Source organism: Mustela putorius, unplaced genomic scaffold (assembly GCF_011764305.1).
Source record: "Mustela putorius furo isolate JIRA1106 unplaced genomic scaffold, ASM1176430v1.1 tig00000487_pilon_pilon_pilon, whole genome shotgun sequence".
In the NCBI taxonomy this organism is placed as follows: domain Eukaryota; kingdom Metazoa; phylum Chordata; class Mammalia; order Carnivora; family Mustelidae; genus Mustela; species Mustela putorius.
In genome coordinates, this window is record NW_025421399.1 from 1892380 (window position 1) to 1961264 (window position 68885).

A 68885-nucleotide genomic window follows, 5' to 3' on the forward strand; every position below is an offset into this window, starting at 1 on the left:
TAAGCTGGGGGGTGGGGGGGCAGGTGCCTCAGAGGCCATCAAGAAACCCGCACACTCCCCTGGCCACCCCATGACCACAGAGGGAGGTAAACCCTACAGTGAAACAGCATGATGTTCAGGAGGTCCTGTTGTCGTCCAGCGCAGGGACATCCCCTCCAAAGCCCAGAAAACTGCTTCCTCTTTATACCGGAGTCTACTGAGAGAAGGAAGCCCAGGGCCCAGCGGGCCTCTTCGCGTTCTGGAAGGGACACATTCCACACACGTAGACACCCCATCTGGGCTCACACACTGGGTGACCCTCAGCTCAGGCTGGCCTGGAGCAGAAGAGGGCTCTCAAGCCCTTCAAGGGGCAGCTCTGCGGTTTGGGCCACGGGTTCTGGCGGACCCCATCGTGCTGATGACGGTGGGCGGGTCCCTGAAGGAAAGACATGTTGCGTGTTGTTGATGGGAGCCCCGGCGGGGAAGGATCACAGCGTGGGCTCTACCTGCGGGTTCTGGAGCAGGCCGCCAGGCCACCGATGCCAGAGACTCTGCCTTCTGAAAAGTGGCTCCTGGCACACTGCTGGGCTTTTGGGGAGATGGCTTTTTCCCCGGGGACCACGGATACTGGGGCAGGGCAGGCTCCCAGCAGCAGCAGGCCATCCTGAGATAAACGTGGGGTATCAGGGTGCAGGAGACACTGGGCAGCCGACAGACCCAATGACCCCACCCGCCTTTGTTGGCTACCCCAGACCCGGCACGGTGGGCATGGGAATGGGGGGCAGCCCACAATGTTGGCCGTGGAGGTCCCATACCGGCCAGCATCCTTCGGGGGCCCTCGGTCCTGAGCTCAGTGGGGGTACTGGGGCCGGGCCATTTCTACCGTGGGGATGTGGGTTGGGGCTCCTCTAGTCGGCCGGCTTTGTTTCCAGAAACCTGTCGTTAAGGGCTCTGCCTTTGTCAGTAGCTATGGGGCTTGAGGCTCTCCCAGCCCACACATGCCTCCTCCCTCCTTCTTTCAAAGCATTAGCCACCCCCGCATCCCTCCCCCGCAAAGAACCTCCTGTGCTCCTCACTCTGTCCAGCAACGTCGTCCCAGAGGACCCAACTGCCACCTAGGACTCACACCCCAGTGGGCAACTTTACCAAACATTGGACTATGTAATGCTCGTGTCTGTCCAATGGAAAGAAGGAAGGAAGAGAAAAGGAGAGAAACAGAAGGAAAGGAAGGGAGGGAGGGAAGAAGGGAGGAAGAAAAGGACGAACAAAACTGGGAACAAATATTTGCCAGCCCACCAGAGGCGGGGTTCATCTCCAAATTACACAGGAGATCCCGGAATGGGATCAGAAAGAAAAAGGAAAGAGGAAAACCGACTGGATAAACATGAGTAAAGGTCATGCAGTTCAGGGGAAGGATCATCAGTGTGGCTTTTCACATACACATACACATGAGCGAAGACAGACAGAGAGAAATGCGTAGGACAACGGTCCCGAGATAGAATTGATCACCTGTGAGTTCGGCAAAAATCCAAGAGTCTGCTGAGCTACGAGGTATGGCAGGCTCCAGAAACAGATGTTGCTGGAGACCACTCAGTCCCCGCCCCAGATCTGTCGCTCTCGCCAGCAAGAACGACACGGAGACACGCGTGGAGGCAAACTTCTTTAATGGCTTCTTTTTATCTTCTTACCCCTCTGGCGCAGCACAGCACGCAGCTCCCGCCACCCCGCTTGGGTGCCGCCGCCGCCTCCAGGGCCGCTCGCCGCCCCTCGGCGCCCGCCGCCACCGCCGCCGCCGCCGCCTAACCGGAACTGCGCCGCCGCCATGGTCCGGGCTGCGGCCCCCTCCGGCCAGCGCAGCTTGGCGCGGCCTGGCTCCCGCAGGCCCGCCCCTCTACAAGTCCATTCAAGCATATATACACCCGCAGCTTAGCCCGCCTAGCCAATCACCGCAGTGCTCATGCACCTCCCGCGTGAGTGGACCTAAATGAACAGCCAATCATATTCAGTCCCTTACAGCTCTTATAGTAGGCCTCCTGTACTGGGACATCTCCCCCTTTTTTATTTATTTATAATGGCTGAGATCGTGCCTGTCTTAGGTTGCCAATCCTCAGCACACATGCTTACCCGTCATCAGGTACTCTCCCTGGTCGAAGAGCCCCTGTCTTAGGTTGCTATGGTGTGGGATCAGTCTTACCCGTCTTTGACTACCGATCTAGCATACTTAGCCATATCTGGGGGGAGGTACCAGCTTCAAGAGCCATCATGGCTTGAACCATGAGGTGTTATTGTCGTTGATTGCGACAGACACAGCCACACACCCAACGTAACATTAGTATGTTAGCTGTGATTAAGAGAACAGCCATGGCACCAAGTCCGGCCCACTGTTTGAGGAACGAAACAGATTGCTGTAACATTTTTTTTCCACTCACTATCAGGTGCAATAGTTACTTTGGTAGAATATATGGATATAATTTGAGCTCGTAATTGCCTAGTTAAATTTTGAAATTGACGGTTCCAGGTACCATTAAGCATTCTTCCCAATTGTCTAGAGAGGTTAGCTGCTAAGGATAAGTTGTTATGAGCTATAGGGGTGATACAGAGTCCAGCCATATTATGTATGCATCCTATTGACACAATTGACTCTAGGATATCAAGTTGTTCCTGTACAAAATCAACCCTTTGGTTCACAATAAGGATCCCAGCATGCAAATGTCTGTTAATTTGTTCTTGCGAAGCCAATGCTTCAGCGACCATTCCTGTGACGTTGTTGAGCGTGGCGGCTGTCTGTACCGAGGTTGTCAACGCTACTGCGGCAGCAGTAGCAGTGGCGGCGGATGCTGCGATAGCTGCAATAATGGCTGCTGTTATTCCAAAGTCTCGTTTATGTCGAAGCAGCACTGACAGGTTGTCGGGGTTCACCTGTACTGGCATCGGGATATACGTCGGTATCTTGGCTATTACTGCCGAGTCTCCCACCGTGGCGTTCCAACATTCTGATAGCAGACAATTCTGGGACTCACAAGAGAGACTAGATGACTTGTTAATAGTAGAAGCATTAAAAACTATGAAGAGAAAGGGAGCTCTAACACAGACGGGCGTTGGTGAGTAACTTATGTGCTTAGCTGAGGTGCAATTGCAAGTAACATTTGTTTCAAATCGAGAGCCTACGTGATAGTTGTAGGTACAGTTACGCCATGTAGACCCATTAATAAAGTGAAGGCTTTCCAAGCCTGTACATGCCTGTGCAGTGTTGCAGAGCAGCCACCTATCTAGAAGGTGAGCTGACGCGCCTTGCACCGGGTCTTGGTAAGTATAATTATAGCCAAAAAAGGTGGAGTTAGAGTAAGTGGGGATTTTAGGACTGAATGAGAATACTGTTCCCACCCAAACTCCTGAGAGGCTACTATGGCAGCCACTCGTGCGGTGCAGCTCGCACAATAGCAGGCCTTGGTGCAGCAAGGTTTATACAGAGGAGGCCCCTCGTAAGGTGGCGCTGTTGGGGCTGGGCGCATGGGCACAGGATCTAAGTTATCTACCACTTCCGTCTCTGTTTGTAACTGCGCCATAGCTCCTTCTTTCACTTTTAATTTCAGCTGCGCCATAACTTTCCCCTGCATCTTGAGCTGTGCCATAGCCTTCTTTAGCTTTTCCTGCTTTTTTGCAAGCTCCTTTTGCATCTTGCTCACCTTTTGGCTTTTGGGCGATTTCCCTCCTCTGCTCCTTTCCAAAAACCAGGGAGCCGTTTGTCCCACTTCTCTCAAAAACAAACAAGCTGTTTTATTTTATTTTTTTTTTTATTTTTTTTTTAAAGATTTTATTTTATTTTATTTTATTTATTTGTCATAGAGAGAGAAGCAAGAGCAAGCACAGGCAGACAGAGTGGCAGGCAGAGGCAGAGGGAGAAGCAGGCTCCCTGCCAAGCAAGGAGCCCGATGTGGGACTCGATCCCAGGACGCTGGGATCATGACCTGAGCCAAAGGCAGCTGCTTAACCAACTGAGCCACCCAGGCGTCCCGCTGTTTTATTTTTTAAAGGAGTACCAATTGCTTTAAGGATATCAGAAAGTGGCCCCAGCATTTTATATGTGGCCATCTCGTTTCCCATACGGGAAAGCTTTACTCTCGTCCTTATCCTAGGAACTTTGCAGCCATCTTGTTTCCCATCCCGGAAAGCTTTCTATGCTCGTCCTCAACTTGAGGAACTTTCCCTGTCACTAGACAGAAATAGGTGCACTCTTTACCTGATCGTTGCCTAACTCCGCGCCTCTCTTCTGCACGAGTTCCCGGGTTTCGGCACCACGTGTCGCTCTCGGCCCGCAAGAACGACACGGAGACACGCGTGGAGGCAAACTTCTTTAATGGCTTCTTTTTATCTTCTTCCCCCTCTAGCGCGGCGCAGCACAGCACGCAGCTCCCGCCGCCCCGCTCGGGTGCCGCCGCCGCCGCCTCCAGGGCCGCTCGCCGCCCCTTGGCGCCCGCGGCCACCGCCGCCGCCGCCGCCGCCTAACCGGAACTGCGCCGCCGCCATGGTCGGGGCTGCGGCCCCCTCGGGCCAGCGCAGCTCAGCGCGGCCTCTCTCCCGCAGGCCCGCCCCTCTACAAGTCCATTCAAGCATATATACACCCGCAGCTTAGCCCGCCTAGCCAATCACCGCAGTGCTCATGCACCTCCCGCGTGAGTGGACCTAAATGAACAGCCAATCATATTCAGTCCCTTACAGCTCTTATAGTAGGCCTCCTGTACTGGCTCCCGACACAGATCTTTGGCTCCAGTGAGGGTAGCAGGGAATACCAGGAGGGTGCGACACCTTGGCGGAGGCACATGGCTCTTGGTGAGGGTGACACCCCATTCTGTGGGTGTGGACCTGTGTGGGCTCTGGAGCACGGCCCAGGGCTCTGGGTTCTCCAGATGCCCTTGAGTCCGTGAACGCGCGAGGCCAACTCGTGCACTAGAAGGCGAAGAAAGCGTCTTTCCCAGGAGAGGCAGTGCAAGCGCCTTCAGGTCAAAATACATGGGAACCCATCCGGTGACTCCTGAAGACCCCGGAACCAAGCAGAGGGGTCTTGTGTGGGTGAGGCGGCAAGAGCCCTCACCAGAAGCCTGCACCAGGGGCTGGGTAAGCGGGGTTGATGGCTGACCTGGTTTGAGCCTCATCCCTTCACTTGTCCCTTCTAGGGATGCTTAGGAGCTGGGCATGGCTCTAGCTCCAGAAAGTCATAAAACGCAGTCCAGGTTGGATTTCCAGGGCCTGGGGGGTGCTGGGGTGGAGGGCCAGGGGCAGGTGTGGGATAGGAGGCCATCCGGGGACCAAGTGCCTGGGGGACCTATCTTCTTCCTGAACAGCCACAGGAGAAAGTTAAAACCAGGGCTGGGGGCCGAGAGGGGCGCCTCTCTGGGGGGGGGCGGGAAAACAGGAGGCACGAAACAGGCCCCACATTAGGTGTTATTAGGACCAGGCATTCAGAGAGGAGATGGGGGTTGGGAAAAGTGACTGGCCCAATTACTGTCTCTCCCGGAGGGTTGGCTACTCCTGCTGGGCATTTCCACAGAGGGCGTCCGAGGCTCACCCGAGCACTTCCTGAGGACGAGTGCAAGAGAGATGGTCCTTTCCGCCAAGGGAGAGGGGGGCAACCCCAGGCCGGGTGAGAGTCACAGAACCCAGAGCTAGGGCCGCGCTGGGCCGTGAGCACAAATATCGCCATCGTGTTACCCGCGTCCCCTCTGCCCACGCAGATGCGTGGGAACCTGCCGCCCTCGTTGCCCTCCCAGGTGCAGGTCGGGTTCTCAGGGTTCCCTCCCACAGACTCCTGCAGCGGGCGGGGCCTGCGCTCCAGACGCGGCCCGTTTCTGGGGACAGGCGGAGGGCAGCGGGTCACCGGACCCGTTTCTTAACCTCTCGGGTCTCGGGGATCCCAGCTGGGAAGTAAGGGTGAGAAGAACTTCAGCTCGCTCCGGGGTACCCAGGGCCCAACGCGGGAGAGCGAAGCCTGCAGGGCAGGTGCGTCCAGCGCGCGCGAGGGCGGTGCCATCAGGGTTCTTTCCCCGCAGGGCCACGGCCCCTGAGGAGTCCATGAGGTTGCGGTGCTGGTCTCACGGTCCTTCCGGCTAAGTGCAGGCTTTGCGGGGCACCCACCGAGCACAAAACCAGACGGCGGCCGGGGAGCGGGTTGGCGGGGTAGGTGTCTCGGTCGCGGAAGGCTGGAGAGGAGGTGCTTAGGGCGGAGTCCGGCTACAGGACACAGGCACCGGCACAGGTTCCCCGCCCTTTCGCTTGGGTCGGGGGGGGGGGGGGCGGGGCGTGCAAACAGCAGGTCATCGTCTAGGGAAGAGGGCGAGGGAGCGGCAGGGGATGTGAAAACTCACCAGGGATGCGGGGGATCACTGCAACCGAAACCGCGTGTGGAGCGTCCCGCCCGGGGAGAGTGAGCCAGGAGTGCCGACAGAGGGTGACTCGGCTCCCGGGGAGTGCAGTACGGATGGCGGCGCGACGGTGGCGGCGAGGACAGGGCGGCCGGCATCACTTCTGGACCTCTTGGCTAAGTGTGGTATCTGTTCTTATCAGTTTATTTTTTTAATTATTATTATTATTATTATTATTTTTTTTTTTTTTTAGTGATAGACAGGGAGCACAAGTAGGCAGAGAGGCAGGCAGAGAGGGGTGGGGGAAGCAGGCTCCGTCCCGGAGCAGAGAGCCCCATGCGGGACTCCATCCCAGGATCCTGGGATCAGGACCTGAGCCGAAGGCAGCGGCTTAACCCACTGAGCCACCCAGGCACCCCTCTTTTTGAGTTTGTTCATCTCAGTGACGTTTCATTTCCCACCTAGGGTCCTGGCACGCGGGTGTTTTCTGTAGCACAGATTTGGGGCAGCGACGTGTAGCTACTGTGGCCCGAGTGTGCAGAGCCTGACCTTCCAGCCCTGTGGTACCGCCCTTGGTTGATCTGTGTGCTGGTGGCCATCAGGATCGGTTTCTCCACGTGTTTGCTGCCTCTTCTCCAAGTGCTTTCCCTGCTTTCTCCTGGTCCCCTTCTGGACTCAGACGCGCTACCGTTGCACCACGAGGTCCTCCTGGGCCCCTTCTGCCCTTGAGGTGGGCTGGGGCCAAGGGTTCGGAGGAGCAGTTTTTTTGGTAGACCTAGGTAACGTCCTTGTACGTGTGACCCGACCTCCAATCTAGAGGACTCCGATCTGGCTCCTTCAGGAAGCTCTCCACTGGCTCTGCGCGCCCCCTTAACCTTCCGGAACAAAGAACAGGCCACTGAGGTTGTGGGTACAAAGGGCTTCCCCGGGAGGGAAGGAAAATTTGTTCTTCCAGATCTGTGGCCGCTGTTTATCCATTCTGGCGGTCCCCCAGAATCTCTGGGGGTTTCTCGTTTCAATCAGACGCATGCCCCAGGACCGCTATAGGGCAATGGAATTCCAGTCTCGGGGGCCGGGGCGGAGGCTGGTGGACCTCCAAGGCCATGGGCTGGAAGCACTCCTGGGAGCATCTCGGAAGATGCCCCTGAGTCAGCTTCTGAACCAGGCATTCCCTGTGACCATGACAGTGTTGGACGGGCTCCAGGCACAGGTCCCTTCCCCACAGTCCCGGGACTGGCTTTGTGTTCGGCACACACTAGGCACTCAGGACAGTGTACCGATGAGGAAATGAGGGATTCCCCGGTCTTGATTCAGGAGACCACCCAGTCCAGTCGAGAGGCCTTTGGACTCATACCCCAGAATCTGTTGAGAGCCCATGAGACGGAGCCACCTTGCCCTGCTTCCTTCCCCAAACTCGTTGTCCAAATTTGTTTTTAGAGGTGCAGACTGAAGCCCCCCCACCAACCACGAGGCTATGAAAAAGATCTATAGCTTACATAATGATGCTTTCCAGGGAGAGCTAGGTGGCTCCTAGGCCAATTCTAAAAGGGCTTGAGGGCAAGGGGAGGAGACTGGGTTGGTGTGTTTAGGGTGGTGAGTGGAGGGCCTGGGGTAAGAGCACCTGACAGATCCCAGGGGACCTTCTGTGATCCTGCCTTCCATTGGATCAGAGTCTGATGTAATAAGGAGGGTTCCAGCCAGACTGCGGTGGGGGTGGGGGCTTCCTGTTGAAAGGTGAACCTGCCGGCCGAGTTGAGGATATGAATGAGTCTGTGAAGGAAGGGACACGGGGGGGGGGGGTGTGAGGGGGCAATTATGGTAGTATTGCCCATCAGAAGCAAGCGTCCCCTGGGACACTCCGAGGCCCAGATCCTAACTTCCAGGTGGCGGGGCAGGTCAGCCGGATCCAACCATCCCCTCCTTCCCTAATTGCCCTCCGCCCCAGCCACTGTTGCCTCAGACTGCAGTGTCCCGCTTGCCCCCTCCTGTCGACGTGCCCTGAAATTGTGTCTTTAAGCCCCCCTGAGGTGTCAGGCAGCCCTTCCTGCTTCAGCTGGCTTTGTGTTCCACCCAGCCTTCTGATTTATTGACTAGATATCATGTGCTCCCGTTAGGGACACTGAGCCCCATGGGAGAGGCCTTGGGCCTCAAGGGGGTCATGGCCAGGTGGGAGCCACAGCTGTGTGTTCACCTCTCACGGTCCCCTGTGCATGGAAACCTGGGGTTCTGGCCATTTGGGCAAATGTCTTATCCGGGTCCTGAGCCAGATGATCCCTGCTTGAGGTCAGGGAGGAGAAAGGAAGGGCATCTGGCTTCTCTCTACTCCCAGGACCAAGCAATGCCCTGGTGGGTGGTGTCCCAAGTGGTAAAGGTCTGTTGGTTGAGCCAGAGCCCGTGGTGATGGCAGGAGGCCTAGAGTCCCATGCACTGGGACCCGGACCCCAGCTCAGTGGCTGGCAGTTTATGTCCTGCTGGGCAGACCTGTTTCCCCAGGTGAGAAAAGACAAGAGGTTTATCCCCAGGAGCCCTGCTCTGTCCGAGGGTCCGTCCACACTATAGTGCCTGCCGCTCCACGAAGGGGCATCCATTCCCTTGAGAAGGAGTCTCCATATGAGTGACCCGGCAGCCCCCCAACCCCCCCACCATGAATGCCTAGAGGGCAGGAATGAGATCACAGTCACTTCTCAGTGCTGGGCTCCCTGATAGGTGCCCAACCATCATCTGCATGGATGACATGGGTCAATCCCATGGACTCAGAGAATTGAAGGTGGTCAGGTCCATGTGCTGCTGCTGTTGTTGTTGTTTTTCTTCTTTTTTTAATTAAGCTCTTGGCCCAATGTAGGGCTTGAACTCATGACCCTGAGCTCAAGAGTCGCCTGCTCTACTGATGGCCAGCCAAGAACCTCTGCTCTGGTTTGTTTTTTTAGATTTTGTTTTTTAAGAGAGAGGGAGCCCATATGCACACGTGAGTAAGGAGAGAGGCAGAGGGAGAGGATCTCAAGCAGACCCACGCTGGTCCTCTCCATCTCAGGACCCTGAGATCAAGGCCTGAGTCAAAATCAAGAGTCCCACACTGAACCGACTGAGCCACCCAGGTGCTCCCTGCACTTTTTTTTTTTTTTTTTTTGCTCTGCACTTTTTAAAGAAAAATCCAAGGGGTGGTGGTGGTGGCTGGCTGGCTTGGTCGGTAGAGCACCTGAGAGATTATTTGAACTGGGTTCGTGATCCCAGGGTCCAGGGAAGGAGCCCCGCATCGGTCTCTCTGCTCAGCGGAGACCCTGCTTCTCCCCCTCCCTCTGCTCTGCCTGCAGCTACCCCTGCTTGTGCTTGCTCGCTCTGTGTGTGAAATAAATGAATAAAATTTTTAAAAAATTTTTCCAAAAAATGGGGCGCCTGGGTGGCTCAGTGTGTTAATGCCTCTCTCTGTGCCTGCCTCTCGGCCTACTTGTGATCTCTCTGTAAAATAAATAAATAAATAAATATCTTTTAAAAATATTTTTATAAAAAAAAGATATTAAGGGGGCGCCTGGGTGGCCCAGTGGGTTAAGCCGCTGCCTTCGGCTCAGGTCATGATCTCAGGGTCCTGGGATCGAGTCCCGCATCGGGCTCCTTTCTCTCTCTCTCTCTGCCTGCCTCTCTGCCTACTTGTAATCTCTGTCTGTCAAATAAAATAAATAAAATCTTAAAAAAAAAAAAGATATTAAGAAGGAAAGAAAGAAAAGAAAAAGAAAGAAAAAACGGAGCACCTGGGTGGCTCAGTGGGTGGAGCCTGTGCCTTTGGCTCCGGTCATGATCTCGGGGTCCTGGAATCAAGCCCCACGTTGGGCTCTCCGCTCTGTGGGGGGCCTGCTTCCCCCTTTCCCCTGCCTGCCTCTAAGTCTGCCTCTCTGCCTACTTGTGATCTCTCTGTCAAATAAATAAATAAAATTTGAAAAAAAAAAAAAAAAAGGAAAGAGAGGAAAAAACCAGGAATGTTACAAAAATATACGCGTGGTGCCGGTTTAGGATCCAAGGGGTCATCTCAAATTGTGAAGGAAAAATTCACTGGATTACACTGTTCTGCAGAGCAGACACCAAAGGGCTAAAGATTTGGCTGTTGAGAAAGAAGAAGAAAAAGACCTGAGGGAGGATTGAGGAAATCATTTTTAAGGTCATGGTGAAGTCCTTTCTAACTTCCACTCAACATCCAAAAACTTAAAAAAACAAACAAACAAAAAACGGATGAGGGGGCGCCTGGGTGGCTCAGTGGGTTAAAGCCTCTGCCTTCGGCTCAGGTCATGAACCCAGGGTTCTCGGATGGAGCCCAGCATCAGGCTCTCTGTTTGTCAAGGAGGCTGCTGCCTCCTCTCTCTGCCTGCCTCTCTGCCTACTTGTGATCTCTGTGTCAAATAAATAAATTCTTTAAAATTAAAAAATTAAGGAACGGATGAAGAACATGAACTAAAAAACGACTTTCTGTAAGCGTATTTATTTAGCAATCTCTACTCACAACGTGGGGCTCAAATCCAGGACCTGGAGATCAAAGCCGCCCCCCCTCCCGCCCACCCCATAACTTTCTGTGGCACCTTAAGCACCTTAACCATCAGCGAGGCCCAAAGACCGCTCTCGCACAGAAGGAAATATCCAAGGCTTAGAGGACAGACGGACGGCCCGCCCTGTTAAGATGTAAATGACAAGATCCAAGCGCCACCAGTTCACCTAGTCAGAAAGGGGCCAAAGTGCCTGAACAGAGCGTTCCGAGAGCACAGCAACGTGGGGCTCACAGGCAGAAGACACTCGGCCCGACTGGAGAGGCGCACATCCAAACGGCGCCGAGGTACCCTTTTCACCACCCACAAGGAAAGGTCGTCCCCTCGCGCCCCCCGCCCCCGCCCGCCATCCGAACTCCGTGGCCACGCGGAGTTGCTGGCGAGCCTGGGGAGGGAGGTGGCGCCCGAGAAGGTCCGCCGGAATTCTAGGCACTCTGGCGGCGAGAGTGGCGGGGATCACGACGCCGCCGCCGCACGCACGCTGAGGGCACCGGGGCACGGGGTCGGCCTCCGCAGAGCGCAGTTGGCAGGTACTGGGGTCCGTGCGTGTCGCTCCGAGCAAAGTCGCCGCGCCGCAGTGACGCCGAGGCAGCGGGAATTGTTCCGTTCCACGGGTGTCATCCGGGACATCCCGTTGTGGGGTCGCAACCGGCCGGGCCCTGGCCGGAGGACACGGACGCGAGCGGAGCCGTGGCGAGCGGGGAGGGCGTGGGGGTGCGGGCTGAAGAGCCGTCGCCGTCGCGACGCGCCGAGCAGCGGCTGAGCGTGCGGGAGGCAAGACCTCAGGCACCGAAGCGCGGGTGGAGTGCGCGGTCCGTGCTGGGGGCGGGGCGGCGAAAAGGGACCCAAAGTAAGATCTGGCCTTCACGGGCTCCCGGGAGCCCCCAGAGAGCGGCGGCCGCGTCAGCCGTCCCTCCGCGGCCGCCGCCCCTCGCCCCGCGTCTCGGTGCGGGACGCGCGCTCGGCGGGTTGCGGCTCGGGGCTGGAGGCTCGCGGCGGCGGACGGGAGGGCGGAGCCGGGCCGCGGCGGCCGCGCCTCCTCGGGCCGCTGAAGGCGGGCCATGCAGATTCGGAGAGGCTGCTGGGCGAGGGAGAGTCGCGGCCGCCAGGGATACGGGATTTCTGGTTGGGAGGGAGGAGAAGGAAGCCTCTGCCCAAAAGCGTCTGGGGAGGTGGGTGGGACCGTGTACGGCGCAGAGGCAGTCGGGCGAGGAATGAGGGTCTGGGCTGTCACCGTGAGTTGAATATGGCAGATGGGAGGACGGTGGCGGGGCGCGGGCGGTGCCGAGGTATCGCTTCTCGGCCTTTTGGCTAAGATCAAGTGTAGTATCTGTTCTTATCAGTTTAATATCTGATACGTCCTCTATCCGAGGACAATATATTAAATGGATTTTTGGAGCAGGGAGTTGGAATAGGAGCTTGCTCCGTCCACTCCACGCATCGGCCTGGTATTGCAGTACTTCCAGGAACGGTGCACTTTCCCCACGAAGTTGGTTGAAAAAAAAGAGGTGTTTAGTGTGGTAGGTTTTTTGTATCTCACTTGTCTGCTTTTTTTCTTGGTGCTTGTGTGGTTTTGTTTCTTGCTCTTTTTGTTTACTTCTTTTCCTAAAGCTACAGTACTGTAAAAGTGCCTTTTTTCCCTCCTTTACTTGTTCTGGTTTTGTTTTTGTGCCTTTTTTCCCTCCTTTACTTGTTCTGGTTTTGTTTTTGTAACTTTCGTCCTGTTCTGGTTTTCTCCAACCTCATTTTAGGTTTTTTATTGCTTCTGTCTTTTATGCAGGGCGCTTTTTTTTTTTCTTTTATTTTTGCTTTCTTTGGAAGATATATCTTCCTACTCTCTCTCTCTCTCTCTCTCTCTCTTGGTCGCAGTTCTTTTTCTCCGCCTCTTAGACCCTTGGCTTTGGGGTTTCCACATTATTGTCCCTTATAGCCCGCTGCCTTTTCTTGCTCCTGTCATCTGCCTGAGACACTCGTGTCCTTCCCGGTGATTTCAACAGCCACAGTGTCGTTTGCCTGGCTACCTGGCCTCTGTCAGAGTTCTCCGACTCTTGACCTGGTCAATGACCAATGAATGGCTACAGCCCTGTCCACATCCCCTATCACGCTGGCCCATCACCTTCTTCCCTGCCCCGACCTTCCTCAGCCCGTCGGTACCACCTTTCCGTGTCCTTTCACCCCCACCCCACCCCCAATTCCCCAATGTCCTCCCATCCCTCCTGACGGAGAGTAAATTCCCTGCAGGTACCCTCTGTCCCCTTGCCACATCCTTGGGGCCACCTGTGCCTCCGAACGTAGCTGGCCGAAAGCGTACCCACCGGGCTCATGTGGCTCGCCCCAGCTCTCCGTAGGCCAGGGAAAACTAGGCACCGTCAACGTTCGCTACCGGCCATCAAGATGCCCTTAAAGGAAAGGTAAGAATAAAGCATCGTGGGTAATGGTCGGAATGGTAACGTAGCACCCCTACATGTTCCGTTGTTCCGTCCTTTCCAGGTTCTCCACGTCTAAATACCTGCATCCTGGGACACGTTCCAAGTGACCTGCCAGGGTGACTGCTCATCGGCTGTCCCAACCGGCCGGCCTGTGGGATACTGCGTCCGGACCTCCGACCCATCCCGAGCAGGTCTGGCTCACCACCACTCCTTCCGGTTCTCCTTGCGCTTGCCTTGTCAAAATGTTAACAGTCGAAGACATATTTTGGTGACCCTTGCTGAACTGCAGATTCGGGAGTCAGAGAACATTCATCGGGGATAGCGTCATTTGCAGACCTGCGGTGGGAGCTGTCCCTCCGCCAATGGGTCCCACCGACACGGGTTCCTCTGGCCGTGTTCTCCACTGCATTCCACAAAGGCAACGTGGAGCCCGCGGGGATGGGGTCTCCCATGCTGGGGGGTCTGCCTTCAGGAAGGAGGTCTGGGTACTTCTTTGTTACGGCAAAGAGAAAACGGGAGGACGGTGGGTGCCGCGGCACGACCTGTTCCGAGACCGCGGCGTCCCTCTCCCCTCTGGGAGATTGCTTCCTTCCTCCATTTGCAGGTCCTTGTAGACGTTTTGGTCGTAGCCGCCGCGGAGGGAGGAATAAGGGCAGGCAGGCAGGCAGAAATAACGCCTGGGCTGACGACCCAGCAGACGGTGTCCAGACGCACGGAAAGTAAGGTCGCTGAGACCCCGCGGCGTGTCTCCGGTTTTGAGAGAAGGAGAAGCGGCCGCGGAAGCCGGCCCCGCCGCTCACAGCTAGGCCGGGGTGGTCTCCGGTGGGCCGTGGACAGTTTCCCGCGAGGGCGGCCGCCTTAGAAAGAGAACAGCCAGTGATTTTACTGGCCAGATGAGTCTGTTCGGGGATGGCGGAGGCCTCGCAGTCAGGGACGTGCAAGCTAGGGGGAGCCACCAGCAAGTATGAAGAGGCCAAGGGGAGGTCACGTTTTTTGGTTTGTTTGGTTTTTGTACTTCCTTCCTTCCTTCCTTCCTTCCTGCCGTCGTCACTGGAAAGTCAGCTTCGATTTCGATTCACGGAGGATATTGGGGAGGCTTGCTTTGAACACAAGTTCCCGGGAGAAGAGCAAGACTTTGAGGTTGTGGCAGTTTCCCATTCAAAGGCGGGCGGTGGTTAGTGCTTGCTGCTGGGGCAAGAGGGGCTCTAGCCTCCTTTTCCTTACGGGCAAGCGATGACCTCCCTGCTCCAGAAGGTTCTCCCTTGTCAGAATAATGTTTATCTTCCTTCCTGCTGGTCAGGCAGGAGTGCTGTGGGCTTGAGAGCTCCCCTTCCCCAGGCCTTCCCGAGTCCAGCCTCAGCGAGATGTCCTTCCTTTGCGACATCAGCGTGGGGCCGGGCCGCTCTGGGACCGTGGGGAGTCGAGCCGGGAGCGAGGCCCACCCGGTGGTGGGTCACGTGGGAACGGAGACAACAAAGAAGAACGTTGTCCGAACAACAGAATGGACCAAACACGTCCCCTACCCTGTCTAACGGGAGTAACTGCTGCGGGACCGACGGGCAGCTTTGGCTTGGCTCTGGTTTTCCTTTCTCCTGGGTAAGATTCATTCAGGTTCCCAATCACTGAATTCCCCTGACTGCCCGAAAGCATCTGTGGGGCAGCGGGAGATCTTTTCCCTTCTCCCCTTCGAGGTTCTTGGGGTGGGGGTGGGGTGGCTGGGGCTTTGTGACCAAAGACAGATTCACCAGGGAAGAGCAAACAGACGTGGATTTGTGTGTATATCTCACATACACACGGGAGAAGCGGAGGGCTGAAGAACGCTGTGGGGTGGCTAGAACTTGGCCTTATATAGCCCCGTAACCCAAAACGAACAGAAAAAGAAAAAAGAAACAATAAATTTTCAGAGAAGTGACAAGACAGAGTAGAAGGAAGGGCTTAGAGTGTCTAGGGGGGCGCCCGGGCGCACTCTGACACCAGGGACCTAGGATCTATCCTGCGTGGGACGACGGTGCCCGGCAGTCGGGTTGGGTGGGGGTGCGGATCGTCTCGGTGATGGACCTTCTCGTGTCTTCGGTTCCCAAGGACTCTCCCTTGGGGTGCCTTTCAACCCACCGAAAACCATTGGGATTGCAAAACTTCGGGAAGGACTGAGCCCTTGTAACATGCACGAGTTCAGTGGGATCCATCGGTTCGATGTCCTCTGCGGGAAATGGGGCAGATGGACCTAGGGGGACCTTCACGGTTCTACACCAGGATCCCCGACCTAAGGGCCTTTTGGGGAACGTGTTTGCCTGAAGGGGTCGGCTGGCAAAACTCCCCTCCTGCCCTACTGGATGATAATTATCTAGCCAGGCCTCCTCCGGATAAAGCCAGCCGGCTGGAGGAAACATAGCGGGCCCCCCCGCCCCCCGCCAAGGGGACTCCTGTCTCCCACTGTTCATCCTCCTGGTAGATGTAGGGACTAGATTTCTCCCTTGCTCATTTCCCGGGTTAACTGCTGTAACCGGAGCCAACGGCAGTTTGTCTCCCTCGGGACGGGGCCGGAAGGAATGTTCCGGAGCAGCGGCCGAAACTTGCTTCGGGGAGACTCCCCGTCTTCGCTGTCCTGGCGGGGACTGCCTAGTCGCCCTCGTTGGTGGGAGAACACAGCATCTGCTCCTCTGTTGGGGCCCATGAGCTCTGGAACCGGGAACCTTTTCTTCTGCCCTCTGGCGGCCCTCTGCCTCTCCTGTCTCCTCGCTCCTGCTGGAGACTCCTGCTGGAGACTCCTTGGGTGCGGCGGGCCTGACTGGCTTCTGCATCGCCCTCATCCTTGGCGCCTCAGGAACCAGGGCAGGCTCCTTCTCCCCTCGCTGTCAGGGAGCAAAGGAGTGCGCCCACCCCCCACCTCCACCCCGACCCCCGACCCCGCCTGCTCCAGATGCTCCTGATCTCCCCTCCAGCCCGCCAGCCGGCCAGACAGCTGGCCAGCGTCTGGGGTAGAAGCTGCCTCTGGGGAGCTTCCTTCAGGATCCTTCCTGATGGAATCATGACCTGAGCTGAAGGCAGAGGCTTTAACCCACCGAGCCACCCAGGAGCCCCTGAAATTCAACACAGTTGAATTCTAACTAAATTCTAACACAAACTCAGCACCGTTGAGTTTGTGGGTTCCATGAAGATCTATGGGTCTTTTAAGTGACCAGCAGGAAACGTGAAACTCTTACTGTTTCGAGGTCCGCTGAAGGTCAGACCAGCTCCTGTGGTCTCCGTTGCAGTTTGTGAGCAAAGAGATGACGTGACGTGATGGTCCATCTCACGTCCGTCCGTCCCCGGGCGTTCGCAGGCGGCTGTTGAGAGAGCTTTTTCCTCGGTCTTTGGGAACTCGAGACCTGGAAGTTCTGCTTGGACGATGACTGGGAATAAATTCACCGGACACCTAGGTCTCTTCCGAGTAGGACAGCGGGCGAAGTCGTCGACCACTGGATGGAGGCATGTGCAAAAGGATGCTTGTAGTTCTGTGGTTCTTGTTTGAAACATGGCTGGTTTTCTCATGAGGACTCTTCCAGGTTAAGGAAACTGTCTCTCAAGAGGTCTGTTGCTGCTGCCCCTCAGACCAATTTGTTACTTAAACTGTAACCCCTGGAGGATTTTACTAGTCGCCAAGCACATTTAGATATGGCCTTAAGAAAAACGTATACTGGCAACGGGTCTTTGGGGAGAAGGACGATATACGACCGAGAAGCTGGGCAGCTGGGGATGCCCGGCTCGCTCAGGGCAGAATGCCGCCCCTTCACCGAAGCCGGGCAGTCGGGATCGCCTGGCCCGCCCAGGGCGGAGCGCCGCCTGCTTCAGGGAAGCGGAGCACCCGGGAACGCCCCGGTCAGCGCAGGGTGGAACGAAAACCGCCTGCTTCCCTTTTCCCGGATATCGCTCCTTTCCCTTCCCAGAAGTGCTCGTTGTTAGTTAGATGAGTCCTTTGAATGGGCTTGTTTAACTGAAAACTCGATCTCCTCCTTGCTTACCTGCAAGACGAGACTAGAGACTACCGTTTGACCTTCATCGGTCCTTCTGTTGGCTGTTGTTTCTATCTAATAAAAGTGAGACTGCGGAGTTGCTCGCGGCAGCAGGCCTTTTCGACTGTTGTCCCCTGCTCCCAATCTCTGGCAGCTGACTTGGTTGTGCCTAATTCTACTCCCGTCGCCGACTGGAAGCGGCAGTCTGGACTTACGGAGACGCGATAAAGGACTCGCCTGTGAACCGACGGAAGCGGTTCCCTTTTCTCTCCATCTGTGCCCTCTAAGTTTCAAAAGGCCTCAGTAAGTGTTCTTTCTTCGGTGGCAATCGTAGCCATTCGCGTGAGTTCGAGGGGACCTGGTCTCCTTGTAACAGGAGACCATAGGAGACATTGGTAGTTTCACCAAGGCTTTGACTGGGAGGTCATATCTGAGAAACCTGTACAGCCTCAGCTAGGGGCAGACGGCTCTACGGGACTAAGGCTGCCTTTACGGAGCCCAGAGCCGTAGAACCCCTCGGAAACCTTGGCCAAGTACCTCGCTTACGGAGTTCCCAGCTGCCTCGCGTGGTGAGGGAAGAACGTCACGTCCCGGCAGGTGCGGGAACCTCGGGATGCCCCGGGGACCCCGTGAAGAGGAATCTGGCCAAATCGACAGGCAGGACAGGCACGTCGGAGGGCAAGTCCTCGGCCTGGCTCCTGGCCTGGAGTGCCTACTAAAAGTTCAACCTAGGGACTCCTCATCAACGTTTCAGCCAAGCCGATTCGAAGAGATCTGGATGATCGATCGTTATTCTTGCTGAGCGTATGTGAACGATTAGGCCAAGTTTGTTTAAAACCGGACTTGTTTTCAAGTGCTTGAGATACGTCCAGTGGCCCTCCCTGATGAAAAGGGCGGGCTGTTTCAGAGAGAGAAAAATTACGTTTCAGGAGCACACCTTTGTGGATGGTAAATTCTCGATCCGATTGTGTTTGAATGTTTGTTGTTCCCCTAAGCCAGACCCCTTGAGGAGAACGTCGGAGAAAGTCCGGCGATAGCTCGTGGGGTCGGACGGAAAGCTCGTGCTTTCTGTGCTGTCGGGGATAGTCATGGGATCCCGTGGGCCCGTGATGACGTAACCAGCTGGAGAATGAGATCGAGTCCCCGACAACGGCATAACTCAGCGAGCAGCTCGACCCCATTCTATGTGGCTGGGATGACAGAATCGTTCCCTAAAAGCCGGAGCGTACCCGACTCTGTAGGGGTGACGGTGGGCTTGTGGAGATAATGGCTGGGTTGGATGGTGCCCTTGGGGATACCCTCGTCCCTTGGCAAGTCTTCTCCCGCCTTCCAGTGATTCCTTATAATTAGGGCACCGTTAGGGCCGGACCTCAGACATAAAGGGCTCCTCGACGGTTTCACCCCTCCTAGTCCTGTTGTTCCTAGAAGCCCCGCCTGCCGAGGTCCAGTTGCTCGGAAGCCAAGGCGTCAGCCAAGCGCACAACAGCCCTCCCGGTAGAACGGAGCCTCGAAGCTCCCCACGGGACAGTCCCTGACTGTGAGGACTTCACACCAGGTCCCGAGTGTCTCAGAGACCAAAGGCCACCAGTGGACGCTGGGAGGCAGACTTACGACGTACCGGCTTACGCGTATAGATGTGCCTGAGCTGATTCTTGAAGCCCGTCAGACTTTCGGCCCAGCTTCCCTTAGGCCCGGACCCGATCACCGTGCTTCTAGAGAGCGCAGCTGTTCCGAGGTCTCCGGCCGGCCGGGTTTAAAAGATGCCCCTGTCGAAGGCAGCGATGACGGTTGGTTTACCGATGGCAACCGTTTCCTGTCTACACGGGAAGCAGTTCCATGAGAAGCTGGGTGCGTGTGCCACAGTGCTCACTGGTGCCTGGCAATTGCCCAGCCTTGCAAGTTCGTACGTACACGGACTCCGAATATGCTTCCCTGGTCCTACGTGCCCTGGGAGCAATTTGGAAGAAAAGGGGATTGTTATCAAGCCCTAAGTCCCCAATCAAAAAGCCCCGGCCCGAGATGATCAAGCTCCTTGACCGACTGGGCCGCCCAGGTGCCTCCTTGAAATTATTACTCTTCTCAAGGCTGTACACCTGCCCAAGGAAGGAGCTGAAATTCGCCCCAAAGGGCTTCAAGGGATAGGACCTTAGAATCTGAGGGAAAACAGCCCACGGGACCGTGGGGGCGAAGCGGGCAGCACAGAACAGACAGAGGCAGAGTCTTTTGTCCATCTTCACTCCAGCGGAGTCCCTGCATGCAGCCCGTTCAGACCGAGGAATGCGCAGGCCTGGCTTGTTAATAATGAAGGAAGACGCCTTTCTTCCCCAGAATAACCCATGGGAGGTAATACAGGATTCACACCAGGCTACTGATTTGGGTAGAAGAGGCCACGGAGGTGACCAAATCTCTAAGAAAAACTGTCCGTAGATCTGGACTCCCTCGGTGTCTACAGAGGGACCACGGACTTCCTTTTAGGACGCCGATTCAAAAGTTGGTCCTCCGAAATGGAGCAGGCCTTGATACTTTGGCTGCCGTTTAAAGGAGCCCGGCATCAGACGACTGTCTCCTCACAGGACCCGATGGCTAGACTAGAGTCTAGCTCGTGTCCAAGGCTTCCCCCAGGCTGGACAGGCCACGGTGCCATGGGTTTTGGCCAGCATGCAAACCACCATCATCCCAGGCAACCTTCCCAACTAGAAACAGTGCTGGACACGGTCTGCGTCTCATCGGTATGACCGCCGAACACCCGTTCTCGTTCCCTCTTTGGCACCGGACGATGTCGTTTGGCACACGGAAGCTCTTAAGAAGTACACGGTGAAGGCCCTAAATGATTACCCCACCCGGCATTTCTCTGTTAAAAAACTAACGCAGCACAAATGCTTTAAAAACAGGTTTACAAGCTTTGCGCAGTGGCAGTATCGTAGCCAATGAGGTTTGTCCGAGGCGCGAGTATTGCTAATTGAAAACAGGTGTACAAAGTAGCATGCCAGTTAGGTGTTTGAACTAACGTGTGCTGAGCAGAACGACAAAACGCCGTGTGGACGTTCCGGGTTATCGCAGGATGTGTGTGGGTGCCTGACGTGAGTACTGCCATTGGCGCTTTCAACAATCCCTCTCTCTCCTCTAGTGATTGGTTAAATTCCTGGACTGGCAAAGGATTTTTGTCAGCTACGAGAGGACTCTTGTTCGAGCTGCTTTTTCTTTCGGTTACACTAATCTCGTTTGGCTGTTTTCTCCCCTCTCTCTCCAGCTGGCGACGAGGCCCCTTCACTGCGGGAACTTCAAGCCGGCGGAGGAGCCTTCCCACTTCGGGAGATCTCCACACGCAGTCTCCCTTGGATTCAGCTGCCTCTGCCTTTTGTAACTCCCGTTCCCTGTGCGAGCCCGGACTGACCAACGCTGAGCCAGGGGTAGGGATGTCTCTATGCCCCGGTCCAGCAGGAAGAAGTCCCAGAAGATGAGACCTTCCGCCCTCAGAACCGTAAAGATTTATGGGTCTAAACTGTTTACGCGGGGAGGGGGGGGGGAGTGATGTGGGAAACAAAGGCAGAAGAAGAATTATTAAAGTTCCCTACTACCTGTAGCCCGTTGGCAAGTCCCTGAAACAGGCAGAGTGACATTCCCCTAGGGACTCACTGGCCTCGATGTTAATCGATGTTAATCTGCCCTTTTGGTAAGGGCAGAAGGCAACCCTCGCCTGAAACCCTCCCCACCCCCACCAGGATCCTGTAAGTCTACTTTAACCCATAAAGGGCTCTTTATTTCTAAACCCCCCGCAAGGTTCGTGTTGGCAGTCATCCCCCAAGCATATGGCCCACCGATGTACATCGGAAGGGTCTCACCCCGAGGGTTTTGCTAGACGGTAATAGGTAATGACAACAACAGCTCAGCCCCCTGGAGGCCCTGGAAACCTGGCTTCCAAAATTCCTTGGAGACTTAACGCTCTCCGTGACGCCCTCCCAACTTGGAAGTATGTTAATGGGGACACCTCCCCGGGACCCCGCTGGGGCTCTTTCTGCCCAGGGGCCCTGTCCCCGTGCTTTAATAAAACCACCCTTTGGTACGGAATACGTCTCAAGACCTCTTTCTGGCCGCAGGCTTGGAACCCTAACGTTCTCTCCCCCATCATGCCTATACACAGGACTCGGCAGTCAGATGATGTCGGGGGGTGGGTGCTCAGGGCAGAAACCTTTCAACGTAGCTGTACGTTGGAGAGGATGTTGAAAAAGAAGAGAGGAGAGATGCTGCCAAGAAAAACCTCACAGAGCTGTTCGCGTCTTTCCCGCTGGGGGATTTCTCCTAGGAAACGGGGCTGAAGGAGCTCCGGGACTACGGGTACCGGCGTGCATTTCCGTTCGGAGGCGGGAGGGCAGGAAACCAGGAAACGGCGCGCGTGTGGGCGGGACATGCAAATTAGAAATGACTGTTTCTCCCCGGGACCGATGGGAGCAAAACAGTAAAGAGGGTGAAAGCCCGAAACAGGTTAATGATCTGACAAAGCATGTATGCCTAACGAGCTGTGCGGATGGCGTGCTGTCAAGTTTAAGGGAAGAAGGTGCGAGTTCGTTTGAGGGTGACTTTTCTCACCGTGACCATAAAGACATGCGAGAGGCAGGGTGCCGGCGCGCTCCGGCGGCGTCCGTTATCGCTTCTCGGCCTTTTGGCTAAGATCAAGTGTAGTATCTGTTCTTATCAGTTTAATATCTGATACGTCCTCTATCCGAGGACAATATATTAAATGGATTTTTTGGAGCAGGGAGATGGAATAGGAGCTTGCTCCGTCCACTCCACGCATCGACCTGGTATTGCAGTACTTCCAGGAACGGTGCACCCCCCCTCGGGGGAATATCGCGGTGTGCAAAATCAGAGTTAGAGTGGCGTTTTGCTTTCTTTCTGCCTTGGGGTTTCCGCCTGGGGGTGCTTCTGACCCGGTCATGTGGGCGGGGCCGCGTTTGGAGGCAACGGCTTGCAGTAATTAGCTTCTCTCTCTTTGCTTCCGGGAGCTTGGGAACATGACCCAACCAGGTGCCTAAGTCTTCTTGAGGTTCCCAGGTGTACTTTCTGGTAATGTGGGCTTCTCCGAAAAGGGTCCAGCTAGGGTTTCTGCTAAAAATGCACAGAAACAGCCAACCGCATTTGCTCTCTGCAAGGGAGGTGTGATTCAGGGAGTGCCAAGTTACACGCTTTTTTACCCTGGTTAAAAAAAGTCACTGGACCTCAGTGTTCCTTCTTTTCCAGCCCAAATACGGTTGGCTGGGGACGGGGAGGTAAGGAAAAAGGGAGGTTTCAAAAAGAACTTTCATATGCTAAAGAGGACCTACTAGATAGCTAAGGCCTTGCCATTTTCAAGGTAAGGTGGTTCTTCCCCTCAAGCAAGGCGTTAACATTAAGAGCGTCTTGTAAGGAAGTCCAGCCTGTCACACCCAGGAGGTGCGGGCGGGGGTGCCCGGTACCCGTGTCCTCTACTTTTGGCTCTGGTTATGTTCTCAGGGCCCAGTGATCAAGCAGCACATCAGCGGGGAGCCTGCTTCCCCCCGCCCCCAGGCTCTTGGTGTACTGATCTTTCTGTGAAATTATTTAGAAAAAAAAAAGGTGCTAAGTGTTCCAACAGGATTGCCAAGGTGGTTCTTCTTTATAGAAAGGGAACCACAAATCCTTTTCACATCTCTACTGATATTAGTGATAACACTTTTAATGGCTGACTTCTTTTATGATGTGGTAGTTCTTTCTCGGTTGTAGGTGATTATCATAAAGACGCTCATCCCACAAAACTAGGACAGGGAGGTTGTTTGTTCCCTTATCTCTGGTTTCCCCAGGCCTCCACATTTTGAAATTTCTGTGAGCCGATCAAGTCCTACCTGTCCTTAATTAATTCCATCATGTGCCCTCTTTAATGTCCTTCACCCAGTTTCCCCATCCTCCCAAACCCCTCAATTTAACCCATTTCATTCTTTCTGCGCTGTAGCTCCTTCTTTAGCTTTTAATTTCAGCTGCGCCATAACTTCCCCCTGCATTTTGAGCTGCGCCATAGCCTTCTTTAGCTTTTCCTCCTTTTTTGCAAGCTCCTTTTGCATCTTGCTCACCTTTTGGCTTTTGGGAGATTTCCCTCCTCTGCTCCTTTCCAAAAGCCAGGGAGCCGTTTGTCCCACTTCTCTCAAAAACAAACAAGCTGTTTTATTTTTTAAAGGAGTACCAATTGCTTTAAGGATATCAGAAAGTGCCCCCAGCATTTTATATGTGGCCATCTCGTTTCCCATACCGGAAAGCTTTACTCTCGTCCTTATCCTAGGAACTTTGCTGCCATCTCGTTTCCCATCCCGGAAAGCTTTCTACGCTCGTCCTCGACTTGAGGAACTTTCCCTGTCACTAGATAGAAATAGGTGCACTCCTTACCTGATCGTTGCCTAACTCCGCGCGTCTCTTCTGCACGAGTTCCCGGGTTTCGGCACCACTTGTCGCTCTCGCCAGCAAGAACGACACGGAGACACGCGTGGAGGCAAACTTCTTTAATGGCTTCTTTTTATCTTCTTCCCCCTCTGGCGCAGCACAGCACGCAGCTCCCGCTGCCCCGCTCGGGCGCCACCGCCTCCTCCAGGGCCCCGCGCCGCCCCTCGGCGCCTGCCACCGCTGCCGCTGCCTAACCGGAACTGCGCCACCGCCATGGTCCGGGCTGCGGCCCCCTCAGGCCCGCCAGCGCCCCGCGGCGCGGCCTGGCTCCCGGCGGGCCCGCCCCTCTACAAGTCCATTCAAGCATATATACACCGGCAGCTTAGCCCGCCTAGCCAATCACCGCAGTGCTCATGCACCTCCCGCGTGAGTGGACCTAAATGAACAGCCAATCATATTCAGTCCCTTACAGCTCTTATAGTAGGCCTCCTGTACTGGCTCCCGACACCCCCGCCTACCAGTTTTTTGAAGAATTTTGTCATTATTGCGGTCTATGGGCCTGGGCTGCCAGGTACTTATCACTTATTTCCTTGTTCATAGACCCCAGTAAAGGCCAAGAATGGAAGCAGGAAGCAAAATAGGAAAACCCCAAGGATGGTATTCAAGGTCCTCAATCTTCAGTATGTTCTCATAGATAGAAAAACTTGCAAAATAGCAACTGATCTTTGACAAACCACCATTAGAGTCCTCCCTGTTTGCTTGCTAATCTTTTTCTGTAGGCAGGTATCCCATGATATAATATTGATTCATTCATTTATTCAACTACGTACACCGGGTGTCCAGTAATGCCAGGCACTGTTCAAAGCGCTGGAGATACAAATGGAAATAAATCACACCCAGATCCGCGCCCTAGGGCTTATGCGCTGTTGAGCTAAAAGGCAATATAAACTCACGTTTAGGTGTCAAGGGATACGCTGCTACGGAATAAAGGAAAAGCAGGTAAGGGAGAACCCGGGGCTCTGGGTGGAGGAGGGAAGGTTGAGGATCAGGATTACAGGCGGGCGGTTCATAGTCTCCCTTTGGAGTTGAGGAGGCTACAGAGAAGTGACTTGCCCGAGGTAGTTTCCCAGCCTTTGGTTCTCCCGGATACAGTCTACAGCAAACCTGTCTCCTTATCCCCAGTAATGATGTGCAGTAATTTCTCATCTCCCCAGCTCCCCGTTTAGAGATAAGGGACGGAAGGGGGAGGGTGAATCGAATCGAGGAGGCCAAGGTATACAGTAGGTCCCACTGGGTATCGGAGCCAACGCTCTCAGGGCCTGCACGGGTGGCGGCTTCCACCCTGTCTGCGGGAAGGACTCCTGTGTCACTCTGGGCAGCACTTCATCTCCTCATGGGCTGGGCACACAAGCATCACGTCTCCTGTCTCCTTGGTGCCCTTTCTAGGCCCTGCGCTCTCGGCTTCCCAGGCCCAGCCAGCCTCTTCCACGAAGCCCATGGTCTCGGGCACGTTGCTTCACCTGTCTGCCTCAACTGCCCCATGCGTAGGCAAACTTGCCAAGTCTGAGATGAAGAAAGCACTGAGCCCAGGTGTGAGCCCTATCAAGGCAGCGGCTTAATCCACTGAGCCACCCAGGCGCCCTCTATCAAGGAACGTTTGTCTTTTATCGTGTCCCTTGCTCCATCTAACTCTAACCCTAACCCAGAACCCGTATTCTCAGCGACTGACACCAAGGTCACCACATTAACTACATCTGCTTTCCCTAAATCCCATCAAGGAGGTCTGAAGGCGACCACTTCTCCACTGGGGAAACTGAGGCTCAGGAGGTTAGGGAGTGTATCCTAGGGCCCTGCGGATGGGGCAGGGTGGCCACGATATCAGGGCTCAGTCTCGGCGCCCCGCCTTGTCTCTGGAGCCCTTCCCAAAGATGGCCACAGCCCAGCGCTTCTCCGCTGGTTCCCAGCCGCGGGGACCCAGCCAGCCCGCAGCAGGGTCCTAAGGTGATGCGCCGACGAGTTTCGCGGAAACCCGGACCACTCTGCGCCAGCCCCCGTCCTCCCCGGGGACATCCCCACTTCTCTGGGTCTTCCCCTCACGCCAGCAAGCGCTTCCCAGCAAACAGCTCTGCTTCCACCGGGTTCCTCTCCGGCGCGGCCACGCCTCCGTGCGCGGAAGGGGCGGGGCATTCAAATTAGAAACGGCGAACGGCGCGAGCGACAAAGCGACGACAGAAGCACCATTTCTGGTGTTCAGGTGTAGAGAATGGACACGTGTGCGGCCGAGCGTCCTGAGCGATGGCCGCCATAGCGCTGTCGGCGAGGGGAGGGAAGCGAGGCGTGGGCCGTGCGCGCCGCGGCTCGCCGTGAGTGCAATATGGATGGCGACTTGGCGGTGACAGCGAGGGACGGGTGCTTGGTATCGCTTCTCGGCCTTTTGGCTAAGATCAAGTGTAGTATCTGTTCTTATCAGTTTAATATCTGATACGTCCTCTATCCGAGGACAATATATTAAATGGATTTTTGGAGCAGGGAGATGGAATAGGAGCTTGCTCCGTCCACTCCACGCATCGACCTGGTATTGCAGTACTTCCAGGGACGGTGCACCCCCCCAGGGGTTAAAATTCGGGGTTCACAATAACAGAGTTTATTTTCTGGTGTTAATAGCGGTTTTTTTCTACTTGTTTTGTGTATTCTACTAGGTGCTATGGTCTCTGTGGTTCGTACTCTCTATTTTGAGTGTACTGTATGTAGGGCACCATTCAATCTTGGTTTATTTAAGTTTTTGGGAAGCAGCCTTAGGGAAGTGCGTGTCTGGGTTTGTCAAATAGATTCTCCTGTTTTTTAACTCCCAGAATAATTAAAATGGGGCAGTTTTTTGGGTCCTTTATTAAAACAAACTGGCAGGGTCCTGGGCATTTCTGTTCCTGTCTTTGCTAAACCTGACTTTAAATCGAGTGAGTTTGACTCTTTTCGAAGCTGTTTTCTCATGTGTTGAACAAGGATAGTTTGACCTACTTTATTACTGTGTGGATGAGATTAAGGGACTCACCAAATGGTAAAACCACCAGCCAAGAGTAAGGGAGAAGAGAAAGAAAGCTGAAATTGGGCGCTGGCAGCCCCAGTTTCTTCAAATGGAAAATACCATAAATAACACTTTTTCTCCTTGGAATCCTTGAAAGAATGAAATGGGTTAAATTGAGGGGTTTGGGAGGATGGGGAAACTGGGTGAAGGACATTAAAGAGGGCACATGATGGAATTAATTAAGGACAGGTAGGACTTGATCGGCTCACAGAAATTTCAAAATGTGGAGGCCTGGGGAAACCAGAGATAAGGGAACAAACAACCTCCCTGTCCTAGTTTTGTGGGATGAGCGTCTTTATGATAATCACCTACAACCGAGAAAGAACTACCACATCATAAAAGAAGTCAGCCATTAAAAGTGTTATCACTAATATCAGTAGAGATGTGAAAAGGATTTGTGGTTCCCTTTCTATAAAGAAGAACCACCTTGGCAATCCTGTTGGAACACTTAGCACCTTTTTTTTTTCTAAATAATTTCACAGAAAGATCAGTACACCAAGAGCCTGGGGGCGGGGGGAAGCAGGCTCCCCGCTGATGTGCTGCTTGATCACTGGGCCCTGAGAACATAACCAGAGCCAAAAGTAGAGGACACGGGTACCGGGCACCCCCGCCCGCACCTCCTGGGTGTGACAGGCTGGACTTCCTTACAAGACGCTCTTAATGTTAACGCCTTGCTTGAGGGGAAGAACCACCTTACCTTGAAAATGGCAAGGCCTTAGCTATCTAGTAGGTCCTCTTTAGCATATGAAAGTTCTTTTTGAAACCTCCCTTTTTCCTTACCTCCCCGTCCCCAGCCAACCGTATTTGGGCTGGAAAAGAAGGAACACTGAGGTCCAGTGACTTTTTTTAACCAGGGTAAAAAAGCGTGTAACTTGGCACTCCCTGAATCACACCTCCCTTGCAGAGAGCAAATGCGGTTGGCTGTTTCTGTGCATTTTTAGCAGAAACCCTAGCTGGACCCTTTTCGGAGAAGCCCACATTACCAGAAAGTACACCTGGGAACCTCAAGAAGACTTAGGCACCTGGTTGGGTCATGTTCCCAAGCTCCCGGAAGCAAAGAGAGAGAAGCTAATTACTGCAAGCCGTTGCCTCCAAACGCGGCCCCGCCCACATGACCGGGTCAGAAGCACCCCCAGGCGGAAACCCCAAGGCAGAAAGAAAGCAAAACGCCACTCTAACTCTGATTTTGCACACCGCGATATTCCCCCGAGGGGGGGTGCACCGTTCCTGGAAGTACTGCAATACCAGGTCGATGCGTGGAGTGGACGGAGCAAGCTCCTATTCCATCTCCCTGCTCCAAAAATCCATTTAATATATTGTCCTCGGATAGAGGACGTATCAGATATTAAACTGATAAGAACAGATACTACACTTGATCTTAGCCAAAAGGCCGAGAAGCGATAACGGACGCCGCCGGAGCGCGCCGGCACCCTGCCTCTCGCATGTCTTTATGGTCACGGTGAGAAAAGTCACCCTCAAACGAACTCGCACCTTCTTCCCTTAAACTTGACAGCACGCCATCCGCACAGCTCGTTAGGCATACATGCTTTGTCAGATCATTAACCTGTTTCGGGCTTTCACCCTCTTTACTGTTTTGCTCCCATCGGTCCCGGGGAGAAACAGTCATTTCTAATTTGCATGTCCCGCCCACACGCGCGCCGTTTCCTGGTTTCCTGCCCTCCCGCCTCCGAACGGAAATGCACGCCGGTACCCGTAGTCCCGGAGCTCCTTCAGCCCCGTTTCCTAGGAGAAATCCCCCAGCGGGAAAGACGCGAACAGCTCTGTGAGGTTTTTCTTGGCAGCATCTCTCCTCTCTTCTTTTTCAACATCCTCTCCAACGTACAGCTACGTTGAAAGGTTTCTGCCCTGAGCACCCACCCCCCGACATCATCTGACTGCCGAGTCCTGTGTATAGGCATGATGGGGGAGAGAACGTTAGGGTTCCAAGCCTGCGGCCAGAAAGAGGTCTTGAGACGTATTCCGTACCAAAGGGTGGTTTTATTAAAGCACGGGGACAGGGCCCCTGGGCAGAAAGAGCCCCAGCGGGGTCCCGGGGAGGTGTCCCCATTAACATACTTCCAAGTTGGGAGGGCGTCACGGAGAGCGTTAAGTCTCCAAGGAATTTTGGAAGCCAGGTTTCCAGGGCCTCCAGGGGGCTGAGCTGTTGTTGTCATTACCTATTACCGTCTAGCAAAACCCTCGGGGTGAGACCCTTCCGATGTACATCGGTGGGCCATATGCTTGGGGGATGACTGCCAACACGAACCTTGCGGGGTTTAGAAATAAAGAGCCCTTTATGGGTTAAAGTAGACTTACAGGATCCTGGTGGGGGTGGGGAGGGTTTCAGGCGAGGGTTGCCTTCTGCCCTTACCAAAAGGGCAGATTAACATCGATTAACATCGAGGCCAGTGAGTCCCTAGGGGAATGTCACTCTGCCTGTTTCAGGGACTTGCCAACGGGCTACAGGTAGTAGGGAACTTTAATAATTCTTCTTCTGCCTTTGTTTCCCACATCACTCCCCCCCCCCTCCCCGCGTAAACAGTTTAGACCCATAAATCTTTACGGTTCTGAGGGCGGAAGGTCTCATCTTCTGGGACTTCTTCCTGCTGGACCGGGGCATAGAGACATCCCTACCCCTGGCTCAGCGTTGGTCAGTCCGGGCTCGCACAGGGAACGGGAGTTACAAAAGGCAGAGGCAGCTGAATCCAAGGGAGACTGCGTGTGGAGATCTCCCGAAGTGGGAAGGCTCCTCCGCCGGCTTGAAGTTCCCGCAGTGAAGGGGCCTCGTCGCCAGCTGGAGAGAGAGGGGAGAAAACAGCCAAACGAGATTAGTGTAACCGAAAGAAAAAGCAGCTCGAACAAGAGTCCTCTCGTAGCTGACAAAAATCCTTTGCCAGTCCAGGAATTTAACCAATCACTAGAGGAGAGAGAGGGATTGTTGAAAGCGCCAATGGCAGTACTCACGTCAGGCACCCACACACATCCTGCGATAACCCGGAACGTCCACACGGCGTTTTGTCGTTCTGCTCAGCACACGTTAGTTCAAACACCTAACTGGCATGCTACTTTGTACACCTGTTTTCAATTAGCAATACTCGCGCCTCGGACAAACCTCATTGGCTACGATACTGCCACTGCGCAAAGCTTGTAAACCTGTTTTAAGCATTTGTGCTGCGTTAGTTTTTTAACAGAGAAATGCCGGGTGGGGTAATCATTTAGGGCCTTCACCGTGTACTTCTTAAGAGCTTCCGTGTGCCAAACGACATCGTCCGGTGCCAAAGAGGGAACGAGAACGGGTGTTCGGCGGTCATACCGATGAGACGCAGACCGTGTCCAGCACTGTTTCTAGTTGGGAAGGTTGCCTGGGATGATGGTGGTTTGCATGCTGGCCAAAACCCATGGCACCGTGGCCTGTCCAGCCTGGGGGAAGCCTTGGACACGAGCTAGACTCTAGTCTAGCCATCGGGTCCTGTGAGGAGACAGTCGTCTGATGCCGGGCTCCTTTAAACGGCAGCCAAAGTATCAAGGCCTGCTCCATTTCGGAGGACCAACTTTTGAATCGGCGTCCTAAAAGGAAGTCCGTGGTCCCTCTGTAGACACCGAGGGAGTCCAGATCTACGGACAGTTTTTCTTAGAGATTTGGTCACCTCCGTGGCCTCTTCTACCCAAATCAGTAGCCTGGTGTGAATCCTGTATTACCTCCCATGGGTTATTCTGGGGAAGAAAGGCGTCTTCCTTCATTATTAACAAGCCAGGCCTGCGCATTCCTCGGTCTGAACGGGCTGCATGCAGGGACTCCGCTGGAGTGAAGATGGACAAAAGACTCTGCCTCTGTCTGTTCTGTGCTGCCCGCTTCGCCCCCACGGTCCCGTGGGCTGTTTTCCCTCAGATTCTAAGGTCCTATCCCTTGAAGCCCTTTGGGGCGAATTTCAGCTCCTTCCTTGGGCAGGTGTACAGCCTTGAGAAGAGTAATAATTTCAAGGAGGCACCTGGGCGGCCCAGTCGGTCAAGGAGCTTGATCATCTCGGGCCGGGGCTTTTTGATTGGGGACTTAGGGCTTGATAACAATCCCCTTTTCTTCCAAATTGCTCCCAGGGCACGTAGGACCAGGGAAGCATATTCGGAGTCCGTGTACGTACGAACTTGCAAGGCTGGGCAATTGCCAGGCACCAGTGAGCACTGTGGCACACGCACCCAGCTTCTCATGGAACTGCTTCCCGTGTAGACAGGAAACGGTTGCCATCGGTAAACCAACCGTCATCGCTGCCTTCGACAGGGGGGGCATCTTTTTAAACCCGGCCGGCCGGAGACCTCGGAACAGCTGCGCTCTCTAGAAGCACGGTGATCGGGTCCGGGCCTAAGGGAAGCTGGGCCGAAAGTCTGACGGGCTTCAAGAATCAGCTCAGGCACATCTATACGCGTAAGCCGGTACGTCGTAAGTCTGCCTCCCAGCGTCCACTGGTGGCCTTTGGTCTCTGAGACACTCGGGACCTGGTGTGAAGTCCTCACAGTCAGGGACTGTCCCGTGGGGAGCTTCGAGGCTCCGTTCTACCGGGAGGGCTGTTGTGCGCTTGGCTGACGCCTTGGCTTCCGAGCAACTGGGACCTCGGCAGGCGGGGCTTCTAGGAACAACAGGACTAGGAGGGGTGAAACCGTCGAGGAGCCCTTTATGTCTGAGGTCCGGCCCTAACGGTGCCCTAATTATAAGGAATCACTGGAAGGCGGGAGAAGACTTGCCAAGGGACGAGGGTATCCCCAAGGGCACCATCCAACCCAGCCATTATCTCCACAAGCCCACCGTCACCCCTACAGAGTCGGGTACGCTCCGGCTTTTAGGGAACGATTCTGTCATCCCAGCCACATAGAATGGGGTCGAGCTGCTCGCTGAGTTATGCCGTTGTCGGGGACTCGATCTCATTCTCCAGCTGGTTACGTCATCACGGGCCCACGGGATCCCATGACTATCCCCGACAGCACAGAAAGCACGAGCTTTCCGTCCGACCCCACGAGCTATCGCCGGACTTTCTCCGACGTTCTCCTCAAGGGGTCTGGCTTAGGGGAACAACAAACATTCAAACACAATCGGATCGAGAATTTACCATCCACAAAGGTGTGCTCCTGAAACGTAATTTTTCTCTCTCTGAAACAGCCCGCCCTTTTCATCAGGGAGGGCCACTGGACGTATCTCAAGCACTTGAAAACAAGTCCGGTTTTAACAAACTTGGCCTAATCGTTCACATACGCTCAGCAAGAATAACGATCGATCATCCAGATCTCTTCGAATCGGCTTGGCTGAAACGTTGATGAGGAGTCCCTAGGTTGAACTTTTAGTAGGCACTCCAGGCCAGGAGCCAGGCCGAGGACTTGCCCTCCGACGTGCCTGTCCTGCCTGTCGATTTGGCCAGATTCCTCTTCACGGGGTCCCCGGGGCATCCCGAGGTTCCCGCACCTGCCGGGACGTGACGTTCTTCCCTCACCACGCGAGGCAGCTGGGAACTCCGTAAGCGAGGTACTTGGCCAAGGTTTCCGAGGGGTTCTACGGCTCCGGGCTCCGTAAAGGCAGCCTTAGTCCCGTAGAGCCGTCTGCCCCTAGCTGAGGCTGTACAGGTTTCTCAGATATGACCTCCCAGTCAAAGCCTTGGTGAAACTACCAATGTCTCCTATGGTCTCCTGTTACAAGGAGACCAGGTCCCCTCGAACTCACGCGAATGGCTACGATTGCCACCGAAGAAAGAACACTTACTGAGGCCTTTTGAAACTTAGAGGGCACAGATGGAGAGAAAAGGGAACCGCAAAAGGGAACCGCTTCCGTCGGTTCACAGGCGAGTCCTTTATCGCGTCTCCGTAAGTCCAGACTGCCGCTTCCAGTCGGCGACGGGAGTAGAATTAGGCACAACCAAGTCAGCTGCCAGAGATTGGGAGCAGGGGACAACAGTCGAAAAGGCCTGCTGCCGCGAGCAACTCCGCAGTCTCACTTTTATTAGATAGAAACAACAGCCAACAGAAGGACCGATGAAGGTCAAACGGTAGTCTCTAGTCTCGTCTTGCAGGTAAGCAAGGAGGAGATCGAGTTTTCAGTTAAACAAGCCCATTCAAAGGACTCATCTAACTAACAACGAGCACTTCTGGGAAGGGAAAGGAGCGATATCCGGGAAAAGGGAAGCAGGCGGTTTTCGTTCCACCCTGCGCTGACCGGGGCGTTCCCGGGTGCTCCGCTTCCCTGAAGCAGGCGGCGCTCCGCCCTGGGCGGGCCAGGCGATCCCGACTGCCCGGCTTCGGTGAAGGGGCGGCATTCTGCCCTGAGCGAGCCGGGCATCCCCAGCTGCCCAGCTTCTCGGTCGTATATCGTCCTTCTCCCCAAAGACCCGTTGCCAGTATACGTTTTTCTTAAGGCCATATCTAAATGTGCTTGGCGACTAGTAAAATCCTCCAGGGGTTACAGTTTAAGTAACAAATTGGTCTGAGGGGCAGCAGCAACAGACCTCTTGAGAGACAGTTTCCTTAACCTGGAAGAGTCCTCATGAGAAAACCAGCCATGTTTCAAACAAGAACCACAGAACTACAAGCATCCTTTTGCACATGCCTCCATCCAGTGGTCGACGACTTCGCCCGCTGTCCTACTCGGAAGAGACCTAGGTGTCCGGTGAATTTATTCCCAGTCATCGTCCAAGCAGAACTTCCAGGTCTCGAGTTCCCAAAGACCGAGGAAAAAGCTCTCTCAACAGCCGCCTGCGAACGCCCGGGGACGGACGGACGTGAGATGGACCATCACGTCACGTCATCTCTTTGCTCACAAACTGCAACGGAGACCACAGGAGCTGGTCTGACCTTCAGCGGACCTCGAAACAGTAAGAGTTTCACGTTTCCTGCTGGTCACTTAAAAGACCCATAGATCTTCATGGAACCCACAAACTCAACGGTGCTGAGTTTGTGTTAGAATTTAGTTAGAATTCAACTGTGTTGAATTTCAGGGGCTCCTGGGTGGCTCGGTGGGTTAAAGCCTCTGCCTTCAGCTCAGGTCATGATTCCATCAGGAAGGATCCTGAAGGAAGCTCCCCAGAGGCAGCTTCTACCCCAGACGCTGGCCAGCTGTCTGGCCGGCTGGCGGGCTGGAGGGGAGATCAGGAGCATCTGGAGCAGGCGGGGTCGGGGGTCGGGGTGGAGGTGGGGGTGGGCGCACTCCTTTGCTCCCTGACAGCGAGGGGAGAAGGAGCCTGCCCTGGTTCCTGAGGCGCCAAGGATGAGGGCGATGCAGAAGCCAGTCAGGCCCGCCGCACCCAAGGAGTCTCCAGCAGGAGTCTCCAGCAGGAGCGAGGAGACAGGAGAGGCAGAGGGCCGCCAGAGGGCAGAAGAAAAGGTTCCCGGTTCCAGAGCTCATGGGCCCCAACAGAGGAGCAGATGCTGTGTTCTCCCACCAACGAGGGCGACTAGGCAGTCCCCGCCAGGACAGCGAAGACGGGGAGTCTCCCCGAAGCAAGTTTCGGCCGCTGCTCCGGAACATTCCTTCCGGCCCCGTCCCGAGGGAGACAAACTGCCGTTGGCTCCGGTTACAGCAGTTAACCCGGGAAATGAGCAAGGGAGAAATCTAGTCCCTACATCTACCAGGAGGATGAACAGTGGGAGACAGGAGTCCCCTTGGCGGGGGGGGGGGGGGGGGCCCGCTATGTTTCCTCCAGCCGGCTGGCTTTATCCGGAGGAGGCCTGGCTAGATAATTATCATCCAGTAGGGCAGGAGGGGAGTTTTGCCAGCCGACCCCTTCAGGCAAACACGTTCCCCAAAAGGCCCTTAGGTCGGGGATCCTGGTGTAGAACCGTGAAGGTCCCCCTAGGTCCATCTGCCCCATTTCCCGCAGAGGACATCGAACCGATGGATCCCACTGAACTCGTGCATGTTACAAGGGCTCAGTCCTTCCCGAAGTTTTGCAATCCCAATGGTTTTCGGTGGGTTGAAAGGCACCCCAAGGGAGAGTCCTTGGGAACCGAAGACACGAGAAGGTCCATCACCGAGACGATCCGCACCCCCACCCAACCCGACTGCCGGGCACCGTCGTCCCACGCAGGATAGATCCTAGGTCCCTGGTGTCAGAGTGCGCCCGGGCGCCCCCCTAGACACTCTAAGCCCTTCCTTCTACTCTGTCTTGTCACTTCTCTGAAAATTTATTGTTTCTTTTTTTTTTTTTCTGTTCGTTTTGGGTTACGGGGCTATATAAGGCCAAGTTCTAGCCACCCCACAGCGTTCTTCAGCCCTCCGCTTCTCCCGTGTGTATGTGAGATATACACACAAATCCACGTCTGTTTGCTCTTCCCTGGTGAATCTGTCTTTGGTCACAAAGCCCCAGCCACCCCACCCCCACCCCAAGAACCTCGAAGGGGAGAAGGGAAAAGATCTCCCGCTGCCCCACAGATGCTTTCGGGCAGTCAGGGGAATTCAGTGATTGGGAACCTGAATGAATCTTACCCAGGAGAAAGGAAAAAACCAGAGCCAAGCCAAAGCTGCCCGTCGGTCCCGCAGCAGTTACTCCCGTTAGACAGGGTAGGGGACGTGTTTGGTCCATTCTGTTGTTCGGACAACGTTCTTCTTTGTTGTCTCCGTTCCCACGTGACCCACCACCGGGTGGGCCTCGCTCCCGTCTCGACTCCCCACGGTCCCAGAGCGGCCCGGCCCCACGCTGATGTCGCAAAGGAAGGACATCTCGCTGAGGCTGGACTCGGGAAGGCCTGGGGAAGGGGAGCTCTCAAGCCCACAGCACTCCTGCCTGACCAGCAGGAAGGAAGATAAACATTATTCTGACAAGGGAGAACCTTCTGGAGCAGGGAGGTCATCGCTTGCCCGTAAGGAAAAGGAGGCTAGAGCCCCTCTTGCCCCAGCAGCAAGCACTAACCACCGCCCGCCTTTGAATGGGAAACTGCCACAACCTCAAAGTCTTGCTCTTCTCCCGGGAACTTGTGTTCAAAGCAAGCCTCCCCAATATCCTCCGTGAATCGAAATCGAAGCTGACTTTCCAGTGACGACGGCAGGAAGGAAGGAAGGAAGGAAGGACAAAAACCAAACAAACCAAAAAACGTGACCTCCCCTTGGCCTCTTCATACTTGCTGGTGGCTCCCCCTAGCTTGCACGTCCCTGACTGCGAGGCCTCCGCCATCCCCGAACAGACTCATCTGGCCAGTAAAATCACTGGCTGTTCTCTTTCTAAGGCGGGCCGCCCTCGCGGGGGAAACTGTCCACGGCCCACCGGAGACCACCCCGGCCTAGCTGTGAGCGGCGGGGCCGGCTTCCGCGGCCGCTTCTCCTTCTCTCAAAACCGGAGACACGCCGCGGGGTCTCAGCGACCTTACTTTCCGTGCGTCTGGACACCGTCTGCTGGGTCGTCAGCCCAGGCGTTATTTCTGCCTGCCTGCCTGCCCTTATTCCTCCCTCCGCGGCGGCTACGACCAAAACGTCTACAAGGACCTGCAAATGGAGGAAGGAAGCAATCTCCCAGAGGGGAGAGGGACGCCGCGGTCTCGGAACAGGTCGTGCCGCGGCACCCACCGTCCTCCCGTTTTCTCTTTGCCGTAACAAAGAAGTACCCAGACCTCCTTCCTGAAGGCAGACCCCCCAGCATGGGAGACCCCATCCCCGCGGGCTCCACGTTGCCTTTGTGGAATGCAGTGGAGAACACGGCCAGAGGAACCCGTGTCGGTGGGACCCATTGGCGGAGGGACAGCTCCCACCGCAGGTCTGCAAATGACGCTATCCCCGATGAATGTTCTCTGACTCCCGAATCTGCAGTTCAGCAAGGGTCACCAAAATATGTCTTCGACTGTTAACATTTTGACAAGGCAAGCGCAAGGAGAACCGGAAGGAGTGGTGAGCCAGACCTGCTCGGGATGGGTCGGAGGTCCGGACGCAGTATCCCACAGGCCGGCCGGTTGGGACAGCCGATGAGCAGTCACCCTGGCAGGTCACTTGGAACGTGTCCCAGGATGCAGGTATTTAGACGTGGAGAACCTGGAAAGGACGGAACAACGGAACATGTAGGGGTGCTACGTTACCATTCCGACCATTACCCACGATGCTTTATTCTTACCTTTCCTTTAAGGGCATCTTGATGGCCGGTAGCGAACGTTGACGGTGCCTAATTTTCCCTGGCCTACGGAGAGCTGGGGCGAGCCACATGAGCCCGGTGGGTACGCTTTCGGCCAGCTACGTTCGGAGGCACAGGTGGCCCCAAGGATGTGGCAAGGGGACAGAGGGTACCTGCAGGGAATTTACTACTCTCCGTCAGGAGGGATGGGAGGACATTGGGGAATTGGGGGTGGGGTGGGGGTGAAAGGACACGGAAAGGTGGTACCGACGGGCTGAGGAAGGTCGGGGCAGGGAAGAAGGTGATGGGCCAGCGTGATAGGGGATGTGGACAGGGCTGTAGCCATTCATTGGTCATTGACCAGGTCAAGAGTCGGAGAACTCTGACAGAGGCCAGGTAGCCAGGCAAACGACACTGTGGCTGTTGAAATCACCGGGAAGGACACGAGTGTCTCAGGCAGATGACAGGAGCAAGAAAAGGCAGCGGGCTATAAGGGACAATAATGTGGAAACCCCAAAGCCAAGGGTCTAAGAGGCGGAGAAAAAGAACTGCGACCAAGAGAGAGAGAGAGAGAGAGTAGGAAGATATATCTTCCAAAGAAAGCAAAAATAAAAGAAAAAAAAAAGCGCCCTGCATAAAAGACAGAAGCAATAAAAAACCTAAAATGAGGTTGGAGAAAACCAGAACAGGACGAAAGTTACAAAAACAAAACCAGAACAAGTAAAGGGGGGAAAAAAGGCACTTTTACAGTACTGTAGCTTTAGGAAAAGAAGTAAACAAAAAGAGCAAGAAACAAAACCACACAAGCACCAAGAAAAAAAGCAGACAAGTGAGATACAAAAAACCTACCACACTAAACACCTCTTTTTTTTCAACCAACTTCGTGGGGAAAGTGCACCGTTCCTGGAAGTACTGCAATACCAGGCCGATGCGTGGAGTGGACGGAGCAAGCTCCTATTCCAACTCCCTGCTCCAAAAATCCATTTAATATATTGTCCTCGGATAGAGGACGTATCAGATATTAAACTGATAAGAACAGATACTACACTTGATCTTAGCCAAAAGGCCGAGAAGCGATACCTCGGCACCGCCCGCGCCCCGCCACCGTCCTCCCATCTGCCATATTCAACTCACGGTGACAGCCCAGACCCTCATTCCTCGCCCGACTGCCTCTGCGCCGTACACGGTCCCACCCACCTCCCCAGACGCTTTTGGGCAGAGGCTTCCTTCTCCTCCCTCCCAACCAGAAATCCCGTATCCCTGGCGGCCGCGACTCTCCCTCGCCCAGCAGCCTCTCCGAATCTGCATGGCCCGCCTTCAGCGGCCCGAGGAGGCGCGGCCGCCGCGGCCCGGCTCCGCCCTCCCGTCCGCCGCCGCGAGCCTCCAGCCCCGAGCCGCAACCCGCCGAGCGCGCGTCCCGCACCGAGACGCGGGGCGAGGGGCGGCGGCCGCGGAGGGACGGCTGACGCGGCCGCCGCTCTGGGGGCTCCCGGGAGCCCGTGAAGGCCAGATCTTACTTTGGGTCCCTTTTCGCCGCCCCGCCCCCAGCACGGACCGCGCACTCCACCCGCGCTTCGGTGCCTGAGGTCTTGCCTCCCGCACGCTCAGCCGCTGCTCGGCGCGTCGCGACGGCGACGGCTCTTCAGCCCGCACCCCCACGCCCTCCCCGCTCGCCACGGCTCCGCTCGCGTCCGTGTCCTCCGGCCAGGGCCCGGCCGGTTGCGACCCCACAACGGGATGTCCCGGATGACACCCGTGGAACGGAACAATTCCCGCTGCCTCGGCGTCACTGCGGCGCGGCGACTTTGCTCGGAGCGACACGCACGGACCCCAGTACCTGCCAACTGCGCTCTGCGGAGGCCGACCCCGTGCCCCGGTGCCCTCAGCGTGCGTGCGGCGGCGGCGTCGTGATCCCCGCCACTCTCGCCGCCAGAGTGCCTAGAATTCCGGCGGACCTTCTCGGGCGCCACCTCCCTCCCCAGGCTCGCCAGCAACTCCGCGTGGCCACGGAGTTCGGATGGCGGGCGGGGGCGGGGGGCGCGAGGGGACGACCTTTCCTTGTGGGTGGTGGTGAAAAGGGTACCTCGGCGCCGTTTGGATGTGCGCCTCTCCAGTCGGGCCGAGTGTCTTCTGCCTGTGAGCCCCACGTTGCTGTGCTCTCGGAACGCTCTGTTCAGGCACTTTGGCCCCTTTCTGACTAGGTGAACTGGTGGCGCTTGGATCTTGTCATTTACATCTTAACAGGGCGGGCCGTCCGTCTGTCCTCTAAGCCTTGGATATTTCCTTCTGTGCGAGAGCGGTCTTTGGGCCTCGCTGATGGTTAAGGTGCTTAAGGTGCCACAGAAAGTTATGGGGTGGGCGGGGGGGGGGCGGCTTTGATCTCCAGGTCCTGGATTTGAGCCCCACGTTGTGAGTAGAGATTGCTAAATAAATACGCTTACAGAAAGTCGTTTTTTAGTTCATGTTCTTCATCCGTTCCTTAATTTTTTAATTTTAAAGAATTTATTTATTTGACACAGAGATCACAAGTAGGCAGAGAGGCAGGCAGAGAGAGGAGGCAGCAGCCTCCTTGACAAACAGAGAGCCTGATGCTGGGCTCCATCCGAGAACCCTGGGTTCATGACCTGAGCCGAAGGCAGAGGCTTTAACCCACTGAGCCACCCAGGCGCCCCCCATCATCCGTTTTTTGTTGTTTTTTTTTTTTTTAAGTTTTTGGATGTTGAGTGGAAGTTAGAAAGGACTTCACCATGACCTTAAAAATGATTTCCTCAATCCTCCCTCAGGTCTTTTTCTTCTTCTTTCTCAACAGCCAAATCTTTAGCCCTTTGGTGTCTGCTCTGCAGAACAGTGTAATCCAGTGAATTTTTCCTTCACAATTTGAGATGACCCCTTGGATCCTAAACCGGCACCACGCGTATATTTTTGTAACATTCCTGGTTTTTTTTTTTTCCTCTCTTTCTTTTTTTTTTTTTTTTTTTTTTCAAATTTTATTTATTTATTTGACAGAGAGATCACAAGTAGGCAGAGAGGCAGACTTAGAGGCAGGCAGGGGAAAGGGGGAAGCAGGCCCCCCACAGAGCGGAGAGCCCAACGTGGGGCTTGATTCCAGGACCCCGAGATCATGACCGGAGCCAAAGGCACAGGCTCCACCCACTGAGCCACCCAGGTGCTCCGTTTTTTCTTTCTTTTTCTTTTCTTTCTTTCCTTCTTAATATCTTTTTTTTTTTAAGATTTTATTTATTTTATTTGACAGACAGAGATTACAAGTAGGCAGAGAGGCAGGCAGAGAGAGAGAGAGAAAGGAGCCCGATGCGGGACTCGATCCCAGGACCCTGAGATCATGACCTGAGCCGAAGGCAGCGGCTTAACCCACTGGGCCACCCAGGCGCCCCCTTAATATCTTTTTTTTATAAAAATATTTTTAAAAGATATTTATTTATTTATTTATTTTACAGAGAGATCACAAGTAGGCCGAGAGGCAGGCACAGAGAGAGGCATTAACACACTGAGCCACCCAGGCGCCCCATTTTTTGGAAAAATTTTTTAAATTTTATTCATTTATTTCACACACAGAGCGAGCAAGCACAAGCAGGGGTAGCTGCAGGCAGAGCAGAGGGAGGGGGAGAAGCAGGGTCTCCGCTGAGCAGAGAGACCGATGCGGGGCTCCTTCCCTGGACCCTGGGATCACGAACCCAGTTCAAATAATCTCTCAGGTGCTCTACCGACCAAGCCAGCCAGCCACCACCACCACCCCTTGGATTTTTCTTTAAAAAGTGCAGAGCAAAAAAAAAAAAAAAAAAAGTGCAGGGAGCACCTGGGTGGCTCAGTCGGTTCAGTGTGGGACTCTTGATTTTGACTCAGGCCTTGATCTCAGGGTCCTGAGATGGAGAGGACCAGCGTGGGTCTGCTTGAGATCCTCTCCCTCTGCCTCTCTCCTTACTCACGTGTGCATATGGGCTCCCTCTCTCTTAAAAAACAAAATCTAAAAAAACAAACCAGAGCAGAGGTTCTTGGCTGGCCATCAGTAGAGCAGGCGACTCTTGAGCTCAGGGTCATGAGTTCAAGCCCTACATTGGGCCAAGAGCTTAATAAAAAAAAAGAAGAAAAACAACAACAACAGCAGCAGCACATGGACCTGACCACCTTCAATTCTCTGAGTCCATGGGATTGACCCATGTCATCCATGCAGATGATGGTTGGGCACCTATCAGGGAGCCCAGCACTGAGAAGTGACTGTGATCTCATTCCTGCCCTCTAGGCATTCATGGTGGGGGGGTTGGGGGGCTGCCGGGTCACTCCTATGGAGACTCCTTCTCAAGGGAATGGATGCCCCTTCGTGGAGCGGCAGGCACTATAGTGTGGACGGACCCTCGGACAGAGCAGGGCTCCTGGGGATAAACCTCTTGTCTTTTCTCACCTGGGGAAACAGGTCTGCCCAGCAGGACATAAACTGCCAGCCACTGAGCTGGGGTCCGGGTCCCAGTGCATGGGACTCTAGGCCTCCTGCCATCACCACGGGCTCTGGCTCAACCAACAGACCTTTACCACTTGGGACACCACCCACCAGGGCATTGCTTGGTCCTGGGAGTAGAGAGAAGCCAGATGCCCTTCCTTTCTCCTCCCTGACCTCAAGCAGGGATCATCTGGCTCAGGACCCGGATAAGACATTTGCCCAAATGGCCAGAACCCCAGGTTTCCATGCACAGGGGACCGTGAGAGGTGAACACACAGCTGTGGCTCCCACCTGGCCATGACCCCCTTGAGGCCCAAGGCCTCTCCCATGGGGCTCAGTGTCCCTAACGGGAGCACATGATATCTAGTCAATAAATCAGAAGGCTGGGTGGAACACAAAGCCAGCTGAAGCAGGAAGGGCTGCCTGACACCTCAGGGGGGGCTTAAAGACACAATTTCAGGGCACGTCGACAGGAGGGGGCAAGCGGGACACTGCAGTCTGAGGCAACAGTGGCTGGGGCGGAGGGCAATTAGGGAAGGAGGGGATGGTTGGATCCGGCTGACCTGCCCCGCCACCTGGAAGTTAGGATCTGGGCCTCGGAGTGTCCCAGGGGACGCTTGCTTCTGATGGGCAATACTACCATAATTGCCCCCTCACACCCCCCCCCCCCCGTGTCCCTTCCTTCACAGACTCATTCATATCCTCAACTCGGCCGGCAGGTTCACCTTTCAACAGGAAGCCCCCACCCCCACCGCAGTCTGGCTGGAACCCTCCTTATTACATCAGACTCTGATCCAATGGAAGGCAGGATCACAGAAGGTCCCCTGGGATCTGTCAGGTGCTCTTACCCCAGGCCCTCCACTCACCACCCTAAACACACCAACCCAGTCTCCTCCCCTTGCCCTCAAGCCCTTTTAGAATTGGCCTAGGAGCCACCTAGCTCTCCCTGGAAAGCGTCATTATGTAAGCTATAGATCTTTTTCATAGCCTCGTGGTTGGTGGGGGGGCTTCAGTCTGCACCTCTAAAACAAATTTGGACAACGAGTTTGGGGAAGGAAGCAGGGCAAGGTGGCTCCGTCTCATGGGCTCTCAACAGATTCTGGGGTATGAGTCCAAAGGCCTCTCGACTGGACTGGGTGGTCTCCTGAATCAAGACCGGGGAATCCCTCATTTCCTCATCGGTACACTGTCCTGAGTGCCTAGTGTGTGCCGAACACAAAGCCAGTCCCGGGACTGTGGGGAAGGGACCTGTGCCTGGAGCCCGTCCAACACTGTCATGGTCACAGGGAATGCCTGGTTCAGAAGCTGACTCAGGGGCATCTTCCCAGATGCTCCCAGGAGTGCTTCCAGCCCATGGCCTTGGAGGTCCACCAGCCTCCGCCCCGGCCCCCGAGACTGGAATTCCATTGCCCTATAGCGGTCCTGGGGCATGCGTCTGATTGAAACGAGAAACCCCAGAGATTCTGGGGGACCGCCAGAATGGATAAACAGCGGCCACAGATCTGGAAGAACAAATTTTCCTTCCCTCCCGGGGAAGCCCTTTGTACCCACAACCTCAGTGGCCTGTTCTTTGTTCCGGAAGGTTAAGGGGGCGCGCAGAGCCAGTGGAGAGCTTCCTGAAGGAGCCAGATCGGAGTCCTCTAGATTGGAGGTCGGGTCACACGTACAAGGACGTTACCTAGGTCTACCAAAAACTGCTCCTCCGAACCCTTGGCCCCAGCCCACCTCAAGGGCAGAAGGGGCCCAGGAGGACCTCGTGGTGCAACGGTAGCGCGTCTGAGTCCAGAAGGGGACCAGGAGAAAGCAGGGAAAGCACTTGGAGAAGAGGCAGCAAACACGTGGAGAAACCGATCCTGATGGCCACCAGCACACAGATCAACCAAGGGCGGTACCACAGGGCTGGAAGGTCAGGCTCTGCACACTCGGGCCACAGTAGCTACACGTCGCTGCCCCAAATCTGTGCTACAGAAAACACCCGCGTGCCAGGACCCTAGGTGGGAAATGAAACGTCACTGAGATGAACAAACTCAAAAAGAGGGGTGCCTGGGTGGCTCAGTGGGTTAAGCCGCTGCCTTCGGCTCAGGTCCTGATCCCAGGATCCTGGGATGGAGTCCCGCATGGGGCTCTCTGCTCCGGGACGGAGCCTGCTTCCCCCACCCCTCTCTGCCTGCCTCTCTGCCTACTTGTGCTCCCTGTCTATCACTAAAAAAAAAAAAAAAAAAAATAATAATAATAATAATTAAAAAAATAAACTGATAAGAACAGATACCACACTTAGCCAAGAGGTCCAGAAGTGATGCCGGCCGCCCTGTCCTCGCCGCCACCGTCGCGCCGCCATCCGTACTGCACTCCCCGGGAGCCGAGTCACCCTCTGTCGGCACTCCTGGCTCACTCTCCCCGGGCGGGACGCTCCACACGCGGTTTCGGTTGCAGTGATCCCCCGCATCCCTGGTGAGTTTTCACATCCCCTGCCGCTCCCTCGCCCTCTTCCCTAGACGATGACCTGCTGTTTGCACGCCCCGCCCCACCCCCCCGACCCAAGCGAAAGGGCGGGGAACCTGTGCCGGTGCCTGTGTCCTGTAGCCGGACTCCGCCCTAAGCACCTCCTCTCCAGCCTTCCGCGACCGAGACACCTACCCCGCCAACCCGCTGCCCGGCCGCCGTCTGGTTTTGTGCTCGGTGGGTGCCCCGCAAAGCCTGCACTTAGCCGGAAGGACCGTGAGACCAGCACCGCAACCTCATGGACTCCTCAGGGGCCGTGGCCCTGCGGGGAAAGAACCCTGATGGCACCGCCCTCGCGCGCGCTGGACGCACCTGCCCTGCAGGCTTCGCTCTCCCGCGTTGGGCCCTGGGTACCCCGGAGCGAGCTGAAGTTCTTCTCACCCTTACTTCCCAGCTGGGATCCCCGAGACCCGAGAGGTTAAGAAACGGGTCCGGTGACCCGCTGCCCTCCGCCTGTCCCCAGAAACGGGCCGCGTCTGGAGCGCAGGCCCCGCCCGCTGCAGGAGTCTGTGGGAGGGAACCCTGAGAACCCGACCTGCACCTGGGAGGGCAACGAGGGCGGCAGGTTCCCACGCATCTGCGTGGGCAGAGGGGACGCGGGTAACACGATGGCGATATTTGTGCTCACGGCCCAGCGCGGCCCTAGCTCTGGGTTCTGTGACTCTCACCCGGCCTGGGGTTGCCCCCCTCTCCCTTGGCGGAAAGGACCATCTCTCTTGCACTCGTCCTCAGGAAGTGCTCGGGTGAGCCTCGGACGCCCTCTGTGGAAATGCCCAGCAGGAGTAGCCAACCCTCCGGGAGAGACAGTAATTGGGCCAGTCACTTTTCCCAACCCCCATCTCCTCTCTGAATGCCTGGTCCTAATAACACCTAATGTGGGGCCTGTTTCGTGCCTCCTGTTTTCCCGCCCCCACCAGAGAGGCGCCCCTCTCGGCCCCCAGCCTGGTTTTAACTTTCTCCTGTGGCTGTTCAGGAAGAAGATAGGTCCCCCAGGCACTTGGTCCCCGGATGGCCTCCTATCCCACACCTGCCCCTGGCCCTCCACCCCAGCACCCCCCAGGCCCTGGAAATCCAACCTGGACTGCGTTTTATGACTTTCTGGAGCTAGAGCCATGCCCAGCTCCTAAGCATCCCTAGAAGGGACAAGTGAAGGGATGAGGCTCAAACCAGGTCAGCCATCAACCCCGCTTACCCAGCCCCTGGTGCAGGCTTCTGGTGAGGGCTCTTGCCGCCTCACCCACACAAGACCCCTCTGCTTGGTTCCGGGGTCTTCAGGAGTCACCGGATGGGTTCCCATGTATTTTGACCTGAAGGCGCTTGCACTGCCTCTCCTGGGAAAGACGCTTTCTTCGCCTTCTAGTGCACGCATTGGCCTCTTGTGCGTTCACGGACTCCAGGGCATCCGGAGAACCCAGAGCCGTGGGCCGTGCCCCAGAGTCCACACAGGTCCACACCCACAGAACGGGGTGTCACCCTCACCAAGAGCCATGTGCCTCCGCCAAGGTGTCGCACCCTCGTGGTGGTCCCTGCTACCCTCACCGGAGCCAAAGATCTGGGGCGGGGACTGAGCGGTCTCCAGCAACATGTTTTTGGAGCCTGGCGTACCTCGTAGCTCAGCAGACTCTTGGATTTTTGCCGAACTCACAGGTGATCAATTCTATCTCGGGACCGTTGTCCTGCGCATTTCTCTCTTTGTCCGTCTTCGCTCATGTGTATGTGTATGTGAAAAGCCACACTGATGATCCTTCCCCTGAACTGCATGACCTTTACTCATGTTTTATCCAGTCGGTTTTCCTCGTTCCTTTTTCTTTCTGATCCCTTTCCGGGATCTCCTGTGTAATTTGGAGATGAACCCCGCCTCTGGTGGGCTGGCAAATATTTGTTCCCAGTTTTGTTCGTCCTTTTCTTCCTCCCTTCTTCCCTCCCTCCCTTCCTTTCCTTCTGTTTCTCTCCTTTTCTCTTCCTTCCTTCTTTCCATTGGACAGACACGAGCATTACATAGTCCAATGTTTGGTAAAGTTGCCCACTGGGGTGTGAGTCCTAGGTGGCAGTTGGGTCCTCTGGGAAGACGTTGCTGGACAGAGTGAGGAGCACAGGAGGTTCTTTGCGGGGGAGGGATGCGGGGGTGGCTAATGCTTTGAAAGAAGGAGGGAGGAGGCAGGTGTGGGCTGGGAGAGCCTCAAGCCCCATAGCTACTGACAAAGGCAGAGCCCTTAACGACAGGTTTCTGGAAACAAAGCCGGCCGACTAGAAGAGCCCCACATCCCCTCGGTAGAAATGGCCCGGCTCCAGTTCCCCCACTGAGCTCAGGACCGAGGGCCCCCGAAGGATGCTGGCCGGTATGGGACCTCCACGGCCACCCTTATGGGCTTCCCCCATTCCCACGCCCACCGTGCCGGGTCTGCGGTAGCCAACAAAGGCGGGTGGGGTCATTGGGTCTGTCGGCTGCCCAGTGTCTCCTCCATCCTGATACCCCACGTTTATCTCAGGATGGCCTGCCGCTGCTCGGAGCCTGTCCTGCCCAGTATCCGTGGTCCCCAGGGAAACAGCCGTCTCCCCAAATGCCCAGCAGTGTTCCAGGAGCTGCTTTTCAGAAGGCAAAGTCTCTGGCATCGGTGGCCTGGCGGCCTGCTCCAGAACCCGCAGGTAGAGCCCGCATGTAGAGCTCGCGCTGTGATCCTTCCCTGCCGGGGCTCCCATCAACTCCAACAACATGTCTTTCCTTCAAGGACATGTCACTGTCATCAGCACAATGGGGTCTGCCAGATCCTGTGGCCCAAACCACAGAGCTGCCCCCACTGCCCTGCTCCCCTCAAAGGGCTTGAGAGCCCTCTTCGGCTACAGGCCAGCCTGAGCTGAGGGTCTTCCCAGTTACCCAGTGTGTGAGCCCAGATGGGGTGTCTAGCTGTGTGGAATGTGTCCCTTCCAGAACGCGAGCTGGGCCCTGGGCTTCCTTCTCTCTCAGTAGACGCCGGTATAAAGAGGAAGCAGTTTTCTGGGCTTTGGAGGGGATGTCCCTGGGCTGGACGACAACAGGACCTCCTGAACATCGTGCTGTTTTACTGTAGGGTTTACCTCCCTCTGTAGTCAGGGGTGGGGTGGGGTGGGGTGGCCAGGGGAGTGTGCGGGTCTCTTGATGGCCTCTGAGACACCTGCCCCCTCCACTCCCCCAGCTTATCCTACCTGATCAGGTGGATGCAGCAGGGGAATGGATCCACCCTAGGGCCCGTGCCAGGACCAGGTAGCCCAGGCCACGGGTGGTGGTGGGGTTGGATGTGCCCCGGGGGCCAGATGTCTGCCTATATCTGTGTTTCTCTCTCCCCACTCCCCCGACCCGGAGACTATCCTTTGTCCATTTTGTGTTGCCTGTTCAACTGTTTGGTATCAGCTCCTAGGATATCTCATTAAATCAGTGGATAGGAGAGTCCAAGCAGATGCCTTGCATCAGTCAGTTGAGGGAACCCTCTGGTGGCAAAGGAGTGTGCACAACTCATGAGAAGAAATCCATTGCAAGGTTTGTAGAAATCTCAGGTCAGGAAACCATCCTGGACCCGCGCCTATTTCTTCCTTCATTTTCTCTACTGGAGACTGTAAATTTTCTTGGGCTGGAGGCCTGTCGGTCTGGGGGTAGGAGTCACTCCTGTCATCGGGTCTTGGCACATAGAAAGCATTCAATAAATATGTCCGTTCCTTCTTTCTTTCTTTTTTTAAGATTTCATTTATTTATCTGAGAGACATACACATAGCTAGAAATGGAATACAAGTGAGTAGAGTGGGAGAGGGAGATAAGATTCACACCTAGCAAGGAGCCTGATGCAGGGCTTGATCCCAGGGCCCCAGGATTATGACCTGAGTGGAATGCAGACGCTTAAGGACTGTGCCACCCAAGTGCCCCTCATCAAGTATTTCTTGAACTGTGGACAAACCTTAAGCTGTAACTCCTCCCCCCACCCTCCGTCATTGTCATCACCACGTCATCACACCCCCACCGGTGTTACCTAATTTAGTGTTCCAATCCCAAACCAGCTCAAACCAGTCAGGACCTGGGGAGAAGGAAAAGAAATGAGTAGGATCTCCAGAAGAAACTTTTTGCTTCGTGCAAAAGATAAAGAAGGACACTTATACAAGGACAGATAACTTGCCTGCCGGAACTCTTGTCTATACATCATACTTCGAAAAGAAAGTCGACATACCAAAAGAAACTACTTAAAAGCCACAGAGTTAAGTTGCCCAGGCGAACAACTAACAGGAGGAGAAATTCCTGTAAGAAAACCCTTTCTCAGAGAAAATAAAGTCTTTATGCAACGGAGAAGAAAAACTATTAAATCTGCCATTAGTTACCTGAACATTTACCCCCGAAGGGGGTGCACCGTCCCTGGAAGTACTGCAATACCAGGTCGATGCGTGGAGTGGACGGAGCAAGCTCCTATTCCATCTCCCTGCTCCAAAAATCCATTTAATATATTGTCCTCGGATAGAGGACGTATCAGATATTAAACTGATAAGAACAGATACTACACTTGATCTTAGCCAAAAGGCCGAGAAGCGATACCAAGCACCCGTCCCTCGCTGTCACCGCCAAGTCGCCATCCATATTGCACTCACGGCGAGCCGCGGCGCGCACGGCCCACGCCTCGCTTCCCTCCCCTCGCCGACAGCGCTATGGCGGCCATCGCTCAGGACGCTCGGCCGCACACGTGTCCATTCTCTACACCTGAACACAGAAATGGTGCTTCTGTCGTCGCTTTGTCGCTCGCGCCGATCGCCATTTCTAATTTGAATGCCCCGCCCCTTCCGCGCACGGAGGCGTGGCCGCGCCGGAGAGGAACCCCGGTGGAAGCGGAGCTGTTTGCTGGGAAGCGCTTGCTGGCGTGAGGGGAAGACCCAGAGAAGTGGGGATGTCCCCGGGGAGGACGGGGGCTGGGGCAGAGTGGTCCGAGTTTCCGCGAAACTCGTCGGAGCATCACCTTAGGACCCTGCTGGGAGATTGCTGGGTCCCCGCGGCTGGGAACCAGCGGAGAAGCGCGGGGCTGTGGCCACCTGGGAAGGGCTCCAGAGACAAGGCGGGGCCCCGAGACTGGGCCCTGATATGGTGGCCACCCTGCCCCGTCCGCAGAGCCCTTGGGCACACTCCCTAACCTCCTGAGCCTCAGTTTCCCCAGTGGAGAAGTGGTCGCCTTCAGACCTCCTTGATGGGATTTAGGGAAAGCAGACGTAGTAATGAGGTGACCTTGGTGTCAGTCGCTGAGAATACGGGTTCTGGGTTAGGGTTAGAGTTAGATGGAGCAAGGGACACGATAAAAGACAAACGTTCCTTGATAGGGCTCACACCTGGGCTCAGTGCTTTCTTCATCTCAGACTTGGCAAGTTTGCCTACGCATGGGGCAGTTGAAGCAGACAGGTGAAGCAATGTGCCCGAGACCATGGGCTTCGTGGAAGAGGCTGGCTGGGCCTGGGAAGCCGAGAGCGCAGGGCCTAGAAAGGGCACCAAAGAGACGTGACGCTTGTGTGTCCAGCCCATGAGGAGATGGAAGTGTTGCCCAGAGTGACACAGGAGTCCTTCCCGTAGACAGGCTGGAAGCCACGACCCGTGCAGGCCCTGAGAGCGTTGGCTCCGATACCCAGTGGGACCTACTGTATACCTTGGCCTCCTCGATTCACCCTCCCCCTTCTGTCCCTTATCTCTAAACGGGGAGCTGGGGAGATGAGAAATTACTGCACATCATTACTGGGGATAAGGAGACAGTTTTGCTGTAGACTGTATTCGGGAGAACCAAAGGCAGGGAAACTAGCTCGGGCAAGTCACTTCTCTGTAGCCTCCTCATCTCCAAAGGGAGACTATGATCCTGGCCTATAATCCTGACCTTCACCTTCCCTCCTCCACCCAGTGCCCTGGGTTCTCCCTTACCTCCCCTCCTTTCTTTCTTTCTTTCTTTCTTTTTTTTTTTTTTTTTTAAAGATTTTATTTATTTATTTGACAGACAGAGATCACAAGTAGGCAGAGAGAGAGAGGAGGAAGCAGGCTCCCCGCTGAGCAGAGAACCCGATGCGGGGCTTGATCCCAGGACCCTGGGATCATGACCTGAGCCGAAGGCAGAGGCTTTAACTCACTGAGCCACCCAGGCACCCCCCTGCCTTTCTTTTTATTCAATAGTAGCATATCCCTGGACACCTAAACGTGAGTTTATAATAGTCTTTTAACTCAACAGCGCAGAAACCCTAGAGAGGGGATCTGGGTGTGTTTTGTTTCCATTTATATCTCCAGTGCTTGAATAGCGCCTGGCATATACCAGACACCCGGCGTACTTAGTTGAATAAATGAATGAATCAATATTATATCATGGGGGGATACCTGCCTACAGAAAGGGATTAGCAAAGCTCTTGGGCCTTGTGGTCCTTAGGACCCTCCGTGTGTTCTACTACAGCTCTGAGCGCTTCCACGCTTAGGAACCCATCGTGTGCTCACTACATTTGCTTTGTGGGCTTTCTGATATTTAGAAGGAGAAGTTTTATGTTGCAGAATGACACATTCCCTCATGGGGAAGGTGCATTTCCCATTGGAAATTAGTGATTTCCCTTTCTAGGTGGCGCCTGGTTGGCTCAGTGGGTGGACCACGGGATTCTTGCTCTTAGGGTCTGAGTTCAGGCCCCCTCTTGGGTGTAGTACCTACTTAAAGATGAAGAAACAAAGTATCTTTAAAAATGATTTCCTGGTGGGGTGCTTGGGTGTCTCAGTAGTTAAAGCTTCTGCCTTCGGCTCAGGTCATGATCTCAGGGTTCTGGATCAAGCCCCACATTGGACTCTCTGCTTGGTGGGGAGCCTGCCCCACCCCCCCGCCCACCCCGTCTCTCAGCCTACTTGTGATCTCTGTCAAATGAAAAATTAAAAAACCTTAAAAAAAATGATTTCCTGGGACACCTGAGTGACTCAGTCGGTTAAGCCATTGCCCTCGGTCAGGCCATGATCCCAGGGTCCTGGGATCCAGTCCGGTACTGGGCTCCTTGCTCCGCAGGGACCCTGCTTCTCTCTAGGCCTCTGCCTGCCACTCTGCCTGCTCGTGTGTGCTCGTTCTCTGACAAATAAATAAAATCTTTAAAAAAAATTTTTTTTAAGATTTATTTCTTTGACAGACAGAGTTCACAAGTGGGCAGAGAAGCAGAGAGAGAGAGAGGAGGAAGCAGGCCTCCCATGAAGCCGACAGCCCGATGTGGGGCTCAATCCCAGGACCCAGGGATCATGACCTGAGCCGAAGGCAGAGGCTTTAACCCACTGAGCCACCCAGGCGCCCCATCTTTTTTAAAATAAAAATAAATGACTAAAAATGATTTTCGGGGCGCCTGGGTGGCTCAGTGGGTTAAGTCTCTCCCTCGGCTCAGATCATGATCTCAGGGTCCTGGGAAGGAGCCCCTCATCAGACTCTCTGCTCAGCGGGGAGCCTGCTTCCCCCACCATTGCCGGCCTCTCTGCCCACTTGTGATCTGTCAAATAAATAAAATCTTTAAAAAGAAATACAGAGTTTAAAAAAAATGATTTCCGGGCGCCTGGGTGGCTCAGTGGGTTAGGCCGCTGCCTTCGGCTCAGGTCATGATCTCAGGGTCCTGGGATCGAGTCCCGCATCGGGCTCTCTGCTCAGCAGGGAGCCTGCTTCCTCCTCTCTCTGTCTCTGCCTGCCTCTCTGCCTACTTGTGATGTCTCTCTGTCAAATAAATAAAAAAAAGTTAAAAAAAATGATTTCCTGTTCTAGTTCACGCACCAGCTTCTTAGGAGTTTGGGTAATATGGGTCTCCTTTAGCCAGCTCGCATCGATGGGCACAGACCGAAGTGCCTCCACAGTGCAGGCCAGAGAGGGGACGGTCACGCCCTGTCAAAGCATCCTCCAATCTCACCCCGGTTCCCTTGACTGTCGCTTCAGAGGAGGTGGGAATGATAAGCTGGGGACAGAGACTCTTTTCCCACAGCCTTGCCCAACTGTCTTGCTATCAGACTCTTGCGTAACAGAGTAGCCAGTGGTATCTTTAGGAGCAAGGATGGTCATGTGTCCTCGTGCTTAAGATCCACTATCATTTTCTCTTCATAGTCTTTGCCCACTGTCCTTTGAGTTACCTTTTTGCATTTCCATCTCTAGCATGCTTTGTATGTATCCTAGTGTGTGAGTAGTATTTTTTTCCCTAAGATTTTATTTGACAGAGATCCCAAGTAGGGAGAGCGGCAGGCAGAGAGAGAGAGGGAAGCAGACTCCCTGCTGAGCAGAGAGCTCGATGTTGGGGCCTCCATCCCAGGACCCTGAGATCATGACCTGAGCCAAAGGCAGAAGCTTAACCCACTGAACCACCCAGGCGCCCCCTAGTGAGTCCTGGTATAAATCTGACTATTTCTTCTGGATGGCTACCCACTTGTCCCAGCATCATATAACGGCCCATCTAGTATCGGTTTCAGATGCCACCTGTATCATATAAGAAAGTCCTCATATATATTTGGATCTGCTTCTGGATCTTTTTTTTTTTTAAGATTTTTGAAGTGGGACACAGGGGGAGAAGAAAATCATTAAAATTCCTCACCTACTGACAAGCCCTTGAAGCAGACAGAGTGGCTCTCCCCCAGGGACTCAACCACCCTCACCTCGAGGTTTTGCCAAGGACAATCCTAGCCTGACCGACGCCCTACCCCGACAGGTCTGACCAGGATCCTGTAAGTCTACTTTAACAATTCCTTTAGGAAACTATCTCTAAACCTCCAAGATAGTGTCGAGATAATTCCCAAGTGTAGGGTCCGCTGATATACATCTAAAGGGTCTCACAAGAAGATTTTTACTACTAGTAATAAATAACCTTTCTCCCAACAAGAGCTAGCCCCTCAAGGTCCTGGAGACCTTGCTTTCAAAATGCCTTAGAGACTAACATCTTCCCCTTTGTCCTCACCCACCGCCAAGTTCACTCCTACTCTGCCTTTAAAAACTCTAACTGTAATCTGGTTCAGGGTCCAAGTCCCTACTCGGCTGTGTTGAGTATACTTGGGCCCAAGCTTAAGCTTGTCAAATAAACCCTTGTGTGATTACAGCGGTGTTGGCTCCCTGATGGTCTCTCGGATGCAAAAAAGTTATTTGACACATCAAGAGAGGGAACACAAGAAGGGGGTGTAGGGGAGGAAGCAGCAGATTCCTGCAGAGCAGAGAGCTGGAAGCAGAGCTCCATCCGAGGAAAAGGCACCCAGGCATCCACCCCTTTTTTTTAGAGGATCTTTTTGTTTTGTTTTGTTTTGAAAGATCTTGTGCTTAAGTAACCTCTATATCCTCCAACTCAGATCCAAAGTTGCATGCTCTACTGACTGAGCCAGCCAGGCGCCCCTGGATTTTTGTTTTGAAAAAATCTTCTGATAACCTGTTTTTTTTAAAGATTTTATTTATTTATCAGAAGGGGGGGAGGAGAGCGAGCACAGGCAGACAGAATGGCAGGCAGAGGCAGAGGGAGAAGCAGGCTCCCTGCTGAGCAAGGAGCCCGATGTGGGACTCGATCCCAGGACGCCGGGATCATGACCCGAGCCGAAGGCAGCTGCCCAACCAACTGAGCCACCCAGGCGTCCCTGATAACCTGTTTTTAAAAAATTGTGATTCAGGGAGCGCTTGGGTGGCTCAGTGGGTTAATGCCCTACCCTCGGCTCAGGTCATGATCTCGGGGTCCTGGAATCGAGCCCCGAGCCCCAAAGCGGGCTCTCTGCTCAGCAAGGAGCCTGCTTCCTCCTCCCTCTCTGCCTGTCTCTCTATTTGTGATCTTTGCCTGTCGAATAAATAAATAATTTTAAAAAATTGTGATTCAGGGGTGCCTGGGTGGCTCAGTCGTTAAGCATCTGCCTTCGGCTCAGATCCTGATCCCAGAATCCTGGGATTGAGCCCAAATTGGGCTCCCTGCTCAGCAGGAAGCCTGCTTCTCCCTCTCCCACTCCCTCTGGTTTTGTTGCCTTTCCCGCTGTGTCTCTGTCAAATCAATCAATAAAATCTTAAAAAAAATAATTGTGATTCAGGGGCTCCTGGTGGGTGCAGTCCTGAAGTATCTTTCTCTTGGTTTCAGCTCAGTTCAGGATCTCAGGGTCCTGGGATCCTATCCGTGCTCGGCTTGGAGTCGGAGATGCTATGCTCTCCCTCTGTCCCTCTCAGTTGTGCGCTCTCTTCTCAAATAAATCAATTTTTAAATAAAATCATAAAATGAAGTAACATTTAAAAAAATTTTTCTTTTAAAGATTTTATTTATTTATTTGACAGAGAGAGATCACAAGTAGGCAGGGAGGCAGACAGAGAGGGAGGGGGAAGCAGGCTCCCCGCTGAGCAAAGAGCCCGATATGGGACTCGATCCCAGGACCCTGAGATCATGACCTGAGCCGAAGGTAGAGGCTTAACCCACTGAGCCACCCAGGCGCCCTGAAATAGCATTTTTGAATCAACTGATTCTTCGGTGTCACACCTGCTCTGGATCACACAGGTGAACACGACCTTGTCCCTGTGGTCAGGGCCATCTGCCATGCTCTTCCCTTCCTCTTCGGCTGCCATTCAACCCCAGCCACTCCTCACAGAGCCATTGGGGACGCCAAGCGCAACCAGAGAACGTCTTCCCCGGGCCGAGGCTGCCAACTGCAGGGCCTCCCAAGTGTTCTGTCCCCAGGGCTCCAGAGGACTCTTGGGTCCCTGCCGGCGTCCTCAAGTCTGGGCCTCACCGTATCCCTTCTGCCTGGTCCTGCAGTGACCCTGCCTTCACCTTAAGGTCTGTACTCTTCCACGGCTCTGTGAGGTCCTTTCCAGCACCTCAGCTTTCATTACAAGTTGAAGAGACCTGGTTGGAGAGACTGACCGGTTTTGTTTCCTCGGACTTCCTCTCCCTTCTGACCCCTCCCTCTCCCTCTCAAGCCTTCTCCCCTTTTCCTTTTCCCAGTTACGAACAAAAGCTTTTACTTCTAGGACGAGCATCAGAACTGGGTCAGTCGGTCTGACTTGTCAGTGGGGAAAAGACGTTGCTTTTTTCTAGCAACAGCCAGCTAAGCTGGGGTCACACATACCCCGTTTTAAAAATGACTCAAGGGGGGACAGTTTGCCACAGTCTCACCGCTCAAAGTGTGATCCCCAGACCAGCAGCGTTGGAGTCCTGCGAGCATATTGAAAATGCAGAACCATAGGCTTTTTAACAAGACTCTCATGTGTACACAGCAGCCTGAAAGAAAAGTGTTCTGCAACGGGACTTGATGGCTGAGGGAGAGAGGCAGAGAGAAGCAGCGAACACAGTTTTGAGGATCTCAACTTTCACTACCAACACAGGCAACCCAATTCCTCACCATTCTTCTCACACTCTCACCTTCTACAACCCTGAGGAGAGTTTCAAGTTTCTAGATCTTCTGGCGGTAAGACAGAAAAGGAGAGCGCCCCTTGGTGGGATTTTGGAATTACCTGGGATGTTTGACGGGGTGGAATCCACGGCGGACCTGACGACCAAGAAAGATTTCTTGAGACGTCTTGGGTGCAAAATGGTGGTCTATCCGAGAACATGGACAAGACCCCTGAGTAAAAAGAGCCGCAGCGAGGGGCTGTGGAGTGGCCCATTATATACCTACAATTTGGGAGTCGGTGGTAAGGAAAAATGGAAGTTTCAAAAGAACTTTCATATGCTAAAGAGGACCTACAAGATCAGCTGAGGCCTGGCCATTTTCACGTTAAGGTTGTTTTTCCGCTCAAGCAAGGCATTATCATTAAGAGCGTTGGGAGCTTCCTGGAAGGAGGTCGCGCCTGTCACACCCAGGAGTGGGGGTGGGGGGAGGGTGCCCGGTGTCCCCTTCTGCTTTGTCTGCAGCCAGCCTTCTGCTCCCTCCTCACCCCTAATGTAGGAGCTCAATGTTTGTTTTTTTTCTTTTCAGGTCGTTAGTGACTGAGGAGCTTGCGAGAACTGGGGATGAGATGGGGAAAAGCATAGAAGAATCTGATTAATTAGGTGCCCTTGAACGTTCCCTGAGAGACGTGAACAAAGAAGTGGGGAGCTGTTACACTGTCTTTCTCTGACACAGCCGGGTGTTACTGCAAGCCTGAAAACCTTGGACGTAGGAGTTACAGATGATCGAGGCAGTGCGAGGGCCAGCAGAGTGCCTTTCCCCCAACCTCCCGCCCCAAACGTGTTCTCAGGATCCTGGGGCTAAAACACAAGTGTTCGTGTGTTGGAGAGCAAGTTGTGTTCCCAGCTCCGTAAAACTAGATCCGTAAAACTAGGTTGTCTCAACCAAGAATGGGGCTTCAAAACTTGCCTGCCATTATTTAGCACCCACTGTGTGCTTGCTAATCCCCACATTTTCCCCTTGCTTTTTATTTTTTTATTTTTTAAAGATTTTGTTTATTTATTTGACAGAGATCACAAGTAGGCAGAGAGAGAGGAGGAAACAGGCTCCCCGCCCAGCCGAGCAGAAAGTCCGATGCGGGGCTCGATCCCAGGACCCCGGGATCATGACCTGAGCCGAAGGCAGAGGCTTTAACCCACCGAGGCACCCAGGCGCCCCCCCACCTTGCTTTTTAAACATTTAACTTCAGTTAACGACTACAGAATGTATTACTCCTCTCAGAGGTAGAGGTCAGTGATTCAACAGTCTTTTATAATACCTTTTATAATATTTATATATAATATATAATATACCTTTTATAATATTTATTTTATAATAAATAAATTTTATTTATTTATTTGACAGAGAATACAAGCAGGGGTAGTGGGAGAGAGAGAAGCAGGCTTCCCGCTGAGCAGGGAGCCCGATGTGGGTCTTTTTTTTTTTTTTTTTTTTTTTTTAAATTTATTTGACAGACAGAGATCACAGGTAGACAGAGAGGCAGGCAGAGAGAGAGGAAGGAAAGCAGGCTCCCTGCTGAGCAGAGAGCCTGATGCGGGGCTCGATCCCAGAACCCTGGGATCACGACCTGAGCCGAAAGCAGAGGCTTTAACCCACTGAGCCACCCAGGCGCCCCGCCGATGTGGGTCTTGATCCCAGGACCTGGGACCATGACCCGAGCCAAAGGCAGATGCTCAACGACTGAGCCACCAGGCACCCCCCCCTTCCCAGTGCCTTTAAAAAAAAAAAGGTTTCATTTATTTGACAGAGAGAGACACAGTAAGAGAGGCAACACAAGTAGGGGGAGTGTGAGGGAAAAGCAGGGGGAGTGGGAGAGGGAAAAGCAGGTTTCCCCACTGAGCAGGGAGCCCAGTGTGGGGATACATCCAAGGACCCTGGAATCATGACCTGAGCCAAGGGCAGATGCTAAAGATCTGAGCCACCCAGGCACCCCCCTCAGTGCTCATTCTGAAGCCGGAGAGCTAGGTTCTTGTCTCATGGAGCCAAAGAATGAATCTTGAGGACACGCGAGAGTAAAGGGATAGAGGTTTATTAAGTGAAGATACAGAAGAAACCCTCTAAAGTGAGAAGGGTCAGGGTGCCTGGGTGGCTCAGTGGGTTAAGCCTCTGCTTTCAGCTCAGGTCAGGATCTCAGGGTCCTGGGATCAGGCCCCACATCAGCAGGGAGCCTACCCCCCCCCCCACGCCTGCCTCTGTCTACCTGTGATCTGTCAAATAAATAAGTAAAATCTTAAAAAAAGAAAAAAAAAAGATGTGCTAAGTGTCCCAACAGGATTGCCAACAGGGGCTGTTAGGTTTAGTCTAGTATAGAAAAGGGTCCCCAGGCCTCCACATTTTTTTTTTTTAAAGATTTTATTTATTTATTTATTTGACAGAGAGAGAGATCACAAGTAGGCAGAGAGGCAGGCAGAGAGAGAGAGAGGAGGAAGCAGGCTCCCTGCTGAGCAGAGAGCCCGATGCGGGACTCGATCCCAGGACCCTGAGATCATGACCTGAGCCGAAAGCAGCGGCTTAACCCACTGAGCCACCCAGGCCTCCACATTTTTGAGATTTCTGTGAGCCAATCACACGGCCCCTATCCCTGTCTCCCTACCTAGTCCCACTTTTCCTTAATTAATTCCATTATGTGTCCTCTTTAATGTCCATCACCCAGTTTCCCCATCCTCCCAACCCCCCAGCCCCTATTCTTTTTCCTCATTTCAAGGATCCCAAAGTGAAAGTGTTCTTTTTGGTATTTTACATCTTTGGAAACTGAGGCTGCCAAGGCCCAGCTCCCAACTTCTTCAGCTTCCTTCCTCTTCCCCTTCCCACAGAATTAAAGGGACCTTTAGACTGGGCTGGTGGTTTTACATCATGGTGGTTGGTGGCTCCTTACTCCCATCCACAGTGATAAAAGTAAGTCAAATCTTTGTTCAACAGATGAGAAAAGGGAGCTTCAGAGAGACCAACACACTTGACTTAGAGATGAACTCACATTTAGCAGAGAGTAAGAGAAGTCCTGCCAGCTTCCCCCCACCACCACCAGTCAGTCACTAGGAAAGGATAACTAGGAAAGGATAGAACTTCCTCCAGACTTAATAACCCAGGAACAAAAGAAGAGAGTTACTGAAATAAAGGCACGACCCCTCAAGAAGTGTCCCCAGCAACTATAGAAAAGGTAAAACCCCAAAATGCTTCAGACCAGAGCATTCTAAGACACGTTCTGTCATTTGTAACCTGTCTGTTAACCCCCGAGGGGGGTGCACCGTTCCTGGAAGTACTGCAATACCAGGTCGATGCGTGGAGTGGACGGAGCAAGCTCCTATTCCATCTCCCTGCTCCAAAAATCCATTTAATATATTGTCCTCGGATAGAGGACGTATCAGATATTAAACTGATAAGAACAGATACTACACTTGATCTTAGCCAAAAGGCCGAGAAGCGATACCAAGCACCCGTCCCTCGCTGTCACCGCCAAGTCGCCATCCATATTGCACTCACGGCGAGCCGCGGCGCGCGGCCCACGCCTCGCTTCCCTCCCCTCGCCGACAGCGCTATGGCGGCCATCGCTCAGGACGCTCGGCCGCACACGTGTCCATTCTCTACACCTGAACACAGAAATGGTGCTTCTGTCGTCGCTTCGTCTCCTCTCTCTGTAGCGCCACATCTAATTTGAATGCCCCTCCTCTTCCCGCCCAGGAGGCGTGGTCACAGACAGCGGGCCGACAGTCACCCGGCAACGCACCTGCGTTGAATCCCGGACGGGGCCGGGGGGTGGGAGGGGGGTTAGTCTCCACTTTTGTACAGACCGAGAGAAAAGACAGGATCCAAGAGGGCTCTGGGTGACGGCAATCGGGGCCTCTGGAAGGGAGCCGTTGGCGGAGTTGGTCCTGAAGAAGACAATGTCGCAAGACATCCTCACTAGAAATGCTTGGACCGTGTGGTGTATTACGTCGGCGGAAAGACGATCTTATCGTACTTGGCCAGCTGAGGGGCTCATTCTGAGTTAGGGGAGCGGAAGGTCTGGAGCAGGGGCTTCCCGAAGCGAGGAGGGTTGCCTTCCTGCGAGACGCAAGGCAAATCTTAAGAAAGTGCGGAGGAGAGAGGAGGTGTGTCAGATCGGGAAGCGGGGGTGGGCCGCTGGATGGATTTTCTCCAACTCCAGTACCTGGGTCTCTCCGTGCTTCTGAGAGTGAATCATGTCTTGGGCTTCATACGTAAAGCTCCCTGCGCCTGGGACATCGTTTCCTTCACGTCTTCCTAACTTGGCTGTTTATGCAGATACTCTGGATTCCCCTTGGGTGTCACCTTCTCCTGAAGCCTTCTTTAAAGGCCCTTCTATACCCTACCTAAATTCTGATTAGCGGCTGTCATATGCATTTTGTCCCACTTGCTAATTCGTTTCAGGTACACCACTCTCCACCTTTTCTGGCAACCCTTGACCGCCCCCGCTTGGAATCCGAGATCTTTGAGGGGTGACCCTCATCAGTATTTATCTGTGTACCCCATCACTAGCTTAGTGTTTGGCAGGTAGTAGGTGGTCAGTAAACGTTTGTTAAGTGAAGAAGCGATCCCCAGATCGGACTGAATCAGAGAAGCAATTAGGAGGCTACTGGCCTGGTCCAGGGGTGATGGGGGTGGAAGATCTGGTCAGGGGTGGTGGCACACGACAGAGGAGAGATGACTGTCAGGGATGTTCTGGGTATCAAGGCCAATCAATTTCTAAACTCCCTCCCCTGACCTTTCTTTGTGGCAAAGACTGCTGCTGGCTGGCTGCTTAGTCAGCATTTACCTTTCATATTCTCCTTCCTAGAGAACTTCAGTTTACTTGGGGGGTTAATATTTCTTTCATTTGATCTCAGAAAAACTAGAAGGTATTGCGGTTATAAGACTGAAACGCAGTCACTTCACCCTGTGGGATGGAGAGCCTGTACTCAGGTGTTGCCTGAACCCTTTCCAACGCCAGCCCCTGGGCTGAGTGCTCTATTGTATTACCGAACTTAATTCACTCAACAGTCCCGCAAGGTGGATATTATATTTATCCAGGGCCAGGACTATGGTGAGGCCAATGAGGACCCCTCCTTGGGGGGGGGGGGATTTGGGAGACTGCCCCCCCAACTCTTCAGTGATCAAAATTAATAATGTTTTAAGACAGGGGATGCCCAGGTGTGTCAGTGGGTTGAGCATCTGCCTTCTGCTCAGGTCATGATCTCAGGGTCCTAGGTCTGAGCCCTGCATGGGGCTCCTAAAATATTTTATTTATTTATTTGACAGAGAAAGACAGCAAGAGAGGGAACACAAGCAGGGGGAGTGGGAGAGGGAGAAGCAGGCTTCCCGCTGAGCAGGGAGCCTGACACGGGGCTTGATCCTAGGACCCTGGGATCAGGACCTGAGCTGAAGGCAGCTGCTGAACGACTGAGCCACCCAGGCACCCCTAAATAAAATCTTTAAAAAATATTTTAAGACACTTAATTTAGATATATTCATAAATATTCACATATATTGGTTTATGTGCTTCTCACCTTGATAGGGGTTTTGTGGCTGTTCTATCCGCAGCACTTGAGGCAGTGCTCAGTATGTATTCGGCGCTTGATAAATATTTGTTGAACGAATGCACGAGAGTCACATGAAATAATACATAAGGTGCTTAGCTTGCACCCAACGTGACTCTTTGGGCCTTCTAATCCTATGATCTCTGTTCAGATCTGTGTGTCTCAGACCATCTAATTTACTCACTAATTTGGATTGGCTGAGAGGGGGTTGCTGTGGTTTGAACACCCCAAGCATTTATTTATCTCTCATTGGCCTTCTTGTCCTGTCTGGTGTTCTGGCCATTTGGGCAGGTATCTTAGTCCCTATCCCAAGTTGGATAAGGCCCAACAGCAGGAGAAGGGTCTGTCCCCTCTCTATTTCCAGCACCTGCCCAGGTAGTCCATCTCTCGACCCCCTCCCCCTCTGTCCTCTCTTCCCCATGCTGGGCTTGCTGCAGACCCTACTGGCTACCTGGAATCTTCAGGTGCAGGAAGCCAACATGAGCTTTGGAGCAAAGAGTTCCAATTCAGAGGCCAAGAAACTTGTTTCATGGGGCTCAACTCTAATTATTATTATTTTTTTTAGTGTCCTTGTGTGTGAGCCAGGTGCAGTTTATGGCACATGCATGGTCACAATCTTATTTAATCTTAAAACAAACAAACAAACAAACAAACCAACCACCTTTTTTTTAAAAAAGTAAACTCTACCCCCAAGGTAGGGCTCAAACTCACAAGCCTGAGATCGAGAGTCACATGCTCTATCATCTGGGCCAACCGGGTACCTCTCATTTAACCATTTAACCTCTACAACACCTTTGAGAAGTGTTAACATCCCCAGTTTGCAAATCCAGCTTGCAGAAGCTGCCTGGCTCACCCTGGGTACTTCCAAAAGTCTTCCAAGTCCAAAGGTCTTTGCAGTAGGCAAGGTGACCAGGGGTCAGACAAAACTCTTAGCTCATACATTCTTTTATCTAATAATGATTGCTGAGGCTCGGGATAATAAGCCTCTAGACTCATCAGAGGCTTGGGATTATAGCAGATTTCTGTTGTAGATCTGCAGGAGAACATTTAAAGTACTCATCGTCAGGGGACGCCTGGGTGACTCAGTGGGTTAAGCCTCTGTCTTCTGCTCAGGGTCCTGGGATAGAGCCCTGCGTTGGGCTCTCTGCTCAGCGGGGAGCCTGCTTCCCCCCTCTCTGTCTCTGCTTACTTTTGATCTCTGACTGTCAAGTAAATAAATAAAATTTAAAAAAAGAAAGAAAATAAAAAAATTTTTAAAAAGACACCAAAAAAGTACTCACCGTCAGGGAAAATGCACAGCCTTTAGGGTAACTTTCTATTAATCTGTTCTAGATCCTTGCTGCTCAAAGCGCTGTCTGTGAACATCTGCATCTGTATCACCTGGGAGCCGGTTAGAAATGCAGAAAGTTGGGCACCGCATCAGACCTACTGTCTTAGTTTGCTCTGGTTGCCATAACAAAATACTGTAGACCAGGAGCTTAAAGAACAGAAATTTCTTTTCTTACCGTGGAGGACGCTGGAAGTCCCAGTTCAGCGTACCAGCTGAACCAGATAGCACTCTGGTGAGGTCCCTCCTTGCTCACAGATGGCCACCTTCTCTGTCTGGTATCTCTGGCTCTCTGGCATCTCTTTTAAGGGAATCCTATCCTGAGGGCCCCACTCTCATAATCTCCTCTCTCCAAATTACCTTCCAAAAGGCCTCCCCTCTAAATACCATCACACTGGGGGGTGGGGCATCAATATATAAATATTGAATTTTTACTTGAATAAAGTATTGAATATTCAATATATAACCTGAGTGGGTGGGGCACAATTCAGTCTATAACACTTACTGAAACATAATCTGCATTTTATTTTATTTTTTAAAGATTTTATTTATTTGACAGAGAGAGATAAGGAGAGAGAGGGAGCACAACCACGGAGGAGTTGGAGAGGGAAAAGCAGACTCCCCATGGAGCAGGGAGCCCGACATGGGACTAGATCCCAGGGCTCTGGAATCATGACCTGAAGTGAAGGTAGATGCTCCATGACTGAGCCACCCAGGAGCCCATGATCTGCATTTTAATAGGGTCCACAGGAGGTTAATATGCACATGAAATTCTGAAAAGCAATGCTTTCAGTCATATACATTGGAAAAGAAATGGCAGCCAAGGATCAATTTGTATATGTCACTTTGTGTGTTATCTGAGGAAGATATTCCATATTAAACTGGTTTCCTGGGTCCTTTTTTCTGTAGTTTTATTGGTTGAGATAAACTCATTTGTTTTTTTTTATTTTTTAAAAGATTTTATTTATTTATTTGACAGAGAGAGACACAGCAAGAGGAAACACAGGCAAGGGGAGCGGGAGAGGGAGAAGCAGGCTTCCTGCCGAGCAGAACCTTGGATTGATGACCTGTGCAGAAGGGCGACTGAGCCACCCAGGAGCCCTGAGATAAACTAATTTAATATCATTATCATAACAGCTACCAGGCATAGAGAACTTTATATAGGCCAACTCCTTTGTGGACTGCTTCACACATTTAACCTTATTCAGTTCTCATGACAACCATGTGAGGTAAGTATTATCCCATTTTACAGATGAAGAGGTTGAGGCTGGGAAGATAAATAATGTACCCAAGGGCTCACTGGAAACGTGAAAGTCAGGACTGGAACTCCTCTTTTAAGCCAATAGTCCTCGTAGCGTGGCCCCCAGACCAGCATCATCAGTATTACCTGAGAAATTGCTGTAAATGCACATTTTTGGGTCTGTGAGCCCGAGACTGACCGAATCAGAAACTCTAGAGGTGGGGCTCAGCAATCTGTGTTTTTAGTAAGTCCTCTAGATGATTCTGACGTACACTCAAATTTGAGATCGATGGGTTGAAGCCTACACTAACCTCTCAGTGTGTGCCAGATCACATGGAGGGCTGGACTGAGAAGCCTCCCCACCCCAATCTGAGGAGAAAGACTGAATCGAACGGATGAGGTCACTGGGGACCGGCCCTGTTGTGAATGCTCCAAGGAGCCCACCCAGCTTGGATACCTGGGCGGTCAACCTGTTCCCTCCAGAGCATGGGCCTGCCTTTCTCCCTTCTCTGCCTCTCAGTTCAGCTGTTCCTTGTTTCTGAGGTATTCTCTTTCTCCTGGGGGCTCTCGTGCCTGGTTCTTGCTGACTACCCAAATCCCTTCCTCCGGCCCTCCCCTGAGTGCTAGGCATGGACGCTGGACATCCCTCCTCACAGACACCCAAACATGGCTGCCACCGAGCTCTTCATAACCGTCCCTGCCCTGGAGCTTCCTCCTGCCTCAGCCTTCTCTGCCCCTGTCATTAGGCCCTCAGTAACAGTATGGGAAATGTCACCGAAATGAAATTTTCTGCTCAAATCATGGTTTTCTGTTTTGGTTTTGTTTTTGAAGTAGCCTCCATGCCGAGCACGGAGCCCACAGTGGGGCTCGACCTCACAACCCTGAGGTCAAGCCCGGAGCTGAGATCAAAGAGTTGGATTCATAACTGACTGGACCACCCAGGTACCCCACAAATAATGTTCATTTAAATCTGATCTCAGTTCCACAGAAAAACTTGAAGAGGGTATATTTTTCATTTCCAACCTCAAACTGTAAAAAAGGCCCTGTCTGAATGGAAGACTCCAGAAGGAGGCAAAGGAACCTGCATATAACTTATATACATAACTTAAAACTTAACCTCCCTCCACTTTTCTTTGGGGATCAGTCAGTGACAAACATATCCACCAGGGGGCAGTATCTGCTCCTTTCTAGACCTAAGCCCCAGGCCCTGGGACTGGGTCTTGGGATCGTTGCTTCTGAGAGGGCCCCCTGCAGGGGAGAAGGGTGCCTATGGGGTCCTTCCATACATGGTTTTTTCCTCTTCACACTCATTCTAAGAGGTAGCTTGTAATTTCTCCATTTTGTTCCTGAGTAAATAAAGCTGGGATTTGAAAAATGGGTCTTCGTGGGGGTGCCTGAGTGGCTCCGTCAGTGGAGTGGCTGACTTTTGGTTTACACTCAAGTTCTGGACTCCTGGTGGTGGTCTCAGGGTCGTGGGATGGAGCCCCGTGCCAGTTCTGCGTTGTTCAGGGAGTCTGCTTGAGGATGCACTCTCCTCTCCCTCTGCCCCTACCCCTGCTCTCTCTCTCAAATAAATAAATAAACCGTAAAAAAAAAAAAAAAAGAAAAAAAAAAAAGAAAGGAAAAAAGAGTCTTTGTGATTCCCAAGCTGCCAGCTGCTTCTTTGGCTTCCCTCCTTCACGGCTCACTCCTCCCTTGGAGACAAGGATGTTCTCAGCCCCTTCCTTGGTGAGCTCCTTCATCTCTTATCCTCAGCTATTTCTGCGTATGGACTATTGGTAGCTGAAGGGACCTGGAATGGCCTAAACCCGGAGGGCAGGGGGGAGAGTGACTTTTCCAAGCTAGTCTATTGGTGAGGGACAGGACTCACCCTGACTCTCAGCCCAGGGTTTCAGCCTGCCAGGCTTTGAGGAGGGGCTTCTCTCTCCAGCGTCATCCCCACCCCTGGCCTCTGTTTTTCCTCCTCTAAGAAAGTCCCTTGTCCTCAATAAAGTCCCCAGAGTCCAATACTACCTAGAACTTGCCCAGAAACACAGGGTTTTATAGGCATCCCTGGCTAACCCAGTATCAGCAGAACCCTCAAAGGCTGAGGAACCCCAGACCAGGAATCTCCCAGGCTAAGCGTAGATGTTTGGTTTTCCTAGTCAGGGATATGAATTCATGCAAGATTTCCTGACTGTCCACTGGCACAGTGCTGGGCAGCTTGGAGCTGTAGATGACAGGAACCAGCCCTGGGTTAAGGGCTTCATCTGGCAGGGAGACAGCTCTGAGGATGAAGAAGGATGGAATCCCATCCATGTGGGGGAGCCCTTGGAAGGAAGTGGGTAGGTCCCAGCTAGTCTGTCATTCTGTCTTGAATGCTGACCTGATTCCTTGTGGCTTTATCCTTGGCTCTAATGTCACCTATGGGAGAGGACTTCCTGAGAAGCCTCCTCTCTCCCCAGTTTGAAATAGTTCCCTTCCTGAGTCTCTCTCTGGCACATCTCCCTGTCTTATTTCCCTCGATTGCAAGTATCACCATCTGAAACCATCTTCTTTATTTCACTGCCTGCCTCTCCCCTCTAGAATGTACATTCCAAGAGGGCAGGTCCTTCACTATCTCACTCAGGGCTGTGTGCTCAGAACCTAGCAGGCACCCCATATATGATTGTTCAATGTACGGATGTTCAAATGTTCTCTGCAGTGAATCCCCCACTACAGAAGGTCCTGGGCTGTGATCTTGTGGAGAGAAAGGGCTGCAGACATGAGGCTGCCAGGAAGGAAAATGGTCATTAATGGAGGAAGGCTCCCTGGGGACAGGGTGTGTATGTGGGGGAGGGGGGCAGGGAACCGGAGTTCCCGGAGTTCCCTGCTAGACAGGGACAAATTTCGGTAAGCCCACAGTATAAAGGGGACAAATTTCGGTAAGCCCACAGTCTAGCACTGCCCTGACAAGCTGGGCCCCTTCCTTTACCTCTCCCTGCCCCTCCCCCTCCTACCCATTTGTTCATCAACACCTCTGGCAAACCAGAAAGATGAAGGGTGGAGTAGGATTGTCAGTTTTATCACTTTCATCAGATAATCAAGTGACAATTTCCCTCTCAGTTGTGAGGCCCAGGAAGTTTCAGAGGTTGCAGAAGAAAAACGAGACAATCTGTGTTTCTCATTACTGTGTGTTTTCAGTTTCACAGCCATTGTAACATTTGCTCAATGCCAAGTTTGGCCAATTTCTAGCAGCCTGACCTTGGACAAATTACCTAACTTTTCAGTGCTTCTTTCTTCTTTTTGGAATAACCATACTGACTTCTTGGGTTGAGCTGTATATTAAAAAGGAAAAGTATGGGGTACCTGGCTGGCTCGGTGGGTGAGACACATGGCTCATGATCTCAGAGTCATGAGTTCAGGCCCCACGTTGGGTGTAGAGCTTACTTTATTTTAATAAAAGATTTTATTTAGGGGCGACTAGATGGCTAAGTGTGTTAAAACTTCTGCCTTCAGCTCAGGTCATGATCTTAGGGACCTGGGCTCAGGTCGTGATCCCAGGATCCTGGGATCAAGTCCCGCATCAGGCTCTGCTCAGCAGGGAGCCTGCTCCCCTCTCCTCTCTCTGCCTGCCTCTCTGCCTACTTGTGATCTCGGTCTGTCAAATAAACAAACAAACAAACAAATAAATAAAATAAAAAGATTTTATTTATTTATTTGACAGAGAGAGACAGCAAGAGAGGGAACATGAGCAGGGGGAGTGAAAGAGGGAGAAGCAGGCTTTCTGCTGAGCAAGGAGCCCAACGTGGGGCTTGATCCCAGAACCCTGAGATCATGACCCGAGCTGAAGGCAGATGCCTAACGACTGAGCCACCCAGGGACCCCTAGAGCTTATTTTTAAAAAAACAAGTTAAAAAAAATAAAAAAATAAAAGGGAAAAGTATACAGAGTTCTCAGAAGAAGAGCCTGGCATGCAGTGGCCACTCAGCATGGTAGCGGTTTCCGACTTCGTGGCCTGCCGTCTTCCCCTCTCCTAACACAGGCCCTCTCTGTGTCTTAGCTCTTGTGGTAATCTGCTACCCCCCAACATGGAGTATAACACTAATTTCCTAAGGTCTTGATGTCTCCAGGGATTCAAGGAGGCTCCCTACATTGCTGGGGAAACCAGGTGGCTGGTTTTATAGGAGGGAGGGAAAGACGGAGGTGGCAAGGCGGGCTGGTGCTAAACGGATGGGAGACCAGTGGACAGGAAAGGGCTAGGCCCTCCCTGTCTAGCAGTGACTTCCCCTACTCTTTTTCCGATCCCCCTCAAATATAACCTTTAAAAAGGGTTAATACTGAATTACACGGGAAATGTAAAAATCCAGCCTCCTTTTAAATTGGAAATAATAGGGGTGCCTGGGTGGCTCAGTGGGTTAAAGCCTCTGCCTTCGTCTCAGGTCCTGATCCCAGGATCCTGGGATCAAGCCCGGCCTTGAGCCCTGTATCAAGCCCCATATCGAGCCCCGCATCGAGCTCCGCATGAGGCTCTCTGCTCCACAGGGAGCCTGCTTCCCCCCACCCCCGTCCACTCTCTCTCTGCCTGCCTCTCTGCCTACTTGTGATTTCTGTCAGATAAATAAAATCTTAAAAAAAAAAATGGAAATAATAGGGTTATGATCTTATTCTTTGATCTGCCTCCCCTCCTTCAATTTCACTTACCTCCCCCGCAGGTAATCACTGATATCCTTTTGCTCATCTGTCCTTTTGTGACATCTCCTCCCCTTCTGGGCTGCCCAAACTGTATCAGGGTGCAATGGCTGGGGAGATGCCATTCCGTCCTATCCCCCTCCTAACCAATCCTACACAGTACTCATTAACTTACAGAAACCTTTCCAGAAGCTTCCAGTTCACACCTCTCCTTTCTCTGAAGCCCTATGCGGACTTTTTTTTTTTTTTTATGATTTTATTTATTTGACAGAGAGATCATAAGTAGGCAGAAGCAGCTGGGGGTTGGGGGGGGCAGGGCTCCTGCTGAGCAGAGAACCTTGATTCCAGGACCCTGAGATCATGACCTGAGCTGAAGGCAGAGGCTTAACCCACTGAGCCACCCAGGTGCCCTGTCCTACAAGGTCCTACTTACCTAGGGTTTACAAAGGTCTAGTGTTCCCTGTCAGTGGTGGGTCTTGGAGTTTAAGCCCTCTGAGGTCCGGCCCTGTGACCTAGGCCTCCTCTCTATCTGAGGTCTCTCCGGCAGAGCACACAGTACGAATGAGGACAATCAAAGTCCTGTGCAGTGAAGAAGTCTCTCTATCTCTTTGAACAAGGGAGGCCCTTGGGGTGTCTGCTTCCGGTCAGCACTAGAACCAGCAACTGAGGGATTTCTGCTGAGGATGCCTAACCCTATGTCCTCTCGGATGAGAGAGGAGGGACAGCTATGACGTCAGGTCTCACACTTGGGATTCAGACAGATCCCTTGCTCAGCCGCGTCCTGCCTAGGTGACCTTATTCAAGTCATTGAACCCTTCGGAGTTTTCCTCCCCTGTAGAATGCAGACTGCACCAGTCTGTGCCTCAGGCTGTTTCATGAGGTTCCAGGGTTTACACAGGTTTGAACACTGACTTAGTAAAGATGAAGGAGTAAGATTTGTGAGCATCGCTCCAGGAGACCCTGGCGGAGACGGTGTACGGGTGGGGTGGCTCT

General features: G+C 53.5%; 2 long non-coding RNA genes, 7 other non-coding genes and 2 pseudogenes across 9 annotated transcripts; 5 read left to right on the forward strand and 6 right to left on the reverse strand.

Annotated features, from left to right (window-relative positions):
- Positions 1–5570: 5570 nt before the first annotated feature.
- On the forward strand, positions 5571–20840 carry LOC106003773. Its single transcript, XR_001176452.2, has 4 exons — positions 5571–5976; positions 13109–13278; positions 13358–13487; positions 20539–20840. It is a non-coding gene; the product is annotated as an uncharacterized LOC106003773 (long non-coding RNA).
- LOC123392310 lies at positions 12159–12349 on the forward strand. The gene has a single exon (XR_006607034.1). It is a non-coding gene; the product is annotated as a U2 spliceosomal RNA (small nuclear RNA).
- Positions 20187–20271, forward strand: LOC123392308 (annotated as a pseudogene).
- A 1092-nt stretch (positions 20841–21932) lies between the features above and the next one.
- LOC123392303 lies at positions 21933–22124 on the forward strand. The gene has a single exon (XR_006607032.1). It is a non-coding gene; the product is annotated as a U2 spliceosomal RNA (small nuclear RNA).
- A 3969-nt stretch (positions 22125–26093) lies between these two features.
- On the forward strand, positions 26094–26284 carry LOC123392301. The gene has a single exon (XR_006607030.1). It is a non-coding gene; the product is annotated as a U2 spliceosomal RNA (small nuclear RNA).
- Positions 26285–27968: 1684 nt separating this feature from the next.
- On the reverse strand, positions 27969–28159 carry LOC123392324. Its single transcript, XR_006607045.1, has one exon. It is a non-coding gene; the product is annotated as a U2 spliceosomal RNA (small nuclear RNA).
- Positions 28160–28735: 576 nt separating this feature from the next.
- LOC123392278 lies at positions 28736–36821 on the reverse strand. Its single transcript, XR_006606979.1, has 2 exons — positions 36619–36821; positions 28736–29551 (listed from the first exon to the last, which is right to left on the reverse strand). It is a non-coding gene; the product is annotated as an uncharacterized LOC123392278 (long non-coding RNA).
- LOC123392309 lies at positions 29819–29903 on the reverse strand (annotated as a pseudogene).
- Positions 36822–37711: 890 nt separating the features above from the next.
- On the reverse strand, positions 37712–37902 carry LOC123392321. Its single transcript, XR_006607042.1, has one exon. It is a non-coding gene; the product is annotated as a U2 spliceosomal RNA (small nuclear RNA).
- A 10236-nt stretch (positions 37903–48138) lies between these two features.
- LOC123392300 lies at positions 48139–48329 on the reverse strand. Its single transcript, XR_006607029.1, has one exon. It is a non-coding gene; the product is annotated as a U2 spliceosomal RNA (small nuclear RNA).
- Positions 48330–58378: 10049 nt separating this feature from the next.
- LOC123392325 lies at positions 58379–58569 on the reverse strand. Its single transcript, XR_006607046.1, has one exon. It is a non-coding gene; the product is annotated as a U2 spliceosomal RNA (small nuclear RNA).
- Between the last annotated feature and the right edge of the window lie 10316 nt (positions 58570–68885).